We start from the raw sequence: 66,945 nt of genomic DNA, 5'->3' as shown, positions 1-66,945 counted from the left end.
TTTCACCCACATTTATGTCAGATATTCTGTCACCATTTGTAAGTATTAAGTCTAAAATTGCGTCCTTACGAGTGGGCTCCCTCACCAATTGCTGGAGGGATGCTCCTTGCAAAAAATTCAGCATGTCCCTACTTCTGGTGGAACTTGCAACAGGCAGCTCCCAGTTTACATCAGGTAGATTAAAGTCTCCCATGATTATCACCTCTCCTTTTAATGCCATTTTATTGATGTCCTGCAATAGGCTCTTGTCAAGTTCCTCTTCCTGACCAGGTGGTCTGTAGATCACCCCTATACGAAGAATCGCCTTCTCCCCTGTTTCTATGGTCACCCAAAGGACCTCAGTTTTTTCTTCAATACTTTGTATTAAGGTAGTCTTTATGCTTTTTTTCACATATATTGCAACCCCTCCTCCGATTCTTCCCATTCTGTCCTTCCTAAATAAAGTATATCCTGGTATAGCTATGTCCCAGTCATGATTTTCATTGCACCATGTCTCTGTAATAGCCACAATATCCAGTTCATCCCTTGTCATTATTGCAATTAGTTCTGGGATTTTATTTCCTAAGCTCCTAGCATTTGCACACATAGCTCTTAAAGTTTTGTTTGTGCTTCTCCTGCTGCTAGCTATGTTAATCTTTTTGCCTATATCTATTCGGTTTTGATTGGCATTATCTTTTGTTGGAGTGGAAAGGCTTTCTGTTCCATTTTCCTACAGACACAATAACTCTAGTTTGGGGGAGCAGATTTCTTCATTCTTATTTGGTTCACTGCCCCCCTCTGCTAGTTTAAATAGTTTCTGATGAAACTCCAAACTTCTCACTTAATATTCTCATTCACCTTGAAGATGGGTGCAGACCATCACTTTTTATATGCCAGGTAGCTTGACTTTGACCTAAATATCCAAATCTCTCCTCATTGCACCAATTCCTTAGCCAAGCATTGAAGTTTCTGATTCTCAGAGTTCTATCTTCCCCTTGGTGTACTGCAAATACTTCTGAAAAAGTTACAGTGGTTGCCACCTGTTTTATAGCAGTTCCTAACTTTCTAAATTCATCTTTTACAGCCATGACTTCAGCATTAACCAGGTCATTTGTGCCTAGGTGGATGATGACATCCACCTCCCCATCTTTTCTTGCTGCCTTTACAATTCTTAGAATGCGTTCTTTATCTCTTGGAGCTGTGGCTCCAGGTAAGCACCTTACTTGTTTCACTACTTAAGTAGCATTTCCCAGATTAACTCCTCTAATTATGGAATCTCCCAAAAGAAGTGCAGTCCTTTTTGGAGGTGAAATGTTCCTGGTCCTACATTTAGTAGAGGTAGAAGTCCTCATATCCTCCTGTTCTTTATTGCCTATGTTGGTCATACATTCCAGCCCTGCAAGAGCAGCATATGAGTTTTGCAGTGTGACCACTTGGGGAATGTGTCTGATGCCCTCTGTAAGTCTCTGCCTTTCAGAGCCCACAGCAGTCCAGGCAGAATGTCTTCTGGGGGCTCTCTGAGGCAGTCGTGGTTGCAAGGACACACACATCCTACGTAGTTCAGCATGCAGTTTAGCTATCTCCTCCTGCAGCAAAGAAAATTGTATATCGCAAATTCAATTTACCTTCTGTTTCATGTCATTGTATTTTAATATATTATCATGATATTCTTAGTGTACAGAGATAGCTAATCTGTTGCCAAGTTATAGATAAAGGGAATGATAATAGATGTTCTCTTACAATATGAGCCCTGTAGCAACAGACAGCAAATGCTTTTATTGAACACTGAACAACAGAATGGCTGCAGCATGAAATCTGCTTTCACATTTAAATGTAATTAGTGATGCATTTTTATAATACGTTGAGTATGAGTCACTAGGAAAAGAGCCGCTTGAATGAAAAATGGGTAATTAACAGCTCACAGTGAAAACGTCTAGTCAGTAAATACACTTCATGGAACATAGACTTCCACACATTTGCAGAATAGCACATAAATAGCAGGTTGTCCAAAAGGACATTAGCCACCAGCCCAGCACAGTGAGCAGCATGTGATAAGTGTGCTGCAAATCACATGTGAAAAATCTATATTGCTGTAATTTTAGGCTGACCTTTCTAGAGAAGAACCGAGCAAATGACTCTGTCACACAAGATCATAATCATTTCAAATAAAACTCTTGAGAATTAACAGAGTAATAATTAATTATAAATTGCACTGCTTTATAGTATGGAGGAATAAATGTTAAGGACCTAAGTAACAGGCGGAAGTAGACAGGGGCGTAACTAGATATTGGTAGGCCCCATAGCAAAAGTTTGTAAGGGCCCCCTATTTAGCAACTGGTAGTGATAAATGTATGTAAATGTATGTAAATAAATAAATAAAATAAATGTAAAACATGTTACTTAGTAAATATGGGCCCCCTTCAGCTCTGGGCCCCATAGCAGCTGCACTCCTTGGACCTACGGTAGTTACGCCCTTGGAAGTAGATATAAAATGTGTGGTCATTCACACTATTTATGCAGTAGACTGGCGAACATATCTTCAGGTTATTCAGGATAAGCGTTCTAATATAGATCATGCATAGTACAGGCATTGTTGATCAAACTAAGCCATGGCACTGAATGAGGAGTTGGGTGGGGGGAGTGTTGTAGATACGACTTACCCAGCCCTGAACACATAGGGAGAGAATGCTGCTCAGTGGCATCCGCTTCTCTCCCTAGCAAGCTGCTCCAGTCTCCCATTGGCTAGTTTTACAAGAGTCTGGGGGCAGGCTTAGATGAAAAGTGAAGCCTAATGCTGAGTCCTGTGGGAATCTTTAGGTTCGCCATCTTTGCAGGTTAGCTAATCTTTTTTTCAATGTTGTTTAAACAAAAATCCTTGAAGCAGGCATGTTTTTATAGATCGGTTATTGTTGTTTCATAAAAATATTGAAACAAGGACAAATGCATATTTTTGATTCATGAGATCTCTTTTAACCTTTTGCTTGAGAGCAATATTCTTTAAGGTACCCATACACTAGGGCAATATCCATGCAATTTGGTCACTTTTTATTCGATTGCTGCAATAAAAAGCATCCAAATTAAATGTATTTGACAGTAGGTCCGATGTATCGCATTGGAGCCTGCAATTCGCACCGCCAGAAGGAGAGATCTTGCGGATCACAGCCAAGCAGGCGTGGCAGGGATTGGATGCGATATATCATGGGCAACAGGATCTCAGAGTTAGAGAGATCTCATTTACAAAGATCTCTGCTCTGGTGGTCATACAATACAAGATAACAGCATCTACCAAGGGTCATACATTTATTTTTTTTCTAAATTGAGAGCTGACTCTCTTGGAGGCACCAGAATACCACCCACTATGGCATTACAAGGATCAGCATACCCACTAACTGCTTCTCCTATGTTTGCCCCTCAGAACAGTGGTACAGTACACAGAAGGGCAGTTGCGCAATAAATTAATTGGTTCTTCACAGATGCATGTAATGAGTAGAGATGTGCGGCGGCCACTTTTTCGGGTTTTGGTTTTGGATCTGGATCTCCCTTCGTGTTTTGGATCTGGATTGGTTTTGGCAAAACCACCCTTGCGGGTTTTGGTTTTGGATCTGGATTTATTTGGAAAAATGCTAAAAATTGCTAAAATAATAGTTTTCGGGCCTGTTTTTGCCCCTAAAGTGTTATTAAGCTCAATAACATTAGTTTCCACTCATTTCTAGACAATTTTGATCACTTCACAGCTCACAAAATCGTTTTCATATACTGTAGTAGGGCCATAAGGTTATCCCGAGGTAGCTGGATGACTAAGCTAGGCGACAGCAGCGGGCATCACATACATGTGGACCTTACACTTCCAACCTGGCACATGTTGGAAGCAGAGCAGCACTACAGGGGCAGACAGCCCCACCCTTGTAGCTGCGCTCCTCTGTTAGAACCTCCACACAAGTAGCAAGAGCCCAATGTGGATTGATTTTGCAGTTTGGCATGTGCAGCCAAGGAGCAATTAAATCTGTAGTAGTACACACTGGAGACTGGATATATGTCGTCACACTGGACACAGGATATATGTCGTCACACTGGACACAGGATATATGTCGTCACACTGGACACAGGATATATGTCGTCACACTGGACACAGGATATATGTCGTCACACTGGACACAGGATATATGTCGTCACACTGGACAATGGATATATGTCACGCTGGACACAGGATATATGTCGTCACACTGGACACAGGATATATGTCGTCACACTGGACACAGGATATATGTCGTCACACTGGACACAGGATATATGTCGTCACACTGGACAATGGATATATTTCACGCTGGACACAGGATATATGTCGTCACACTGGAGACTGGATATATGTCGTCACACTGGACACAGGATATATGTCGTCACACTGGACACAGGATATATGTCGTCACACTGGACACAGGATATGTCGTCAGTCGTCACACAGGACAGGACACAGGATATATGTCGTGAGTGACTCGTGACACTGGACAATGGATAAGATATAGGCCGTCACACTGGACACAGCCCCTTGTATTAATGCTGCCCCTGTACACAGTGTACTACTCAGCAGCACTGCAGCCCCTGCGTGTGAGCACTGCAGCACTGAGTTAGTTAGTTAAATTACAAAAAAAACACAGGGTTCAGGGCTAAATAAAATAAATCACAACACAGGGCTTAGGGCCAAATAAATCACAACAGGGCACGGGCCACAGGACAGCCCCTGGACAGTGGACACTGCAGCCCCTGCGTGTGAGCACTGCAGCACCTAGTTAATTAAATCACACTACAGGGCTCAGGCCTATAAACAGTCACTGACTCTCAAGTCTACAACACAGGGCAGTGAGGGCAGGTCACGGAGCACAGCACGGAGCACATGGCACGGAGCACAGCACAGGGCAGTGAGGGCAGGTCACGGAGCACAGCACAGCACGGAGCACATGGCACGGAGCACAGCACAGGGCAGTGAGGGCACAGGTCAGGTCACGGAGCACATGGCACAGAGCACAGCACGGAGCACACGGAGCTTCCCAACCACCCTCTTCCCTCTCCAAGATTGGAGTAAAGATGGCGGGGCGCGCGTGCGTCTTTTATAAGATCCCGCTCCCGCGAGAATCCGACAGCGCGATGATGACGTTCGGCCTCGTTATTGGTCCGGAATTCAGGCGGGAACACCCGAGCCGGCTCGGATCTGGCCCGGATCCCCGATATTCGGATCTGTCGGATCTCGGGGATCCGGACCCGCTCATCTCTAGTAATAAGGGGGCTAATCTAGTCAAAAAGAAAAAAACAAGTACCCCTAACATACTGCAAAGGACCTGCAGTGAGATGTGCATCCTACATGATAATAGTAATGCAAAGATCTCAGTTATATATATTTGCAAATATATGGTAATTGGGTATGAGACAGAAACAAAGGGTCTGCATATGGTGCAATACAATTTATCATATTTAAAATGTAACTTTAACTTAAAATCAAAATAGTGGTAATTAAGTGTTAAGCTTAGTTCAGTGATCAATTTGTGGGTTTTGCCAGGGGTGACCTGGGCAGTTGTCTCCCTCCTGCAAGGGACGTATCCATGAAATAATTTAAATCCCTTGTGCAAACCAGAGATGTGTAAGGGGATAAAGCCATAAAGAAGGTCATTCTAACCAGCAGTGGCGGTTTTTACCTATGGGCTGCAGGGCTGCAGCCCCCCCAGGTAAAACCGCTACTGTAGTGAAGCCAGATGCAGTCAGTGAGACTGCACTGGCTTCACTATGACTGACAGTGACTTCTTATTGGAAGTCCGACCTGCCTGTCACCAAGGCAGTCCCATTTGGAGGCGTTCCCTCCCTCCGGGATGCCTTGCTGTGGGCTGCTGTGCAAAATCGGCAATTGAGCATGCTCAGTACCGATATAGCTGGTCCCGGTGCCTGTCATTTATATTCTACAGGCACAGGGACCAAGATTCCTTCTATAGGCTGTTGCAGAAGCAGCCCATAGAAGCTGGCCGTATGTGCAGTACAAATGTTTGTGCTGCGCTTGCGCTAATCCCGGCGCCTGTCATCATAGGACAGGCCCAGGGGACCGGGAGAAGATCGGCAGTGGCAACAGGGGGAGGGGGGTGCCTCCATCGCAGTAGCCCCGCGACAGGTGCGGCCAGAGGCAGCCCCCCTCCCCCAAGAAGGTAGGAGCCGCCACTGCTAACCAGTGTTTCCTTATTATAGGCAGAGTGTATATAATGACCAGGAACATCATAGAGGTAAATGTAATGCTAGTTTTAAAAAGCACATATGTCTGTTAGGGTCTACAAATAAAGTGTCTGAAAATTAGCACTAAAACCCTACACTGACCAGATAGACAGACAGCCAAGGTTTTACATCCGCCAGGTCCAATCCGGTTCTTGCAACCTATTCCAGAGCAAATACATTCTTTCCTACCATTCTTCTATTCCTAAAGACTGTAAACCTCATGCCCAAGAACTATCTCAAACTGTCTAGTTTCCTGCACAGAGTACAAACTGCTGATCCAACACTAGAGTCTATATCCTGAGTTCACAAAACACGGTGGGATCCCAGGATATGGCCCTAAAATTGCAAAGATTTTAATCCCAGGATTGAAAATTCAAATCCTGGGATTAAAATCTTTTCACTTTTTGGGCCATATCCCGGGATCCTACAGTATGAAGCATCAGACTGGGAGATGAGTAGCTGAGCAAAAGAAAGTTGTGACTACTTATCTACTGGGCATCTTCTGTGCATTTCAGAGCCAACATCCACTACAGCCAGGGACAGAGCTGTTCCTGCTGTGGTGATGAGGAAACTTCGCCGGCAGCTGTCAAAATTGATAGTACTAGGCTACTGACCATTCATACATTGCCCCATACATCAGCAAGCAATGGATTAAAGATAGCTGCACCGATAATTCCAGGGGTGCATCACCTTACACAACCTGCCACTACGATACATGTTGTGGAAGAAATATCGGTGAACATAAGATCTCCTGATACCAGGATAGTCCAACAGTCAGGATTCTGATGGTCATTAGACCAACATCGGAATCCTGACTGCTGATACTCCGACAGCGGGGCAAGTGCAAAGAAGAAAGGAGAATAGACCCTGTAAATTGGGATCCCGACCATCAGGCTTTTAACAGTCAGGAATCTGTTGTCGGTCTACTGTCATTTTACCGACTGTTGGAAGGTCATCTAGCACCTGTATTGTAGTATATAATAACCACTGTAATTTGCTCTTTATTATATACCATCGGTTGTTATCCATAGAGGATATTACAAAAATTTTAAAAGTGACACTATATTATATACTGGGCATCTACTTTTATTAAAACTCCATTTCAATTATCTTGTCATCTACTTTGAGATAATGGAAAGTAATAGTTATTTTACTACACTGGGAATGATCAGCAGTGCACGCAATGTCGATTGCAGAAGCAGTGGTGCAGTGTTCTTCTACTGCGTAAGAAGTGCATATGTGCAAAAGCTGTAATGCAGGCATGTTCGGACTATTTTCTGGACATTCCACAGTGCTAATTTGTATGTAGCTGGAGAGGCCAGGCATCCAAGATGAGACGCTAATTGAGCATAGCGTTGCTCCGAGGTTCAATGGCGCAACTGTTGGTGGAGATGTTTTCGCTTTGGCTCATAAGCAGTGGATGTGAGATGCCGGCAGCAGAGGTCTCTGTGCAGAAGATGAGTCATCACCAGGTAACTGCGAGTACCTCTGAATCAGGCCTACTGTACTGTTAGCCAATCATGTCCTATTTGTCACTAGCAAATTATAGCTTTACAGTACATTTTTTTTTAAACTTGACAATTGATACAACTTTTAACCCCTTCCTGACAGAGCCAGTTTTTGCGTTCCTGACAGAGCCCTTTTTTTCAAATCTGACATGTATCACTTAAGTGGGGATAACTTTTTTTTGCTTTTACTTATCCCAGTGATTTTGAGATTGTTTTCTCGTGACACATTGTACTTCAAGTTAGTGGTAAATTTTGGTCGATACAGTCTGTGTTTTTTTGTGAAAAATACCAAAATGTCGTAAAAAAATGGAAAATTTTGCCATTTGCAAAATGTTAAATTTTCTGCTTGTGAGACAAATAATCTTACCACTCAAAATAGTTAATAACTAACATAGACCATATGTATACTTTATGTTGCCATCATTATTTCAACCTCATTTTCATTTTTTTGGACACTAGGAGGCTTAAAATATGAATAGCAAATTCTCAAATTTTCAAGAAAATTTCAAACACTGATTTTTTTAGGGACCAGTTCAGTTCTGATGTGACTTTGAGGGACTTGTATGTGAGACACCCCCATAAATGATGCCATTTCAAAAACTGCACCCCTCACAGTATTCAAAACAGCATTTTGGAAGTTTGTTAACCCTTTAGGTGTTTCACAGGAATTAAAACAAAGTGTAGGTGAAATTTCAAAATTTCATTTTTTTTGCAGATTTGCAATTTTAATACATTTTTCTAAGGAACACAGCAGATTTTACTAGAGAAATGTGACTAAAAATTGATTCCCCCAATTCTTTGGTTTTCATAAATATCCTATATGTGGCCCTAGTGTGCACGGTGACCAAACCACAGGCTTCATAATAGAAGGAGCACCTACTTGATTTTGGAGCCTCCTTTTTATGAGATTATTTTTTAGGCACCATGTAGGTTTCTAGGCACCATAAGATGCTAAAAGTTAGGAACCCCCCCACAAGTGACCCCATTTTGCAAACTACACCCTTCAGGGAATTCATCTAGGGGTATAGTGTACATTTCAAACCCCCAGGGGTTTCACCAATTGTGGTACAACTGGGCAGTGAAAATGAAAAAAAATAATTTTTCATTTTCACAGCTCAGTTGTATCAAAATTGGTGAAACCCCTGGGGGTTTGAAATGTACACGATACCCCTTGATGAATTCCCTGAAGGGTGTAGTTTGCAAAATGGGGTCACTTGTGGGGGGGTTCCACTGTATGGGTGTTTCGGGGGTCATTCAACCAGAATCTGTGCTGCAAAATCCAAATATCACTCCTTCCCTTCTGAGTCCTGCCATGCACCCAACTGGTATTTTTTGGTCACATGTGAGGCATTGCCGTACTCGGGAGAAATTGGGGCACAGATTTTGGGGTGCTTTGTCTCCTTCATTCCTTGTGAAAATGAAAAATTTTGAGCCAGATCTGCATTTTTGTGTAAAAAAATGTATTTTTTTACAGAAAAATGCAGTTCTGGCTCAAAATTTTTCATTTTCACAAGGAATGAAGGAGACAAAGCACCCCAAAATCTGTGCCCCAATTTCTCCCGAGTACGGCAATGCCTCACATGTGACCAAAAAATACCAGTTGGGTGCATGGCAGGACTCAGAAGGGAAGGAGTGATATTTGGTGGTGGAATGAATGGTGGGTGCTATGTCGCATTAGCAAGACCCCCGAAGCACCAATACAGTGGAACCCCCCCACAAGTGACCCCATTTTGGTCACCAGCTTTGGGAGGGGGGCTGGCGCTGCGGCTGGCGGGGGGGTGGGAGGGGTGCTGGCGCTGCGGCAGCCGGGTGGGTGGGAGGGAGGGGGGCTGCTGGGTGGGAGGGGGGGGGGGCTGGCGATCGGTGGTGATCGGTGCTGTACTTAACAGCACCGATCACTGTGTTACCGAGCGGCTTAGCCGCCGGTAACACAGAAAACGCTGCAATTGGCTGTTCACATTTGGACAGCCAATCGCAGCGATCGCCGCGAGGGGGGATGTCTGCTGTCAGGGACAGCAGACATCTCCAAACTGTCACCGCGTCTATAGACGTGGTGACAGTTTAAAACCATGACGTATATATACGTCATATGTCGGGAATATCATATATATATATATATATATATATATATATATATATATACACACACATATATATATACACACACATATATATATATATATATATATATATATATATTTCAGTTCATTATCATTCTTTTTTTTTACTTTTTATGCAGCTCATGCTGCTGCTGCGGCTGGCAGGGGGGGGGGGGGAGGGGGGTGCGTGCGCTCCTGCCGCTGCGTGCACTCCTGCCGCCGCCGGGTGAGCCTGCTGCCGGGCCGGGTGAGTGCCGGGTGGGTGGGAGGGGGGTGCTGCTCATCGGTGGTGATCGGTGCTGTACTTAACAGCACCGATCACCACCGATCTCTGTGTTACCGAGCGGCTTAGCCGCCGGTAACACAGGAAACGCTGTGAATGGCTGTTCAGATTTGAACAGCCAATCACAGCGATCGCCGACCGGGGGGGGCACCCCTGCCCCCCCTGGGCGGCGAGGGGGGATGTCTGCTGTCAGGGACAGCAGACATCTCCTAACTGTCACCGCGTCTATAGACGCAGTGACAGTTACAAGCCATGACGTACATTTACGCCATGTGTCGGGAAGTACTTCCCGACCATGACGTAAATGTACGTCAAATGTCGGGAAGGGGTTAATGTTTCTCTTGTTATTTCACAGAATATGTTATTTTCAAACAACTAATCTAACTAAAAATGAGCAGTCGGCTTGTTTGGGTGGTTTTATTTCTACTCTCGTATGAAGCACACTAGCAGATGTAGCTAATGTCTACCGCCTGGCTCTTTTCCAGCATTTAGCATTAAAAAAAAATTAATGTCAGTGCTCAGAATCCTATCTCTTCTGCATAAAAAGAGCTCATGAGTAGTACAGATGGGATGAAGGGCTTCCAGATAATTCACACACAGCACTGTGCTAGCAAACAGAAGGCTCTTTGAGATTCTGGAGTTCTGCAGACATTGTGTGCCGATGGAAAATCATTAGTAAGAAGACAGAAGAGAGTTATACAGACTATTATGGTGACAATAAATACACACCTGAGGCCAGAGGTGCACCTGGAACAGGAACGTACTACAGCACTCCCCTACTGAAATCTGACCTAGGTCATCATACAGAAGACAAGATGTGAGCCTAAAGTGGAAGGAAAAATCATAAATGTTCTCCAGAGACCCTCTTTTGCTGAATAATACCGGCAGGAATTATTATATATTTTTTTTATCTTTCACAGTAACATAAGAACTTTGTGCAACCAATATTATAATTTGGGGTTTATTTATATGCATGTAAATTCAGCAATAGAACATATTCTATTGCCACAATTTATTAATACAAGTTTGTAGGCAGATGAATGATGCTTCAAAAAATTTGCGGCGGGGGGCACACATTAGGTAGTTATGCCACTGAGGGCATGGACTTCTAAAAGTAATATTCGCAATAGATCTTGTTGGTTGAATACTGCACAATAACTTCATCAGCTAGTATTAGGGTGTTTAGTCCCTTACCTCTCTTTAACATTGTAAAGGTGGCCATACATCAGATAGACCGGTCTTGATTGTGTCCAATTTGCCTTCAAGTTCCCGGCAGTCCTTGGTGTTTTTTGGACACACTGGGGGTTATTCTGGTTCACTCGCAAAGGCACAATTACTCTCTAATGGACAAAACCATATGCACTGCAGGTGGGGCAGATGTAACATTGCAGAGAGAGTTAGATTTGGGTGGGGGGTGTACTTCAAATTGATATATTTATTGCAGTGTAAAAATAAATCAGCCAGTATTTACCATGCACAGAAACAATAAAACACCCAAATCTAACTCTCTCTGCACATGTTACATCAGCCCCACCTGCAGTGCATATGGTTTTGTCCATTAATGAGTGATTGTGCCTTTGCGAGTGAACTAGAATAACCCCCACAGTGTACTCAAAATCTGTCATACAATCCGTCATACAATCCATCTGCTGCATGATTGTATGATTGAAGCTTCACTTAAATAGGGGGCTTGCCTACTAGGATCAAAAGGATAGGAGTACCAAAAATCATTTTTTTTTAATTTACAGGTTGCCACAACTACCAATCTGCTCACATCTGCTGTGTTATGCCATTATTAAATAGCCTGAATGCAGCAATCCTCTAAAAACAGTTTTCAGAGTAGTGACAGATTTGCGCAAAAAGACGTCCACTGCTCTCTTCAGCCGCCCGTCTGCCGCTTGGATACTTCTGTGGCTCCCAGCATCTTCACTGCCACGGGGCGCCCGGAAGCTGCACCTCTCTTCTCTGCTAGTCAGGCAGTGAGTGTCACATGACTCTGGTTGTATGAGCCATCTAAAGACAAATTGCATGTGCTTAAAAGCACATGCAATCTGCTCCAAATCAAAACTGATCTGACGTGCACCACGTCACATCAGAGGACCAATCCTCCAATCTCCCTGGGCCGGCATTGTAGGATTGTGTGCACACAAACTGCATACAATCTATTTTACAATCCATTAAGATTGTTTGATTGGGTGCAATGTCTTTCAGGTGTATGGGAGCCTCTACTGTGCTAACTGTTCTGATGTCATGCAGACCAGAGACTGTCCTATCTCTGTGCTGCCTCAGTAGGAGCCTCATGATGGAGAATTTAGATAAAGACACATACCCAAAATGGAATAGAAATTATGTTCTACCAAAAACTGCCATTAGAATAATGCCCTTGCCCCGTCCAATGCTACACATTCCACTTCACTGCTGTGGATAGGTTTCTCTCCATTGTTTTGTACCTGATTGTAGCATGGCCTCCAGCATCCTTTCTAAATTGTGATACCACTACTTAATGGTGTTGCTCACAACAGCAACTGATTAGTTTACAGATGACTCCTTAATGGCAGATATTCAAAATTTAGGAGTAGTTAGATGCATAGAAGAGATGTTCATGGACATGGAAGCCAGCAGAAATTGTGGTGTCAAGTACAGATAAAACCAGTCAGAGAACCAGGCCTCCAATGTGGTGAAGCCAGAGGTGAAGCATGGAGCACTGGTGTACATAGAAAGCACATGGTATGATGAACCCCATACAGAATTAACATGTGCCTTATAGCAGGGCAAAGGATCACAGTAAGAACAAGTCCACATGGTTTATGGAGGAAATAATTGTGCCTGTCATTTTTAGGTTAAGCTATGTGGCTATGAGTCCCTGATAAATCTGCTGCCAAAATCCCTCAACCATTAGAAGGAACATGGGGAGGGGGTTAAAAAATGGTAAAAGCAGTGGCAGGCTCACAGATGATGAAGAGGGAGGAGGTCACAGAACACATGAGGAGTGGTGGTCACAGTTACATATTGGGAGAGTGGTCAGAGGCACATTCAGGGGTGGGGTTTGAGGCACTCATAGGGAGGAATGAGACAGAGAGCAGATAAACACATCAGAAAATATGGTCACAGCAGGAACACTTTGAGGAAGGGAGGAGAGAAACCTGGGAAGGGAAGGGGTCAGAAGTACAGTTGGGGAGAGAAGGGTGCATCGGCACACATGTAATATGCATGCTTCTAACTGTGGATCAGTATACTGTAGCAGGCATGACAGGCATAGGATGAGCAGAGATAATAGGGATGGTCCAACTCACAATACCTTTGCTCCATCTATGGATTTCACATGAAAAGACAATATTATACTGTAACTACTGATGTGTTTAACATTGGTCATAAAACACTGCATAGACCTAAACATTGGTTACTTAACACCAAGCAAGGCATTGTGACCATTACATCTCCTTTACCTTTTAACATTTTAAATGTGAGCTACTAGTAACAGTGTGCTTTATCTGTACCTCGTCAATAATAACACATTGCTCAGCAAGCCACACCCAGGACTTGATCTCACAACTTCATATACTGCAGTGAGACACTGCATTTTCAGAACTATTTACTCTTAAATAGGGAACATTGTAATTCTAAATGTAGGCAATGTATTTCGTAGTGTGCATCCATACGCTGCATACAGTAGATTTGCTTAGCTGTAATGGTCTTAACTGGCAATTACATAAACTGACAATTACAGCTAGTTACTGTACATAAAGTTAGACTTGCATGGCTCACTAAGTACAGTAGGTGCAAGAAGTTTATGGCAGTTATATGATTATAGCCAATTTTAGTGGCTGGGAAAAAGTCATTAGAAGTCGGACATTAGAATGTCCTACTTTCTCCTGAATCTCGGCCAATGTAATGGTGTGCATCTTTAACGCTTCTAATGCAATTTTTGTTACACTGTTTGGCTAGAAACCACTGTAGGATGGCATTTTGAATTCAGATACAGGCACAATTATATACAGAATATAGGCATGCTGCATGTCATTTTATTTAGCAGAAGCTGCTTGTGCATCTGATTCAAAACTCATGGTCTCATTTTTGGAGTTGGAATTGTGTATGCTTATTGCACACAATACGAATGTATAGTAGGTATGTATTAGTTTAACAAAAGATATACTGTATAAAAAAAAAAAAAAAAAAAACCTATATTCACTGCCTACTTGAAAGTAGCATTGTGCATCTGATTCATTCACTAAAAATTCCCCAAGGTAGTTGCACCTTGTTTGGGATGAAACGCCCAACCAAAGCCTGATTAACCCTTAGGCTGATTAGCGGAAGCCTAGGGCGTCAGGACTGGGGATGGGCACTTTGCAGGTGACAGCAGACGAAAAAAATAAAGTCCTAATTTATTTCAAGCTTCCTAGCTATAACCCATCCCGATGTATAGTGGGGTGGGTGACTCCCAGATGGCTGCTTGTGTGGATGTAACTTACTGATGGAACCATTACTTTATGTACATTGTGCTACAGTGCCAACTGGCCAGCATAAAGCCAAAGTCTCCTTCACACACTACAAGCATTAGATCCTACATGCCAGATGCACATGGGCATTATGACTGTCGAGTCACTGAGCGCCTATACACGCTAAGCAGCATTATAAGGGGAACAACATGTGTATTAGCCTAGGGTAGTGATGGCTAACCTTGACACTCCAGCTGTTGAACTACACATCCCGACATTCCCTGCATCAGTTTTAGCATGGTATATAGTAAAACTGTAGCAGGGCATGCTGGGATGTGCAGTTCAACAACAGCTGGAGTGTCAAAGTTAGCCATCACTGGCCTAGGGCACCATGAACCTTTAATCAGGTATTGCACCCCATTGCACTGGCTCCCCTCACCTCAGCAAAGTGATGTTATAAGACCCTGTGTTGGGCAATATCTTTATATACGGTGTTAGATTAATAGAAATATCTGTCTCGCGGTACACAGAAAATGTCTGCTTCTGGGATGTGGTCCATTATTGTGTCACCTATACAGGAGGTCATCTGATGCATTTGTACAATGGTGGGTTTTATACTGTGTGTGATGAATTTATGTTTTATTATGGGGAATTCCTAGAATGAAGAGTGAGAAATAACTTTACTAATAATGATTTCTGATATGTGCCTGAAACACGATTGTTCTAATAAAGAGATCACCAAGAGGGTGTCCTTGGTGGTCTTGGTAAAGGGGCAACAAACCAACATTTTATTTCCATTTACTATGTGGTTTTACTAAATGAAAACATTTAGTTCTAGGTGATTTTTTTATGTTTTTTTCTGCTAAAAGTCTTAATTTCATAAAAAAAAACAACTAACCCATACCATTTGAATAAACATATATTGTACAAAAAAGTAAAACAAGGTGGTTGTTTGGTTCATATAAAGGCTTCTCTCTTCTATATTGCCTGTGCTGTGTTCTCTTCCTGAAATATATCCACGTTATGCTTAATGATCATAAGAGCTGAGTTTAGGAGGAATGCTCTACTGTATATTACACTATTGGATTCCCCCAAGGATGAAGCCATGCTCTCTTTCACAAGAGAGCAAAGTGTCAGCTCAAGCTCCCCTCTCCCAAGCTCTTTCTTGTGCTCTCTCCATATCACTCTCATTGCCCCTTCCATATCAAAGTAACAAACCCTGCCTACATCTAGCAGCTGGGGGCGTAAGCCTCACCAGCTCCCACTAGCTTTTCTTTGGCATCATCATTTCCTCTATTTAGCTCCTGCTCCAATCATGTGCTCTCATACAAAAGACTGAACTGTAGCCACATCAAACCTCCCAACTTTAAAATCCTGGTGATCGGGAGTGAATCCAACAAAGGGGTGTGGCATGAAGGAGGCATGGCTTTGCATGGATTCTGCGACCACAAGCCACGCCCCCATTTCCCATCACTATGGGGGCATGGGCAGCGCTATGTAAGCTGCCGGTCATGCACCAAATCTATTCCCCACTGCAGGAGGGACTCCCAACTGTCCCCCGCCCCCCTGCGAGACACTGCCAGAACCAGATGTGACATACAGTAGGACAGTCTCAAAAAAACTGGACTGTCCTGCGAACATTGGGAGAGTTGGGAGGTATGGCCACACTGCTCTCCTGTTGCAGTGAATCCCCTGTTATGTTGAGACGTTGTAGATGTATTCTGCATGTGGGTTACATGTTTTTTTTACAAACAATTGTTTTTCTTATTATTATCCACTCAGCAGCAAGTGGAGATGGATGTGAGACATGTTTGGATTTATACCGTGATTGCTCTAAGTTGAGTATGCAGGTCCCAATACATGCTGCTAAAAATCACAAGATCCATATGCAATCAGTATAACATGCAGTACTGAAGCAGCTTAAGGGCGGGATGTACTAAAGGGACAATGTGATGAAACGGGGGTTTTACCGCATTTTCCTATGTACCATTACCCGTCCGCCCCGTCTCCGCTGGGCAGGGTATCGCCACCTCTGGGTGGCGATACCCTATAGAAGCCTATGGGCTTCTATCACCGCCCACTGCCCGCCGTCCGCGTGATCCCCCTCCCATCCTCCATCGATCTCCTCCTCCCCCAGCAGGTGTCACAGCCGGGAGGACATCTGGCTGCAGGGGGTGAGGAGGAGACGCTGGGGACACTGACAGCCGCTGGGATGTGACGGAGACCCCCACACACCACATTACAGGTATCGCGGGGTCTCCGTCACCGCACCCCAATGCTAGCCAAATATGTAAGTACATATGTGGTAGTATTGCGGTGGCTGGGCGGCGATGATGTATATTAATAGATTCCTCCCTAATCCTTACCTGCACATCTTGGAGTATGATGCATTGGTTATTGTAAGGAAATACAAAAAATGATTAAGATATGTGGGCTTATGAATCAACCCTTGTAGAAAGATGAAGAGTGCTGATAATGTACCAGCCAATCATCTCTTACCTGCCATGTTACAGGCTGTTTTTGGAACATAACAGGAGCTGATTGGTTGGTTCAGTATAGGCCATATTGAAAGAACATTGCATACTATAGCAAATTCTATATGCAAGTAAAATATGTTATACTGTAGTTGTTCTATTTCTATGTTGTACATTAAGTCGGGTACATCTTGACGTTACGCTCCGTAAACCGATATCGTTAATGATTCCTGCTGAACTCCTGAGCAATAGATTGGGCTTAATTCAGGTCTGATCGCCATTGTGTGATTTTGAAGAGGTCCGCGATTAGATAGCCGTGGCCCAGACAGAGTGAAATCCCGCCCTGTGCAAGTGAATGGATCGCTGATCTGCAAATTTATACGCAACTCACTTTACCATAGAATGATTTTCCCAGTCTGTGAAAGCGTGCATAGCCCTGACCCATCCCCAACTCTGCCACACAGACTGGCTGATGGAGTCCAGAGCTGACGTCACACACCCTCCCTGAAAAAACCTGGGCACGTCTGTGCGTTTTCTGACACTCCTATAAAATGGCAGGTTACCACCCCCAAAAAGTGACATACTGTCGGTTAAGTTGCGATGTGATTGCGAATAAATAATTGATTATTTTGGTACTTGTGTATTATCTGGGTGCCTGATTTTTTCATCGCACGTTAAAAAATCGTGTCGCATCGCATCGCATACAATCATATCGCATGCAATTTTTAATTGTACCGGCACCCAGATGCCTGATTACTATGTTAAATGCCCCCCCAGACCTTGTACACCCACCCTGATGGGTGATACTATGATAAATGGCCCCCCATTGTTAACGCCACCCCACTTTCAACGCCAACCCGAAGCGTGGCGAGCGCAGCGAACTCGCGGGGTCGGCGGTACGCGTCCTCTGACCTTTTCATACCCCCACTATCCACATCGAGCCGGAAGCGTGGCGACCGCAGCGAGCCCCGCGAGGGGACGCGAAATACATGTGGAGTAATACGTGGCCCCTCGCGGGGCTCGCTGGGCTTGCCACACTTCTGGCTCGGTGGCTCGCTGCACTCGCCACACTATATAAAATCAACTCCACGCCGACGTGGATAGTGGGGGTATGAAAAGGTTGGAGGACGCGTACCGCCACCCCTCGCGGGCTTGCTGCACTCGCCACGCTCTGGGTTGGCGTTGATACTGGGGTGATGTCAACAATGGGGGGGGGGCATTTCACATAGTAATCACCCATCAGGGTGGGTGTACAAATAAAAATCGTGTATGGGGGTGCATTTAACATTGTAATCAGGCATCAGGGTGCCTGTACAATGTAATATCGGGTATAATCGCGTCGCATGCCACTAGTTAAGGCATGCGATGCGACGCAATATTAAAATTGTGCACTCCACCTTAACTAGTGCCATGTGATGCGATATATCGGGCGCCCAGATAATACACAAGTACCATTATTTTTGTTGCAGTTTGGCCTTGCACATGCCCAATACGATCCGTATGCATGAATAGTCGATCGGCTTGGGAATAGTGCATACACACGGAACTATATCATTAATGATAGCGTTCAGTTACGTCATCCGGTCCCTACTCCGTATATGCAAGTGTTGATATAGTCAGATGATGGAGGACAGTGTTAACATCCCACTGGAACACAAATCATTAATGATATTAAGTGTACACTCTGGAGACCATATTGCAAATGATATCATTTAAAATAGTGATTAGTGTGTATGGGGCTTTGGACTATACTGCAATGCTTCCGACTTTGACCATGTAGCATACGTGCTAGTTAATAAGTGTTACTGTAAATAAATAAAGATTTGCTCTCTTTAGCCTTTTTAACCCATTATAAAACATATGGTAAAACTAGGGTTAAACCGCCATAGCCTATTTTGTAATCTCTTGAGCAGATGCTGTAACTGATGTTGAAAATCTGTATATAAATGATGAACTGTAACTATAAATACAATGGGGCAGATGTATTAAGCCTTAACAAGAGATACATGCAAGGGTGATAAAGAGAGATAAATGCCCAGCCATTCACATGCTAACTGCCATGTTACAGGCTGTGTTTGAAAAAGTCAGTAAGGAGCTGATTGGCTGGACGTTTATCTCTCTTTATCACCCTTGCATTTATCTCTGTTTAAGGCTTAATACATCTGCCCCAATGTCTGTTAAATCAAGTCAAAATGGATCTATAAGTATGTGGGAACCGCATGTTGAGCATTGTTAATCATTATCAACAGTAATAATTATTATATTGTAATTATACCGTCCATTTCTGTTCTTGAAGTGATTAAAAAATAAATTTTTTAATTTGATTTTTGTATTGTAATATTGCCTGCTGATCTAAGATACACATTTCAATTTGACTACCATAACCTATTCTTACATTCGAATGCTTTGACAATATTATTCAATCAATGGAAATATAGCACCATCAAGTGTTTATATGTAAGTACTGCACATATGCTTTTAAAAAGACACTGAAGGGGATATTTATTTACAGTATTATTTATTATAACTACATGTGAGCAGGAATTGGCGAGATCTTAGTAAATTTTCCCATTTCCTTAAAGCAGCAGTCATTTAAAAGGCATAACCAACCATTGTCACTTAAAAAAAAATAATGGGCAGAATACAAGGATATCGCTGATGTCTGCATCTCCCAGCTATTACACATTTCCCTGGCTGCATAAAGTATGTAGTAAGGAACAGACATACTGTATAAAATTATATCCAGGGCTATTTTTCAGCAGGCTCCAGCAGGAACTGAGGCCCTTATTCTAGTTCACTCTTTCTGACAAAATATTTCTTAGATGGACAAAACCATGTGCACTGCAGGTGAGGCAGGTGTAAAACCCCACCCAAATCTAATTATCTCTGCACAAGTAACACCTGCCTCACCTGCAGTGCACATGGTTTTGTCCATCTAAGAAATATTTTGTCAGAAAGAGTGAACTAGAATAAGGGCCTCAGTTCCTGCTGGAGCCTGCTGAAAAATAGCCCTGATTTTATCTATAAGATCACTTCACGTCATTTTATAAGCAATGGCATTTAACTTTGACAATATTTACTGTGCAAAGGAACTTTTTAAGGCCCATACACACTGGGTGACTTTGAGTTGAAAGCAGCTCAGTTTACTGATTTGAGCTTCTTTCAGCTCAAAAGGGGCTCAATGTGTATGGGACAGTGATGAACAGTGAGCGCTGATGTGGGCTCCCGCATCATCGCTGGCTCAGCCACTCTTCTTTTTACCAGTGGAAGAGTGGACAGGTTTCCATAGCATCCTTCTATATAGAAGGTTGTCCACCCTGGGGAAAATCGCTAAAACGGGCGAATAAACCTCAGTGTTTATTAGAGATGAGCGGGTCCGGATCCCCGAGATCCGACAGATCCGAATATCGGGGATCCGGGCCAGATCCGAGCCGGCTCGGGAGTTCCCGCCTGAATTCCAGACCAATAACGAGGCCGAACGTCATCATCGCGGGATTCTCGCGGGAGCGGGATCTTATAAAAGACGCACGCGCGCCCCGCCATCTTCACTCCAATCTTGGAGAGGGAAGAGGGTGGTTGGGAAGCTCCGTGTGCTCCGTGCTGTGCTCTGTGCTGTGCTCTGTGCCATGTGCTCCGTGCTGTGCTCCGTGACCTGCCCTGTGCCCTCACTGCCCTGTGCTGTGCTCCGTGCCATGTGCTCTGTGCTGTGCTGTGCTCCGTGACCTGCCCTGTGCCCTCACTGCCCTGTGCTGTGCTCCGTGACCTGCCCTGTGCCCTCACTGCCCTGTGCTGTGCTGTGCTCCGTGACCTGCCCTGTGCCCTCACTGCCCTGTGCTGTGCTGTGCTCCGTGACCTGCCCTGTGCCCTCACTGCCCTGTGCTGTGCTCCGTGACCTGCCCTGTGCCCTCACTGCCCTGTGTTGTAGACTTGAGAGTCAGTGACTGTTTATAGGCCTGAGCCCTGTAGTGTGATTTAACTAACTAGGTGCTGCAGTGCTCACACGCAGGGGCTGCAGTGTCCACTGTCCAGGGGCTGTCCTGTGGCCCGTGCCCTGTTGTGATTTATTTAGCCCTAAGCCCTGTGTTGTGATTTATTTAGCCCTGAACCCTGTGTTTTTTGTGATTTAACTAACTAACTCAGTGCTGCAGTGCTCACACGCAGGGGCTGCAGTGCTGCTGAGTAGTACACTGTGTACAGGGGCTGCAGTATTACAAGGGGCTGTGTCCAGTGTGACTGCCTATATCTTATCCATTGTGCAGTGTCACGAGTCACTCACGACATATATCCTGTGTCCTGTGTGACGACATATCCTGTGTCCAGTGTGACGACATATATCCTGTGTCCAGTGTGACGACATATATCCAGTGTCCAGTGTGATGACAATATATCCTGTGTCCAGTGTCACAAGTCACAACATATATCCTGTGTCCAGTGTGACATGTAATGTGTGCCGGCATATATCCTGTGTCCAGCGTGACATATATCCAGTGTCCAGTGTGACGACATATATCCAGTGTCCAGAGTGACGACATATATCCAGTGTCCAGTGTGACGACATATATCCTGTGTCCAGTGTGACGACATATATCCTGTGTCCAGTGTGACGACAATATATCCTGTGTCCTGTGTCACAAGTCACAACATATATCCTGTGTCCAGTGTGACATGTAATGTGTGCCGGCATATCTCCTGTGTCCAGCGTGACATATATCCATTGTCCAGTGTGACGACATATATCCTGTGTCCACTGTGACGACATATATTCAGTGTCCAGTGTGACGACATATATCCTGTGTCCAGTGTGACGACATATATCCTGTGTCCAGTGTGACGACATATATCCAGTGGCCAGTGTGACGACAATATATCCTGTGTCCAGTGTCACAAGTCACATCATATATCCTGTGTCCAGTGTGACATGTAATGTGTGCCGGCATATATCCTGTGTCCAGCGTGACATATATCCATTGTCCAGTGTGACGACATATATCCAGTGTCCAGTGTGACGACATATATCCAGTGTCCAGTGTGACGACATATATCCAGTGTCCAGTGTGACGACATATATCCAGTGTCCAGTGTGACGACATATATCCTGTGTCCACTGTGACGACATATATCCAGTGTCCAGTGTGACGACATATATCCTGTAACCAGTGCGACGACATATATCCTGTGTCCAGTGTGATGACATATATCCAGTGGCCAGTGTGACATCTAACCATTGTGTGACGGCATATATCCAGTGTCCAGCGTGACATATATCCATTGTCCAGTGTACAGGAGCTGTGTCCAGGGGCGGTGTCCAGAGGCTGTGTCCAGTGTGACGGCTTTGTCCATTGTCCAGGGGCTGTGTCCAGTGTGACGGCTGTGTCCAGTGTACAGGAGCTGTGTCCAGAGGCTGTGTCCATTGTCCAGGGGCTGTGTCCAGGGTGACAGGCTGTGTCCAGTGTCCAGGGGCAGTGTCCAGGGGCTGTGTCCAGGGGCAGTGTCCAGTGTCCAAGGGGCTGTGTCCAGTGTGACAGGCTGTGTCCAGTGTAAAGTAAGAAAAATAAATAAAAGTAATAAATAAAATAAAAACACATTTTTGGAGGATGATGGAGGAGGAAATAGTGGGAGTGCTGAAGCTGCTACCACCAGTCATGACAAGGCCGATACCTCTTTGTATTTGCTGTTTGGAGCAGTTCTCTTTTTTGGGATAGTTTATTAAACTGCCACCCTGTCTGCCCCTGCAGTGCCGCTCTGCCAGGTTGGAAGTGTAAGGTCCACATGTATGTGATGTCGACTGCTGTCGCTTAGCTTAGTCATCCAGCTACCTCGGTATACCCTTTTGGTCCAACTACAGTAAATTAAAACAATTTTGTAAGCTGTGAAGTGATCAAAATTGACTAGAAATGAGTGGAAACTAATGTTATTGAGGTTAATAATACTTAAGGGGCAAAAACAGGCCCAAATTCTGTTATTTTAGCCATTTTTAGCATTTTTTCATAAAAATCCAGATCCAAAACCCAAACCAAAACCCACAAGGGTGGTTTTGCCAAAACCAATCCAGATCCAAAACACGAAGGGAGATCCAGATCCAAAACCAAAACCAAAACCCGAAAAAGTGGTCGCCGCACATCTCTAGTGTTTATGCACTGAGCATTTTTCAGCCCAGCAATTTCCCCCATCATCGTTATTGTTATCCATATACGCTGGGCAAAAAAGCCCAGTGTGTATGGACCTTTACACTGAGTTTAGCAGAAGCCTACATATCTATCACTGCTGCAGTTGCAGTACATACAGTAAGTAAACAGAGAACAAATATGACATGAAAATGACACATACAGTAGAATTTAAGATTATAAAACAATCTACTTTCGAGGATGCTATCTATTTTCTCAGCGAAGTGAGGAAGAAGTGATGGTGTAATTTGTGTCATTTTTGCAGAAGAGGATATGACTGATGACATGAATTGCATTACATTGTCCCTACACTTACGCCCTTATTCAAATCTGATTGCAGTACAAATTTGTTTTAAAAATGGGCAAAACCATGTGCAGAGCAGGTGGGGCAGATGTAACATGTGCAGAGAGAGTGAAATTAGGGTGGGGTGTGTTAAAACTGAAATCTAAATTGCAGTGTAAAAATAACAGGCTTGCCTACCCTCCCAGAATGGCCGGGAGGCTCCCGAGAATTGGGTCCGCCTCTTACCCAGCACCCCCCGGAAAGGTGGGCAAGTCTTCCACTTGTTGGCCAGAGCCCCTGCACCCCCCTTGCCTGCTGATCATATTTCCGGCGTTTACTGCAAATCGCGGGTGCGCTGAAAGGGGGTGGGGCTAAAATTATGCAAATTGTGTAATTTCGCATCATTTTAGCCCCGTCCCCTACTCGCGGACCCACGAAATGCAGTGTTTGCGTGGATTGGGGGTGGGGCTTTGAGTCAGCCGCCTTGTTCCCGCCACCCGACCTGGAGATTTGGCTGGACTCTACTGGCTTCTCATGGAGAGGCAAATGTAACAGTCAGCAAGTATGAAAAATAATGCAGCCAGTATTTAACCCACACAGACACAAAATAACTCAAACAAATCTAGCTCTCTCTATACAACTGCCCCACCTGCAGCGCACATGGTTTTGCCCAAATTGAGAACAAATTTGTACTGCGATCAGATCTGAATAAGGGCCTTACTCCTTATATAGCACTCATCTCTGGCCTCTTTTTTAGGTACATCCTAAAGAGCTGGTATGAATGATACAGTATCGAGATCACTGTAAAACTATAGTATAGACAATTTAAAATTGTGGACAGGTAAAATGGTAGCCCATAGTCGATTATAATTTTCTGCCAATATTCTATTTAAGACAGAACCCACATTCAAATTTTCGGTAATATGCTATTTTTCAGGAAAAAAACAGACAAAATCACACATTCTCCGAAAAGTAGTGACGTGTGAATTGGGTACTTGTTTCCTAGCACGGCGCCTGATTTTACTACGTACGCAAACGTAGTCAAATCGCATTGCATCTCATGTCATTATTGTATGGCATGCGATGCAATGTGATGAGGGGTGTGGTATGGGACTCTGACAGTCGGGATCCCGACAGTCATTATCCCGACGTCGGGATCCCGACTGGCCGGAGTCAGACAGCATGGCGAGCGCAAAAAAGCCCCTTGCGGGCACGGTGGCTCGCTACGCGAGACACCTATTCTATTCTCCCTCTATGGGGGTCGTAGACCCCCACGAGGGAAAATAGCGGGTGTCCGTCGGGCACCCGGCTGTCGGCATTTTGACAGTCGGGTAAATGACTGTCGGGAACCCGTCCGGCACCCGTGATGAGATGCGATTTTTGGTACTTATGTAGTATCTGGGCGCCCGATTTTAAGATCGGGTCGGAAAATCGCAGCGAATCACATTGAAATTGCATGTGAGATCGCATGCAATCCGATGCGATTTTTCATAGGATTCAATGTTAACAAGGTCCTGTTCATTGCTCGCCACGCTATATAAAATCAACTCTATGCCCACTTGGATAGTGGGGAAATGAACAGGACCTTGTTAACATTGAATCCTATGAAAAATCGCATCGAATCACATCGGATTGCATGCGATCTCGCATGCAATTTCGATGCGATTCGATTTTGCTGAAAAATCGCGTCGAATCGCATCTGATTGTATGCCTTAAGGTGAGGCATACAATCACAAAATCGGGCGCCCAGATACTACATAAGTACACGATTTTCCTATGTAATTCATTCACTGCTCTCGGTCAGTGAATACATTACAAAAATTGGGTCCGATATAAAATCAGATGCGATCCCATCTAATATCTGATCCGATTTTACCTGTTATAATGGCATTTAATGTACTATACAATTAAATGACATATAATGTCATTTATTGAGGCACTCCCCCACTATCCACGTCATCCCGAAGCGTGGAGAGTGCAGCGAGCCCCGCGATGGGCGGCGGAATACGTCCGCCCGACCTTTTCATACCCCCACTATCCACGTTGGCTTGGAGTTTATTTTATATAGTGTGGCGAGGGGACGCGTATTATGTTACATGTATTACACGTCCGCTCGCCATGCTTCGGGCTCGGGGGGGTTTATGCTTCCCCACTTCAGCAGGCAAGATGTTAATACATCTTGTCGTTCTCCGCTCCTGCTTCGCCTCATTAATGAGGTGATTCAGGCCAATTGCTGGATAAAGTGATCTAAAGCCAGCCAGCATTTGTTACTGGCTGTGTTCATTCTAGCACCCTGCACCTTTCAAAACTAATGCAGTTCTTCTTTTCCTGCCATTTCTGCTGAGCACACTCTCACACTCTGGTCTTTTTTTCTTTTTTTTTTTTTCTCCCCCATATCCAACTGCATTGCTTTGGTGTCACTTTTGACTCCCACCTCTCCTTTGCCCCCACATCTAATCCCTGACTCAAATCTGTCAGTTCCTTATAGTATTAATAAACGCTGCTTAGCATGCAATACACTAGGATGTATTGCATGCAATATGCGATGCATGATACATACCGCCCAGTGTCACAGTAACAACAACACATATATAATTAGGCTTACAATAGTAATCCTTTAAACTAGTACACTCATGAATTACACAAATATCTAGCTGATTAACACCAGATGAAATGCAGGCTTGAAGTATTCAAGTCACAGGGTTGCATGGTATGCCTATATATAATGGATGTAATATTTAATTAAATGAAAGGTACAATAAGGGTATACTGTACAATAGAGAATATATAAAATTGTGTATGTGTGTGTATTATTTCTCAATAGGAAACTTCTGGTCTAAGGGTGTCATAGAAAAACATAGTACATAGTGGGTTTATTTTCATTCAAAAGTTAATTATCCATTACAGTGCGGACCACTAATATTGTGGCAACAATGCTGCAATTACTATTACATAGGCCCCTGTTTTCTTTATTTGGAAAACAGGCATACCCTCCAACATGACCCATTGCATGAGGTACACAATGCTCTGCTCCTGGACTTCCCTGGTAATGTATGATTGCCAGCACCTGTGGGGAGCTGGTTAATTGACGAGAAGGGTGTTTCAACTCAGGTGACGGCACTTATACATTAAGAGGGAAGTCCAGGAGCAGAGCATTGTGTACCGAATGCAATGGGTCATGTTGGAGGGTATGAACATGTACTGAGCTAATGCATTAAACAGACTCGTTACCTATATGTTGAGCCTGCAGACCCTTATTGGTTAATTAGCTGGCTGCAGAGCTGTGCAGCATATACAATTATTGTGGTATAAATGGCAGGTGAGAGGAAGGGTTGTTAGGGGCTGTTGTTGGATATTCTCAGTGTTGAGGAAGACTGTGGTGAGTACCTGGCTTTACTGAGCTTTTATAGTGTAATACCATAGAGGTTACTTCTCTTATAACAAACACTACTTATTAGTTTTTTTTTTTTTTTTTTTACTTTAATCCTGATGCTCTAAAGCAATGCATCTGCTTATTTAATATGCAATCTTTTACAGATGTATGTATTTGGGAGCTGCTGTATTTCATTTATTAGCACTGATGCCATAGAGAAGTGGTTTTCAACCTTGGTCCTCAGGACCCCCCCCCAACAGTACATGTTTCACAGTTCACCTGGCAGGTGCACAGGTGTATTCATTATTCACTGACTTTTTTAAAAAAAGATTCACAAGTGGAGCTGATTCTGCGTGGAGACCTGGAAATGTGCACTGTGGGGGGCACTTGAGGACTGAGTTTGAGAACCACTGCCCTAGAGAATGAAAACTATTTTCATGTCCCCTCTAGGCCAAGTTTCTTATTGAGAAACTTGGAAATCAATGTGAAATATGTAAACTGTGCTTATGTGTTCCATAAACTGTTAGGCAGAGAAGGACAGAATTATCTTTTGACTGTCCACATGTCTATTACTTTTAAGCTACAAGTATTAAGGTGCCCATACACGTTACAATTATTGTATACAATATCGCATCTCGGTTTTGAGATGAGATCTAGTACAAAAAGTATGTGCAGCACATACATTTTGTACTAGATCTCATCTGATCTTATCGCAAAACTGATATGCAATGAGATGTGATACTGTATACAATAATTGTAACGTGTATGGGCACCTGTAGTTTGGTTGGACTGGTAGTGGATAGGAGCAAATCACAAACCCAGGACATTTTTCAAACCTTCAGATTTTGGGAACAAACTATTCGCTCCCATCCAGTATCAGCTTTTTATTCTATTCAACTAGTTGGATGGAAAGTCTGCTATATGGCCCAAATGGATTCAGTATTGAATCCCGGCGGTCGGGATCCCGGCGTTCAGAATCCCAACAGCCGAAATGCCGACAAGGGGGGGATGTGGATCGCCCCCCCTTGCGGGCCCGGTGCCTCGCTACGCTCGGCACGCTATTTTATTCTCCCTCCAGGGGTGTCGTGGACACCCCAGGAGGGAGAAAGTGTCGGGATTCTGAACGCCGGGATCCCGACCGCCGGGATCTTAACTGCATCCTGGCCCAAATAAGTCCTGGACCTGCAACATGAGTCACCCCTGCATGTGTCCCAAGGCACCCCAGGTTGTATAGTTTGGGAATTACTACTGTAGCTATTGGCACTCTGTAAAAGGCAATTAAATTGCTGCAGGTTGTGTAACAAACCAGTTTCCTCTGCATTTATCTTCCACATTCTCATTAAGATTGTTTAATAGATCTCCTGTTGCAATATGGAACTCCTGACTACTAGGGAAGTAGGGCAGTATGGAGTGCATGTTACCAGAGTCACACATTCTGTATGGAGTTTCTGAGTGTATCTATACTTTCTAAACCTTTGACCTACTGGTGTTTCCATCAGTGTGTTCATAGGCAAGCATTAATGCCCCACTCCCTTCATGTGATTAACTAGTGTTTCGTTTTGGAGAAAGCTCTACCCTTAATGCGTGGTTACATACCTAAAGATGTATATGTCTGGAGGGAACAGAAACCTGGAAATGTATGAGCACATTACAATTAACATTTGTTCCAAAATGCAGAAGAAAAATACAATTGCTGATTTGTTAAATCACTTTAACCATTGTGTCTAACAAACCATTGTCTGTTTTTGCAGCATCTGGGAGCAAGTTTCTGATTCATTTGCTCCCATACATTCCCCGGGCTTTTGTTTCAAACCAGATTGGACTGAAATCTGCAGGTGTGTATCCAGCTCTTACTCTTCTATGACTGCAATGAATGGCATGTAGTGTCTGACACAAGGCTAAACTGCAGGATAGTCTGCTAAAAATAGGAAAAACCACACGTGGCTATGCTGATGATGGAATACCGGTGATATTTTGGAAAGTAGAGAAACTGCCCCCCTAGCAACCAATTACCTTCTAGTTAAAACTTGTGCTTTCTGTTAAGATTGAAACTGGACACTCTGTTAGGAGAGAAATGAGACCTCTGCTATACCAGGGAATTGTGCTAAAGCTGGATGCATTCTATAAGATTAATTCCAATCTGACAGGTTGTAATTAAAAACCGATGTTTGTTTGTTTGTTTGTTTTTTTTACATCCAATAACAATAGATCTGCTCCTAAATATGAGAAACAGACAAAATATGGTCAGTCAGACAAAATGGTTAATGCTCTATGTAAATATTTGTCCATTCCCCAGCTTTTTGGAGCAAATAGTTGATTGGCATTTGTTCCCAGACGTTACCAGATTTTCCATTCAGCCAGACTGGAAAAGATAAACTTGGTTTGTATCTAGCTTTATTCTCAGGGGCAGGTGTAATCTACATCACTGGGCCAGATGTATTAAGTTTGAAAAGTGATAAATTGGCTTGCACTTTATTGCTCTCCAATCAACTCCTATTTGCAATATCACAGGCTGTGATTGAAAAATGTCATTTTGGAGCTGATTGGCTCATGGTGTATCACTCAATTTTATTACTTTTTAAAGGCTTAGTACATCTGGCTTCCTGTGAGTTTAGCACTTTTATTATGGCTTTTTTAATTTAGTATGATAGTCTGTCAAAAATAAACCACTGTTTACCAGTGAACAAGATGACTTTCTATTCTGATACTTCTACCCTTCATTCGGACTGACTAACTAGTGTCATTGTTAAAATAAGTTTATTTAACCCTTTGGGTGTCAACATCTGAGCTATGCACAAAAAAATGACTGTCCTATCTGTTTATATAAACTCAAATAAAAAAATGTTGTGTTAATAAAATAAATATTCTTACATAAGGTAAATATTACAGGTCATTATGATTAAAAATGTTTGCTTGGCAACTTTCACACCAATTCTGACAAATTCTCTTCACTCAAAGGGTTCCCTTCTCGTAGTAAAAGCTACTATTACAACAGTAATACCTGCCGACTGTCTCGTGGCTTTTTAGCAATATGGGGAAACTACCAAGTGTGTTAAAACATTGAATTTTTTTTTTTTTTTTTTACAATTTGCTACAAATGTTAACCCAATCTGTTTAACAGGTTATCAGAATGTCTGGTCGTGGAAAGAAAGCCAAGAAAGTTGCAGCTGTTAAATCCTCCAAATCCTCTAGGGCAGGTCTCCAGTTCCCAGTTGCCCGTATCCACAGGTACCTGAGGAAGGGGAACTATGCTGCGAGGATTGGATCTGGAGCTGGCGTCTACATGGCAGCAACCATGGAATACCTGTGTGCTGAGATCCTTGAGCTGGCAGGAAATGCAGCCAGAGACAACAAGAAATCCCGGATTCTGCCCCGTCACATTCAGCTGGCTGTCAGGAATGATGAGGAACTAGCCAAGCTGTTTGATGGCATCACTATAGCAGAGGGAGGCGTGCTGCCAAATATCCATGCAATCCTACTGCCAAAGAAGAGCTCAAAGAACTCTGCCTCTGAAGAGCCCAAAGCTGCAGAATCTCAGGAGTTCTAGACTTGTTCTGTCGCTACATTATAAGGCACTTATGGATTGGTTTTCTTGGCACTATTTTATGTGACTTCATTTTTCAATTGTCTTTTAAATTATAATTCTGATTAAACTTAATTTTTAATAAAATACTTTTTCTAACTGGTAACTTTAGTGACGTTTATTTGGAAGCGGCTACAATTACTAAATTTAAGATGCAATTTGTCCAATCTGTAACAGTCTTACTCCACTTGCACTAGGGCCATCTTAATGTATGGGCTTAATTATGATTACATAGTGAGTATCACTCTTCCAGAAACATTTAACTTATACCCCTTTCAGACATAACGGTAAAATACCCGATGAAGCAGTTCTACTTAACTTGTGTAGTGTGAAAGGGTCAATGACCCTGCTTTTTACCAGGGTCTTCAACTCAGGATTTGTGACCTGGGAAGACTTTCACGCTACACACAACCTTGCTTTCAGCAAATGACCAGGTTGACCGATTTTAACCCGGCAACTTGTTGCTTCTGGTGTTTGATCATCCATCGGACAGGAGGTGAACTCTACCAGCCACTAATATAAAGAGACCGCACAATAGTGTCCACTATACCTTCTTTATTTGGCAGCTCTCAACTCTAGGGGCCTTTGAGCAAGGCCAGAATGAGCTGCAAGTCTTCTGAGCTTCTTGGGAGGCTGTAAAGATTATCAGAACAGCCAATTGGCATTTTCTTTTCCTGCTGTCAGCATGCTGATTGGTGGATAGCACCAGCCTATATCAATCAGAGTGCTTCACAGCGTTTCATTGTATGTGAAGAGTGCAGGAGAACCAACAACTTTCCGATCTATGGGTGAGTAGGGGCCCTAGTGCATTGCTTTGCTCAGGGCCTACAATGCTGTTAAGGTGGCCCTGACTGGCACAACATCCATTTGACATCTTTTATACTGTAGATGGTATTCCTGTTACTAAAGAAAATGGCGGTCTGGCTTGGATGTATTGTTAGTCCTGCACACTATTATATTTGTGCACAGAAGTACAAATTACAGTATACGGGAGCACCTGGGCAAGACATGGGTTTGCATGTAGCCTGAAAAATGCTTGACAGCCCCATATGCAGATCAGCATAATTTTTTTTTCCAAGGTGCACCCTTATACCACTCCCTTTTTCTGGAACCAAGTCTGAATTAGCCCTTAAAGCCTCGTACACACTAGGTGATTTGAGCCATTATCACTGGCTAAATGTGTGTGTGTGTGTGTGGTTTTTGTTTTTTTTAGTTTTTTTTAAACCTTGTGCAAATTTGTTGCTGTCCTTTTGTTCCCATATTTCTAGGTGTTTGTTACCACTGGATAGGTTGGTAACATGGATCTGTATCCAGCATAACTCTAAACTTGTAAATGTTTCTTATTAGATGCATTGCTGCTTGTCTAATAAAGGGTTATATGAGGTAGCCAATACATGGAAGTATTTGCAGGCACTAAGGCTGGACTGGGACTAGAAATCAGCCTTCTATAGATGTACCAGTGGCTTATTTTATAAAAGGTGCATGGTAAACACTGGCTCTGGAGTCCCACACTGCATTTCTTTTATTTATTTTTTTATTTAAACTACCTCCAGAGTCCCAGAAGGTTGCAGCGCTGCTGGAATTACCAGAAAACATGGTCACTGTGCTATCTTTCTAGAGGTCTGGGCATTCTAGTAATCACACTATTGTGGTGATGCAGCTGGCAGAGGAGGGTCCCAAACACAGGGCCATTCTACAAGAAACTGGTGCCGGGGGGGGGGGGGGGGGTGGGTGTGTGGGGTGGTACCTGTCGGCGCAGTCTATTTCAATCTGGCGGCGGAGGCAGCGGGGGTCCCTGCAGTCTATTAAAAATCACGAGCGCTATCCGCCGGGCTATGCGGAAGCGCTTCTAGTGTGAAAACACTGGCAGCACGCTGATTGGCTGAGATCAGCGTGCTCCGTGCTGCCAGAGTTTTCACACTAGAAGCGCTTCCGCATAGCCCGGCGGATAGCGCTCGTGATTTTTAATAGACTGCAGGGACCCCCACTGCCTCCGCCGCCAGATTGAAATAGACAGCGCCGGTAGGACAGGTACCCGGGCGGCATTTTCCGCCCTCCAGTGGCCGGCGCCCTAGGCAAATGCCTAGGTTTGCCTAGTGGTGGCGCCGGCCCTGCCCAAACAGGTGAGACTGTCTCCTACTGTATATTAAATATCCAAGGGTCTGTCTGGGCCCCTCCTATGGCAGCTGTCTGTCCGTCGCTTACAATGTTAAATGCACCCCCACGCTACCCCCCCCCCACACTATAAACGTGAACCCGTGGCGAGCCCGCGAGGGGCGGCGGTACGCGTCCTACGACCTTTTCATACCCCCCACTATAGAATAGTGTGGCGAGCGCACCGAGCCCGAAGTGTGGCGAGCGGACGCGGATACCTTCACAGGTATCCGCGTCCCCTCGCTGCGCTCGCCACGCTATACTATTCTCAACTCCACGTGGATAGTGGGGGTATGAAAAGGTCGTAGGACGCGTACCGCCGTCCCTTGCGGACTCGCTGCGCTCGCCACGCTTCGGGTTCACGTTTATAGTGGGGGGGTGGCGTGGGGGTGCATTTAACATTGTAAGCACCCATTTGGGTGCTTTACATTGTATAAGCACCCATTAGGGTGCTTACACAATGTTTAATCGTATCGTATGCCATGTACAATGGCATACAATTTCAAAATTGTATGCCATCGTGCACTATCGTACGATATCGCATACCATTGTATGCGTTATGGTATGCGATGGGCGCCGCCAAAATACACAAGTACCAAATGCTGTACTGTATGAGTATAAATAGAAGTGAATCATGTTCCTTACCACATACAGTACAGTACTGTAACTGGACCTACTGTACAGTACTGTAATGATGACAGTTAAGCACAACTTACAAACTTTTGGGTGCCCTGAAAAATATTCTGATACTCTTGGAGTGCCGTGATTCCAAAAAGTTTGTGAACCACTGCTCTACAGTACAGTATTCTCACATTACTGTACTTACAGCGCATGATGGACTGAAGTCTGTCAGGATCTCTCCTGACAAGGTCGCTCCATCGGCGCTCTAAGGAGCGAACCGACCGCTAACGGCCAGTTTCTTGTAGAATGGCCCTGAACACCCTCAGTGCAGTAGCTGGGACACTGGTGTACTCGTTACTGACTGACACATTTATTTATTTACAGTTTCTTATATAGCGCAGCAGATTCCGTTGCACTTTACAATTGTAGACAGTGATAAAACAAACTGGGTACTGTAGCAACAGACAGACTTGGAGGTAGGAGGGCCCTGCTGCAAGCTTACAATCTATAGGGACACATTATAAATGTTTAATAACACTTTTACGTTTAATGGTCTGGTTTTATTAAATATCACTCTACAAAATATTGGAATAGAAGGGAAAAAAAGGATGTCACTGTAGTCGAACCCGGGTCTCCAAGCACGAAGAGCCGCGCAGCTAACCACTAACCTACAGTATGCAGCACATTGATATGTACAGGCTGTGGAGTGCTGCTCATACAATCAGTGGCATCTGCAGCTCTAGCAGCGAAACATGAATCCCTGCATCCCTTACATGGATTAGCGCTGTAATATAATGTCTTGTACTTTCCTCTACCTCCCCCATGGCAGCCATTACTTGTGGGTTCTTCCCCTATTGGGTAGCTTCGGAAAGGAAAAAAAGACGCCCCTTCTCCATATAAGGCTCCTCCTCCTTCCTTCTGTGTCTTTTTTTTCTTTCCCAAGGGGTAGCAGGTGGTTTGTTTTTCAGTGGCTTACCCTGTGAAGTGGATCTGGTTCCCACCGTCGCCTGGAGCGTTCAGGTGGGGACAAAGTAGCCAGGGAGCTGGTGAAACCTCAAGAAGCCGCAGGCCGTCCTCAGGTTTGGGCGGCTAAACAAGCGGTGGCGTCCAAGGAGGCGTGGTGGAGGTCTCCTGCCCGGAATCCAGGTGAGACCGGGCGGACGTCGTCGCCCGCGGCAGGCCGCGGGTGACAAAGGAGGAGAGCAGGCCGCATTGCGGCCGGACAGCGTGGCACTTATGGGAGCAGAGGGAGTGACGCTCCGAGACGCGGCGACGTCAGGACGCAGCGCTGGCGCAGGTGGATGACGCGGGTGCCGGTGACGCGCGGAAGCGCTGATTTAAGGAAGCAAAGTGAAATGGCAAACGCTGTACCACCAACGAAGTAAGGCAGCTACAGCAGGTCCTGAGGGATTGGAAGCAGCTATACTCAGAAGGTGGTGAGTGTGCTGGTTTTTCTCCACTACCAATTATGGAAGTAATTTATATGGTACAAATACCCTGATATAGGCATGTTGTATTGTAGACAGCCTTAAGGGTCAGTACAAGCATGGAAGAGGAGAGGAGGCAGATCAGTCAAAAGTCAGGGTAAGCCACAAGAAGTACTTTATTGTTTTTTGAGCATGGTTATGAGAATAACGGAATCGGCTGATAATTGTATATTGTTATACAGATCAGATAACAGCAAGGATAAAGGAGAGAAATCCAGACACAAGAAATTGCACACGGCAAAATGTCTTATGTGTAATTTATCATTGCCAGACAAGTACATGGGGAGTGTATGCGAGAAATGCAAGACACCGCAGTTGTTACCCCTATCACAGATGTCGGGGTTGGTCGACATGTTGAAGACGGCGCTTGCCGACACTTTTGTGGCCAAAAAAGATCTGGCAAAGAGCACAGGGAAGAGAAGTCGCTCCAGAGTAAGCGAAGCTTCAGCAGAGTCTGGTGAAGAAATAGCAGATACAGCGGCAGATGAGGCTGAGGAGCTAGTGGTAGATAAATCAGAAAATGATTTCAATGCCGACATGGTGGAAAACCTTCTAACGTTGATACACAAATCCTTGAATATTGAGGATGCGCAGGAGGAAGTGAAACTTCAGGAGTTACTGTTCCGCGATAAGAGAAAGAAAGGGAAAACATTTCCTTTATCTCAGACCCTAAAAGACATGGTATCGGATGAGTGGAAACATCCGGATAAAAAAATTACGGTACCGGCAAAGATAGGTAAGATGTATCCATTCCCTAAAGATCAGACGTCCACTTGGGATGAGGTTCCTAAGGTCGACGCAGCGATCGCTAGGATATCGAAAAAGACGACATTGCCTCTCAAAGACGCAAACATATTTAAAGACCCTATGGAGAGGAGAGTAGAGCTGGGGCTGAGAAAACAGCACCTGACCTTGGGGGCAGCTATGAAGCCTGCGGCCTCTATGGCGACCACATCCAGGGTATTGCGTGAGTGGTGCCAGCAGCTGGAAGCAGATATGATGGATGGTTTAAGAAGGTCAGATATGCTTAAAACAGTGCAGAACATTCAGCTGGCCGTCGAATTCTTGTGCGAGGCTTCCTTAGACACTATGAGACTGACAGCAAGGGCAAATGCTACAGCAACAGTAGTTAGGAGAGCACTCTGGCTCAAACCTTGGGCAGCAGACGTGCAATCCAAGATAAAGTTATTGTCGCTTCCTTTCCAAGGTGACTATTTATTTGGAACACAGCTAGACCAAATTATAACAAAGATATCCGGAGGGAAATCGGTTTGGCTTCCACAGGAGAAGGTGATTAAGAAAACTGCAGTGAACAGGTCTTTTAAGTACCAGCCACAGGAATATAGAGAAGCGAGGAGCTACCGACCAGGTAGGGGATTTCGCAGGAGTAATTGGTCATCTAGGGCAAATTTTCGTTCCCAAAGAGGAAGAGAGAATAGATTTACCACAGGACAGAGCTCACAATGACGCCAAGCTACAGGTGGTAGGAGCCAGGTTGCTGAGATATATAAGCACCTGGGAGAGGTCCACGACGGACAAGTGGGTCCTCGAAATAATAAGGACAGGATACAAATTGGAGTTCAGGAAGATTCCAGGAAACTTCTTTACAGAATCTCCCATACCAAAAGACTCGTCAGAAAGGGGAGCCCTGTTGACAAGTCTAAGAGATATGATAGATCAAGGGGTAGTGATAAGAACTCCCCGAGATCAAGTGGGGACAGGTTGGCATTCCCGCTTCTTTGTGGTTCAAAAAGCGTCCGGAGGTTACAGGACGATATTGGACTTACGGAAACTGAATCAATTCCTGAAAGTAAGGTCGTTCAAAATGGAGTCAGTGAAGAGTATACTCCCAGACTTAAGAAGAGGTTCATACATGACCTCTATAGACCTCAGAGACGCGTACCTGCATGTACCTATATTCAAGGGGCATCAAAAGTATTTGAGATTTTGCGTCGAAGGAGTAAGCTACCAGTTCACGGCGCTTCCGTTTGGGTTAGCCACATCCCCCAGGACGTTTACCAAGGTACTGGTGGTGATAATTGCGAACTTGAGAAAAGAGGGGATAGTGGTCTGGTTATATCTAGACGACCTACTGATAATGGCGGAAACAAGGGACTTGGTGGTAAAACACACCAGCAGGACAATGCAGTACCTAACAAAACACGGCTGGTTGATAAACCAGAAGAAAAGCCAGCTGGAACCTACAAACCGGATAAAGTATCTAGGGGTGATACTGGATACGCAAGATATGAAAGTAAGTTTGAGTCAGGAAAGACAGCAAAAGATGGTACAGACCATGAGATCGATGCTAGGCAGGGTTGTCATATCGGCGGAGCTGTGTATGAAGATGCTAGGGCTCATGGCGTCGGCTCTGGAGGCTGTCCAATGGGCAAGGTTTCATACCAGAAAGCTTCAGAGATGCTTCCTATCACAGTGGAATGGGGTCAGCAAGAACCTAACACAAAGGATAGTATTAACGAAGAGGGCGAAGGAGGACATAAAGTGGTGGTCATGCAGCCGCAGACTAGAAAGAGGAAGGTCCTTCGCAAAGATGGGTCAGGTGGTGGTTACCACGGACGCAAGCAGGATAGGATGGGGAGCAGTGTGTCAAGACCAGACAGCTCAAGGAGCATGGATAGACGAAGAGAGGAGGAAATACTCCAATCTCAGGGAAATGAAAGCGGTCCTATGTGCATGCAAGAGTTTTCAGAGCGAGCTCATCAACAAAGAGGTGATAGTCAGGTCAGACAACCAGGTCGTGGTGTCTTATGTGAACAAACAAGGGGGCACCCACAGCCTTCAAATGATGAAAGAAGCGGAAGAACTGTTTGCCTGGGCGGAGAACAACGTGGCGAATATACGGGCGGTGTATCTCGCAGGCAAGGAAAATGTAGTGGCAGATGGTCTGAGCAGGACAATGTGCCTGCCAGGCGAATGGAGCCTAAACGCAGAAGTGTTAAGGACACTAACAAAGATATGGGGCAATCCGAAGATAGACCTGATGGCAACATACCAGAACAAGAAGGTCAACAGGTATTTTTCCAGATTTCGGGACCCACGGGCAGAGCAGTGGGATGCTTTGACGGCGGAATGGCCGAAGGAACTGGGATATGCGTTCCCCCCATTCCCAATAATACCAAGGTTTCTAAGAAAGGTACAAAAGGAAGGGGCAACCGTGATTGCGATCCTGCCGTACTGGCCCAGGAGGGCATGGTTTGCTCAGGTTCTACGTCTGGCGGTGGACGGGCCGTGGAAGCTCCCAAAAAGACCAGACTTACTGGTTCAAGGCAAAGTAAAGAGGCACCAACCGGAGGATTGGAACTTGATGGCGTGGCTATTGAAACCAGGGCGCTGGTAGGCCAAGGGTTTTCGGAGCAGGTGGTGAATACCTTACTAAAAGCCAGGAAAACGTCTACCTCCAAATCTTATTATAAAGTATGGCTCAAGTATACATATTGGTGCAAGGAAAATAAGAGATTACCGGAGCAAATATCTACTATTTTAGAGTTTTTGCAAAAAGGGTTGGAAAAACAATTAGCAGTTAGCACTTTGAAGGTGCAAATATCAGCACTGTCAGCCATGTTGAACATCAATATCGCTAGTAACAAGTATATTCAAAGATTTATACAAGCAGCCAAGAAAATAAGGCCACGTTTTCATCAACCTATAGCTCCATGGGATCTGAACCTAGTTCTCAACGCTCTTACGCAGGAGCCATTCGAGCCCATTCAAGAAATATCATTAAGAATTCTATCATGGAAAGTGGCATTCCTAGTAGCCATAACGTCCGCTAGAAGGGTTTCAGAACTACAGGCCCTCTGGGCAGAAGAGCCGTTTATGAATATGTTCGAAGACAAGGTCGTAATGCGAACAAACCCCATGTTCTTACCCAAAGTAGTATCGGATTTTCACGTAAATCAAGAGATCGTATTACCATCTTTTTGTGCGAAACCAGCAAACATGAAAGAGGACAGGCTGAACAAACTAGACGTAGTCAGAGTATTAAAAATTTATCTAGAGAGGTCGAAGAAAGTTAGGAAGACCAAAAACCTGTTTGTACTAACTGAGGGGAAGAACAAGGGGGAGGCAGCGTCCAAGGTAACAATCGCACGATGGATAAAAAGCTGCATTGTAGAAGCGTATAAAGTTAGCAATCAGGTACCTCCAGAAGATCTGAAGGCGCATTCCACGAGGGCAGTAGCAACCTCATGGGCGGAGAAAGGTGCGGCTTCCATATCAGACCTGTGCAAAGCAGCAGGGTGGTCGTCCGTGCACACATTTACAAGGCACTACAGGGTAGATGTCATGTCTTCGGCAGATGCCAAGTTTGGAAGGAAGGTCTTATCTGCGGTAATATGAAAAAAAAAAAAAGGAAGAGTATTTTTTTTTTAAGTAATTATTATATGATTTTGTATATGTATCCCGGCCCAGTGAAAATTGAACTGCTGGGGCATTTCCCACAAGTAATGGCTGCCATGGGGGAGGTAGAGGAAATATCAGATTTTTACCTGATAATATGTTTTCCTCTACTCCACCATGGCAGCATAGTTCCCAACCCGGGAGATGATATTGTTTTTTGTATGCAATTAACTGTTTGTGTTTGATAGCTAGAAATGAAAGACACAGAAGGAAGGAGGAGGAGCCTTATATGGAGAAGGGGCGTCTTTTTTTCCTTTCCGAAGCTACCCAATAGGGGAAGAACCCACAAGTAATGGCTGCCATGGTGGAGTAGAGGAAAACATATTATCAGGTAAAAATCTGATATTTTGTGTACTGTAGGTCAAGTCTGGAAGGGGAGGAGGCGGTTGCCTTCAGCTGCATACTGTACACATTACTGTTACACATTACGGCTACGTGAACAGCTTCAGTAGCGCACGCAGGGGGGTTTCTGAGTACCCAGAAACCCCCCCCAGGAGTCTAAGGGCCATATCCTGAAAGCTGAGGGTCCCCTCTTTCCATGGGTACAAGAATTTTAAAAATCGGCCCTTGGGAACCGGAGATATCTGACTTCAAAGCAGTGGTCCCCATCCAAGCCTGTTAATTGCTATTCCCAGTCAGATATTTCAGGTTCTGTCTGACTTAGAGTTTTTCTGAGGAAATATTCCAAAAGCAGGGACTCTCCCCCTTTGAGGGACACTAGTAGCTTGTCTCTACTGTGCCCAGAACCAGAGATATCAGCCTTCCAGCAGCTGGTTACTGCTCCAGCTCCACACACCTGGTATGTAGTTTTATATACTTGTTGGCGGATTGCTCTGCCTCCTGAACTCTGATCCCCTAGTCCCCAGGACCATTTGGTAGGTGGGATTCTCTAGTTTTTAATTCTATTAAAAGCTAAGAAATCTATTTCCGGGAACTGGAGATATCTGCAGTCAAGCAAGCTGTCCTCCCACCAGAAAATTATGAATAATAAGCCCACTCCACTATACACCCCTCCTCTGCGTACTAAACATCCTCTACCACCCTGGAAGTTATGTATCAGGGCCCCTTCATTCAGCCCAAAGCCCGCTTCTCCCACCTCATCTCCCACCATCTGTGCAGTAAAGGGGTAATTAGTGGAGATTACTGATCCAGGTCCTACATGCTGAGTGGTTGATATAACACCCCCTACCACCCGCAGGACATCAAAGCTTCCCCCACCCCTACCGCTGGAGGATCGGTAGGGGCTCCAATACATTGCAATGCCCAGGGGTTTACACTGCTGTTGACGCCCCTGTATGTATATATATATATATATATATATGTACAGTATTTATATACATTTGGTCTATCTATAATACTTTAACTGACCCGGCATATACTGGGTCACCTAAGTGTCCATCTCCGTGCTTTGCTCCGCCCCTCTGGAAACCCCCTTCTGAAAATCCTGCGTTTGCCACTGAGCTTATAGTCCTTTTGCTCACTCCTACGGCCACGAGCGTCTCATTTCCTACGAGCGGCTCATTGTGCACGAGCGTCTCATACTGTAAGCGCGCTCTTTACGGCGAATAGCGGGATACCACTGGCACATCACTCCGACTGTAGCTTGATGGAGCATTAGCCACCCAGTGGTGGTGGATTGTATTACATGGCGTGCTCCCACACCCCTTGGCGGACGCCAGCGCCAGGAGAATATCGATGCGCCAGAGCCTCCGCCATGGCGGCCTGGCGGCAAAGATGTGACCCGGTACATCTGTATGCATGTGGGAAGTTTGCAGTACAAGACAAAATACATGTTTATGCAATCACTTCTCTGATATTAGAAGGTACACTTAAAAAAAGCAAAGAAACAACAACAATCTCTCCCAGTATATTCACTTTCTTGTAGATAACATGGTTGTTCATTCTAAATGAATGTCAATTTGTAGAACTCTCCAGTAGATGGCTCCAGAGGCCCAAAAGTGTTTCTGTTTTTCCACAAGCTAACTTGATTTATGTGTGAAGTAAACACATACTGTATTTTAATATTGATAGCACATGCAATTTGGCACTGTAACATAATAATGTAAACATGTACAGTATGCTGCATGGCTTTTGGGCATTCTTTAATGTTGCATGTATTTTACTACAAGTTATTATATTTGCCATGAAGGCTAGCGACTTCATGAACGTACTTTACTGTTTGTTATTACATTGACGAACTTAGTCCCCGCAATCCTGGGATATATATATATATATATATATATATATATATATATATATATATATATATATATATATATATATATATATATATATATATATATATATATATATATATAAATATATGGAAAAAAAGGGGGGGGCACACAGTGCGCTCAATATGAGTGATGGATGGAGCTGCAGCCCTGAAAGGATCCCCTGTTAGATGGGACCCGGGTAAAGAAATGGAGAAAGATGGAGTATTCAGGGTGCGCTACAGAGACCTTATACAATTTGGGCTGTACAATTTAAATGTTTAAAAAACAATTTATTAAAAAGATGCTCACAGGAGCATAGCAGTTTAAACACAAGGTTCAATTACAGATACTGTGAGCTGAAGGTATGACAATCTGTATGTACACAAGGTAGATGGATGTCCATAAACGACAAATGAGCCCAACGCGTTTCGTCGTTCTCACGACTTCCTCAGGGGCATGGCATAATATGATAGTCACACGGAATTGTGGTAGAACTCTAGGATACTCCTAGGAAGCGCAATATTTTTTGGCTGTAGAGGCTTGTTGGACCTACAATTATAGACGTGGTATCCACTAGCCGTAGTGTATACGGGTATAGAAACAAATATTCTTGATGAGAAAAAAATGATATTTGGTCTTTCAGTCAGAGTAGTGAACTGCTAGGCTCCACAATAGTATATTATATATATGCAGAAACATAACAACAGAGGAGCGCTCCATAGTGTAAAACTGATTTTTTAATAAGCATAAAATTGCTCCGGTGCAGTCAAGGTGGACTCGTACCAGAAATAAAACAGGTGTGGGCTGGGTACCACAAGGTGTATAATAACAAAGACCAGGCTTATCTCCTACCACCTCTGGGGCGCTGCGGACACGATCGGTATCCCGTCGGGCTCACACAAAGTGGGACACGGCGTTCCGAGAGTCCTAGCAGGAACAGATGAGGCAGGGGAGACCCGACGTACAAACAGGCTGACGTCACCAAGCCCCGCCCTAACGCGTTTTGTATAGGAACTTCATCAGAGGGCGTGGCTGGTGACCGGCAGCTCTGTGTTTAAGACAGAAAGTGGCGACCAATAGGAGAGTATTTAGCACATGTGGGCGTCAATAATTCACGTACTGATTGCTATACCACATAGGGTTTTTACATACAAAGTTTTCAACAGAAAATTGAGCGATTAGTTAAAAAGCATATACATACAAGTCCGCATATGTTGCTTTGATGTACATATTAGAGATGCAAACATTTTTATAACAACGTCCATAGTATCAGCGGTCTGTATTGTATTCACTAACGAGACCGGCTGGCCATAGATGGACAGGGGCTAATTAACCCCTCACGTGCTGGCACAATATACATGTACATTTTATGGATAATTTCGCTACATCCTAAGACTTAGCAATACATGGAAAGAACAAACTTTACATGTAGAATAAATGTAAGAACAAAAAACATGTAAAAAGAAGGAAATTGGAAAAAATTGTTGCGAGTGCTACAGACCATAAGATCTGGAGATTGTCCAATATCGCAAAAAATTATTTTTTACAATCAACTAAATAGATCATATTAAATTTCAAAGGACATACATGCAAAAGAGGCACAGAGATACAGGTATACATAAGATAGGAACCACATAGTACAACGTGCAGAATAATAATTACTCCTAAATGTGGTCCCTAATAGGATCAATATAAAATATGGATCCACCATTATATATATTATAGCTTAAGGGTTCTACAAAATATATATTACATAAATTTCAAGTTAATACATGCAAACCCAGGCTAAATAGTAAAGAGCAATTTAGAGGAGATTTTTTTTAAAAATTATTATTATTATTATTATTAGAGGGAAATTTGAGAGGCTATGTATTTATAAAGGGTGTAATCTCATAGCCCTCATTCAGGCCAGCCGGGGTGAGGGTATTTAGAGTAAGAATCCAATAGGTTTCCCGTCTAAGGAGAGCTCGCTCCCTGTCCCCCCCCTCTTTTATTAATCGGCACCATCTCCAAACCTCTAACTTTAAGGCCAGCAGGGTTACAGTTGTGGGTATTTTTAAAGTGTCTGGGGACACTGTGGTTGGTAATTCCATGTTTGATGTTTCTCACATGTTCTAAAATACGGGTTTTTAAAAAACGCTTCGTTTTACCCACATATTTGTAACCACACGGGCATATTAACAAATAGACCACAAAAGTCGAATTACAGTTAATGAAATGGCCCACTGAGAACATGTTACCATTTTGTCCCTCAAAGGTAGATCCCTTTTGTATTAGTGGACAAATTTTGCACCTGCCACAGGGGAAGCAGCCCTTCAAAGCAAGAAAAGATGAAGCAGTTGACACCTCATTAGAGGGCACTTGCTCAAGTTGGCTTTTTGCGACCCATGATCTAATGGTCTTGGCCCTTGTATAAACAATTTTGGGGGCTTCGTCCAGCAAAGGCCCCAACAAAGGATCGCATTTTAAAACATGCCAATGTTTTTTGAGCATTCTAGAAATTTTGCGCTCCTCATCATTGTATTTTGTTATGAATAAGCAATCATTTCTATTTTTTGTATCATCTTTTCTTTCCTTGTATTGCAGGACAGTACTTCTTTCTGCCTCTCTTGCCCTGTTAAGTGCCAAATCCACCACTTTGATGGGATAGCCTCGTTCTCTGAACCTTTGTGTGTATATAGAGGCTTGTTCATCAAACATCTCAAGGTTTGTACAGTTCCTGCGTAAACGCATGAACTGTGAATATGGGATGTTGTCCCTCCATGGCTTGGAGTGGCAGCTCTCATACTCTAGATAGCTGTTGCTATCAACACTCTTGAAAAAGGTGCATGTTTCCACTTTATGGTTATGGAGAAAATTTTCAACACTAAGGACCAAGTCCAGAAATTCGATTTTTACAGGCTGAAAATTCGAAGTGAATTTTAAATTAAACACATTGATGTTGAGTTCAGTCATAAACTGATTAAATTCACATTCATCACCCCTCCAAATCAGAATTATATCATCGATAAATCTTCGAAAAAAAATTATTTTATGGGCCCATGCCCCCATAAGCAACAAGGATTCCCACTCTCCCATATACAGATTAGCCAGACTTGGGGCTCAGATCGTCCCCATCGCCGTCCCCCAAGTCTGGATAAACCACTCCCCCAAAAACTCAAAATAGTTGTGAGTTAACACAAACCTCAAACAATCACATACAAATTCATTAGTTTCAGGCAGAATATTAGGATCACACTCTAGAACCCCTTTGATGGCAGCGATCCCTTTTTCATGGGGTATCGCTGTGTATAGGGACTGGACATCAATCGATGCCCAGCATAGACCTTCTTCCCATACAGTCTCACTAATAAGCTGTAAAGTGTGGGTGGAATCTCTAATATAGGTATTTAGTTTGGAAACATAAGGTTTAATTATTTCATCTATATATTCGGATACCCTGGATGTCAAGGACCCAATCCCGGCCACTATAGGCCTACCTGGAGGCTTATCTAAGCCTTTATGAATCTTAGGCAGATGATAAAATGTAGCCAGATTGGGCTTACGATTTAAGAGATACCTATATTCATTGAGGCATAGAACTTTAGAATCCAATCCCTTTTTAAGGAGATTTTCCAAATTTATGATAAAGTTGGGAGTGGGGTCAGCATCAAGTTTTTTATAGGAGGTGGAGTCACCCAGGAGTCGGTAAGCCTCTGCCACATAAGCCTCCCGATCCAAAATAACCACCCCCCCCCCTTTATCCGCACTTTTAATTACAATATTAGTATCTGATGATAAGTTTTTTAAGGCTTAGAACTCTATTTTTGTAAGGTTTTTCTGGGAGTGAGCTGCAGTCCGGATTGGGACTTAGTGTACCTTTGAAAAGGGTCTGCCTTAACCCATTGTTAGCTGGCTGTGAGGACTGCAAATTAGCGCTGGACTGATACACCTGTGCAGTTTCCAAATCACCCTTGTGGACTCTTTGGTGTTTCAAGCTGCTTATTTCTTGTCATTGTTCTTATATATTTCTATATTTGTGGTATTTTACCGATTTTTAAGTATGTTCAAAGGTGGTGACCAAAACAAGAGGAGACAGAAGGAATGTAATAGAATATTTGATGAAAGAATATGCATTCCTGTGATTGCAGATACTAATCTGGACAATCCAGATATTCTACATATGCTTTAGAAACTACTCATTCGTGAGACAAAAACTTGGTGGGATATCAAAAGTCTTGATAATTACCTTACATGTGGGCGTATCCCGAGGGGGTTAAGATTAAATAAATTACCCACTACAGGTGTAGATGATGAGATGTTCATGAAGGAATGGTATCGCATTCTGGATGAATGCTCCTTCTCACTGATTAGACTTTTGGTATCAGAGAAAAAGAAAGTTTTAAAGGAGACAGAAAAAAAAACTTGATGAGTTAAAACCAGAACTAGATAAAATAAAGGATAATGAGTCTTTTAAAAAGAAAAAGGAGGAAATAGACAAAAAAGTTTTAGGCATAGAGACCAAAGTAATAGAAACAAAACATAAGAAGTATCAAAGAGATAAAATGGATTATGAAATGGACAAAGTTAGGTCCTGGCCAGGGGTTAAAGTGGGCCGGAACGCACCGGAACTGAGTTCCGGCAGTTCAAATTGAAGCCGGAACTCAGTTCCGCCTCCTTCGCCCAGCCAGCCTGCTGCTGCTGCCGCCCTGCCGAGAATCCATATGGATCTCTCAATGCGGGGACACGCCGATGTGGGCATAGGCGCCGATTCTGTGAACAGATTATACCTGCTGCGGCTTCCCTAGGCTACTACAGGGCACTTCCGCCCTGTGCAGTCCACGCCCCCCTCACTATTACACGTCCTGCGTGACGCTGATGCTCCTTCGCCGACCTCCTCCCCCCCTCCCTGCTTCCTCTCCTCCGCGCGCAGCACACGTGACGCGTCTGTCACACAGCGCGCCTTGCCCTGCCACCTTCTGCAGTCTCGCAGCTCGCTGAGTCGCCGAGAAAGTCTGAAGGGAGCCCAGTCTGAAGGCGGCACCAGCTTAACCAGTCCCCTGCCCGGCTCTCTGCGGCATTCACTGCCCAGGACAGTGGAGCCTGGTCCTTGTCCCAGTCCATTGGGCGGCAAGTATTGATACATACAACCTTTATTTCCTTTTTTGCTGTAAGTTACAGCCTGTAACCGATTCAGTTGCAGTTACCCCCCCCCCCCCCAAAGCCATTTCATATCTATATAATCTGTATTAATCACTGCACAAGTATATAGTATGTGCAGCCAGGGCTGGAACAGGGCTCTATGCTGCCCCTAAACTTATGATTTATTGACTATGGAGTGGGACTGCTGGCTCTATCAGGCTGAGCACTGCTCTGGAGCATCACTTGGATGCTCAGAGAAGCTGTGCAGTGTTGGCGATATCTGTGATGTGATGGGTTATGGTATATCAGACTCCTCCCATCACTCTGTGCCCCCACAATGCTGCCATGTATGTGCTGTCTGCTGACTACACATGTGATGTGATGGGTTATGGTGTATCAGACTCCTCCCATCACTCTGTGCCCCCACAATGCTGCCATGTCTGTGCTGTCTGCGGACTACACATGTGATGTGATGGGTTATGGCAGCGTTCGCCAACCCGTCGCTCGCGAGCGACGGGTAGCTCGCCGGGTGTTTTAGAGTAGCTCAGTGACCTCCTGCCACGCAGCGAGTCCTTGCTTGGCGGCAGGAGGTCAGGAAGTGAGTTAATGCCGCGTTTCTGTACCTGGCGGCGGCGGCAGTGACCTCCTGCCACGCAGCGGGTCCTTGCTTGGTGACAGGAGGTCAGGAAGTGAGTTAATGCCGCGTTTCTGGACCTGGCGGCGGCAGTGACCTCCTGCCGCGTAGCGCTTCCTCTCTTGACGGCAGTGTGACCTCCTGACGTCCCCAACATGCCGCACTTATCGACGCCACAGCCTCTGCTTAACTCTGTTAGGTAATTTTTTTTTTTTTTAAACTGTGTGTGCGCAACTGTTTACTGCTTGAGGTATAATGGGAATCATGTGTATGACATATGTTTAATGAGTCATTAAACATATGCCACACAAATAATGCCCATTAAACATATGCCCCACACCTTGATACTCATTAATTAATAATCATCAAGGTGTGTGGGGCATATGCCACACACATGATGCCACACACTTGATGCTCATTAATAATGAGCTTCACGCTGTGGGGCATTTGTATAATGGGCATCATGTGTGTGGCATATGCCCCAGATACCTTGATGATTATTAATTAATGAGCATCAAGGTGTGTGGCATATGTGTAATGAGCATCACGGTGTGGGGCATTTGTATAACGGAGTATCACGTTGTTGGGCATATGTATAATGGGCATTGTGTGTGTGGCATATGTATAATGGAGCATCACGGTGTGGGGCATATTTATAATGGGTATCACGGACTGCACTATTGGGGTCATGTGTATCTGGCACTGCACTATTGAGGGCATATGTGTATCACACCCCCATTTTCCATGGCCGCACCCCATGTGGCTACAGCTCTTAGAGAGCTGACCATGCCCCCATAGCGGAAAAAATGGGGGATGTAGCCTCGCAGGAGTTCCACGGTAGTAGCTGCACCCTCTAATTTTGTCAGATGTCTCTTCTCCTCTACCTACAGTGTTGGGAGGTATGTTTGTGACATATTGGACATTGCAGTGTGTGCCATATTATGTCTGGGGCATTGCAGTGTGTTTTTTTTTTTATATTATGCAGATTTTTTAACATTTTTTACTTTAGTAGCTCTTCGGGCGGTTTATTTTGTCGCGATTAGCTCCCGACCCAAAAAAGGTTGGAGACCACTGGGTTATGGTATATCAGACTCCTCCCATCACTCTGTGCCTCCACAATGCTGCCATGTATGTGCTGTCTGCTGACTACACGTGTGATGTGATGGGTTATGGTATAGTAGACTCCTCCCATCACTCTGTGCGTACACAATGCTGCCATGTATGTGCTGTCTGCTGACTACACATGTGATGTGATGGGTTATGGTATATCAGACTCCTCCCATCACTCTGTGCCTCCACAATGCTGCCATGTATGTGCTGTCTGCTGACTACTCATGTGATGGGTTATGGTATATTAGACTCCTCCCATCACTCTGTGCCTCCACAATGCTGCTATGTATGTGCTGTCTGCTGACTACACGTGTGATGTGATGGGTTATGGTATATTAGACTCCTCCCATCACTCTGTTCCTCCACAATGCTGCCATGTATGTGCTGTCTGCTGGCTACACATGTGATGTGAAGACCTTCTGCAGTAACTTACTGTAATTCATACTTGCCTGCTTTTGAAAACTAGTTTCAGGGAGATTATAGTTGGTAGTAAAATTTTATACAGCGCTCCACTGAGGGGGCTTGTCATGCGCCACTCAAAGGGCGTGTTTAGTTCCATATTGTGAGCAATGAGCAAAGCATTTCACTCATAGCTCTCCTATACTAAAAGACCCAGTGTCCTTCATTGGACACCAGCCCCTAGTAGTACAGTACATTGATCAATGTGGTCGGGCCCCGTACAAGTGCCCCCCTTGAACCCCCCCAACACCCTGTCGCCTGCCCTGACTGTAATGTTAAGCTTGTCTCCCTGTACTGTTCCTTTGTACTGCGCTACGATACACTTGTGGAGCCTTATAAATAAAATATTAAATCTGTAATAGATCTGTTTACAGACCAGCACAAGCCACTAAAAGAACTCTCTCTGCACATGTTACATCTGCCCCACCTGCAGTGCACATGGGGGGTTATTTTGGTAATTTTCATGTACAGTGTTACTAAGACTATATATTTTTGTCCTAGGCCAGGACGTGTGTACTGAAAAGGCAGTCTTCAGTGGACAAGGTATCCAAGACCTCGCACCCGACTTGTGTCACTTCACCATACAGTTGGACGGACATCCCACTGACTTTGCTTCAGCTCTTGATAGGCAGGTAAGTCAGGCTTCTACTGGTTTTTTTTTCGTAATTTTCATGTACAGTGTTACTAAGACTATATATTTTTTCCTAGGCCAGGACGTGTGTACTGAAAAGGCAGTCTTCAGTGGACAAGGTATAAGACCTCGCACCCGACTTGTGTCACTTCACCATACAGTTGGACGGACATCCCACTGACTTTGCTTCAGCTCTTGATAGGCAGGTAAGTCAGGCTTCTACTGGGGTTTTTTTGGTAATTTTCATGTACAGTGTTACTAAGACTATATATTTTTGTCCTAGGCCAAGACGTGTGTACTGAAAAGGCAGTCTTCAGTGGACAAGGTATCCAAGACCTCGCACCCGACTTGTGTCACTTCACCATACAGTTGGACGGACATCCCACTGACTTTGCTTCAGCTCTTGATAGGCAGGTAAGTCAGGCTTCTACTGGTTTTTTTTTCGTAATTTTCATGTACAGTGTTACTAAGACTATATATTTTTTCCTAGGCCAGGACGTGTGTACTGAAAAGGCAGTCTTCAGTGGACAAGGTATCCAAGACCTCGCACCCGACTTGTGTCACCTCACCATACAGTTGGACAGATATCCCACTGACTGTGCTTCAGCTCTTGATAGGCAGGTAAGTCAGGGTTCTACTGGGGTTTTTTTGGTAATTTTCATGTACAGTGTTACTAAGACTATATATTTTTGTCCTAGGCCAGGACCTGTGTAGACTAAAGACAGTAATTTGAAGAAATTATTTATCTCAAGCTATTTAATCAGAAACTCCTAATGAAAAGAAACTTACTTAGTTACTTCAAACCCGTGAATAAGGAAGTGAAAGAGCTAGAAAGCGTTCAAATTAGTGACAGTGAAGATGAGATCGATGGTGCTTCAGCAGCTGCGAGTGGAAGTAACATAGTCTCCAGTGTTGAATTTATAGCGATTGCAGATGTTGAACATCATACTAAAAAAGTTAGAGGTGAAGGTGATGGCTGCATACCCGATTGCTGGACAGATGAGCAAGCATCACTATTTAAAAAAAAATATTCCTGGCTAAGAATTGCAAATGGAAAAATGGGATGCGAAATTTGTGCAAAAGTTCAGACACTAGGAGCTGGAGCTGAAACATTCAGGGGATTTAGTAAAAGCCTTTCCACAGAATGGGCAACAAGCTGCGTTGGTCCATATGGTTTCACAAAAGCAAAACAACAGTTATCTCTTAGAAAAAAGATTCATGACCATCGTCTTTCAAAAGCACATGAGGCAGCAGTTAAAATCTTAAATGAACAAGCTGATAATATTTTACCAGAGTTAGTTGCAAAACAATACAATGAGAACATTGAAACAACTGTTAGAGTCTTCAGAACAGCTTATCATGTTGCCAAAAATAACCGTCCATACACAGATCATCCACAGTTAATTGATCTACAGGAAGCCAATGGATGTGATCTTGGAAAAATATTGCAGAGCAATGTTGTATGCACAGATATAGTTAGCCATATTTCATGTGAAATGAGAAAGCGACTCATTCAGAATATAGTAACCCTAAAACCAAAAGTAAGCATTCAGATTGATAAAAGTACAAGTGTGTCTAAAAAAACCACAATGATTATATATGTGCGTGCAATGATGGCAGCAATGTCAGGTGATAGTTCTGAAGCTTGCCAACCTACAACTTTTTTCCTAGATTTGGTTGAGCTTGATAGTACTACAGCCCAGGGCATTTGTGATTCCTTATTAACCACGCTGAGCAAGCATGGCTTATCTAAAAACCTTTTGTCAGAACTTCTTGTTGGTTTAGGGAGTGATGGAGCAGCAGTAATGCTTGGTTGTAAGTCTGGAGTTGCCACAATTCTACGTAAGGAATTTCCCAAACTCATTAGTTGGCACTGCATAAACCACCGCATAGAGTTAGCTGTTGCAGATACAGTGAAGGATCTTACCGAGATATACCACTTTCAGTCTTTTGTAGATAGTCTGTATGCACTATACAGTCGTTCTCCAAAGAATTTAAGAGAATTAAAAAGGTGTTCAGCAGAGCTCCATGATATTCTTATGAGCATAGGTCGTGTGCTTGATACTAGATGGGTTGCCTCAAGCTTTAGAACAGTTTATGCTATATGGAGATCATATGCTGCCTTATTCAAGCATTTTCAAGAACAGGTGCAAAGCAAAACTAAAGAAAGCACAAAGTTTGGCTCTTTGAGTAGGCAATTGCAAAGTGAGGAGTTCCTTATGAATTTGGCCTTAATGTGTGATGCTCTGTCAGAGCTTCGTGACCTTTCACTTGCTTTACAAGACCGAAACATTCACTTGGTAAAAGCTCAAAGGCTATTAGTAAGGCAGGTTCATGTTTTTGAATCACGCATTGAAAATGTATCTGGAATTTTCTCAAATGAGGCTTCTGAAGCTATCGCAAGAGGATATTTCAAAGAAGTAGAACTTATTAAGAATGCTAAAGTCAAAACCATCAGACGAGGGCAGTTTTATGCTAGCCTAAAAGCAAATATTGAAAATCGCTGTTTGTCATCAGAAGACATGAATTTTTACAAACTTGTAAAAGTTCTTTACAATGACTTCTGGCCTGATGTCTTGCCAGTAGAGTTTGGTGAAAAAGAGTTGAAAACCTTATGTGACCGTTTCCAAATTAACTTTGGAAAAACAAAGATGGCTTTTCGAGACTTCAAAGACAATGGAGGCAAAAGTGTACCATCAGATTTATTGCCAATTTTGCAATGTGTACAAACTTTGCCAGTTAGTAATGCAGAATGTGAAAGAGGATTCAGTGTAATGAACATAATCGCTACGAAGATAAGGAGTTCTCTTTCCATTTCTCACCTAGCAGAACTTATGATGATTAGCATATGTGGTCCTCCTCTTCACTTATGGAATCCAGTGCCTTATGTAAAATCTTGGTTAGCTAAAGGCAGACGAAGTGCACTTCAAAACACTTGCATGGCAAGACAGAGGAAAGAGGATCACTCCAGTTTCCAGCACTTGTGGCGTTTGTTATAGGTCAGTTGAGAATTATTTAGCATTTTTGCTTTATGTACTTTGATTTCACTTGCTAAAGTGCATCTTTTGCATGCTATATTGTACACTCACCTCCTGCCTCTTTGGCATGATATTTCAATGATAGGACTCTGTCACCTGGAAATGGCAATAACCAACCACCATCAAAAGAGACAATCAACTGAAAATGGCAATTACCACAATGAAAATACACCACACCTGCTAATGGCGATGACCGACCAACATCAAAAGACACATTCACCAGGAAATGGCAACTACCACAATCATGACTAAAGTCACCTGATATTCAAAGAATCATTATGGGTAAGTATCTGTATTTGTGTTGTCCATGTAAATTCCTCTAAAGCCATACAGGTTAACTAACATACACTGTTCTCTTTATTTTCAGCTTCTTCAACATCTTTACTAAACAGCTTGACCACTCCTCATCTCCTTCCTCTGGCGGCTGAAATCTCCAAAGAACACCATGTTAGGACTCGGTCACCAGGGAATGGCAACCACCATCAAAAGACCTTCACACATTAAGGCCAACTGTATTACGACCTCCTCACTTTGCAAATGACCAAGCACCATCAAAAGACTCTATAATCTGGGACTCAAAGAATCATTATGGGTAAGTATCTGTATTTGTGTTGTCCATGTAAATTCCTCTAAAGCCATACAGGTTAACTAACATACACTGTTCTCTTTATTTTCAGCTTCTTCAACATCTTTACTAAACAGCTTGACCACTCCTCATCTCCTTCCTCTGGCGGCTGAAATCTCCAAAGAACACCATGTTAGGACTCGGTCACCAGGGAATGGCAACCACCATCAAAAGACCTTCACACATTAAGGCCAACTGTATTACGACCTCCTCACTTTGCAAATGACCAAGCACCATCAAAAGACTCTATAATCTGGGACTCAAAGAATCATTATGGGTAAGTATCTGTATTTGTGTTGTCCATGTAAATTCCTCTAAAGCCATACAGGTTAACTAACATACACTGTTCTCTTTATTTTCAGCTTCTTCAACATCTTTACTAAACAGCTTGACCACTCCTCATCTCCTTCCTCTGGCGGCTGAAATCTCCAAAGAACACCATGTTAGGACTCGGTCACCAGGGAATGGCAACCACCATCAAAAGACCTTCACACATTAAGGCCAACTGTATTACGACCTCCTCACTTTGCAAATGACCAAGCACCATCAAAAGACTCTATAATCTGGGACTCAAAGAATCATTATGGGTAAGTATCTGTATTTGTGTTGTCCATGTAAATTCCTCTAAAGCCATACAGGTTAACTAACATACACTGTTCTCTTTATTTTCAGCTTCTTCAACATCTTTACTAAACAGCTTGACCACTCCTCATCTCCTTCCTCTGGCGGCTGAAATCTCCAAAGAACACCATGTTAGGACTCGGTCACCAGGGAATGGCAACCACCATCAAAAGACCTTCACACATTAAGGCCAACTGTATTACGACCTCCTCACTTTGCAAATGACCAAGCACCATCAAAAGACTCTATAATCTGGGACTCAAAGAATCATTATGGGTAAGTATCTGTATTTGTGTTGTCCATGTAAATTCCTCTAAAGCCATACAGGTTAACTAACATACACTGTTCTCTTTATTTTCAGCTTCTTCAACATCTTTACTAAACAGCTTGACCACTCCTCATCTCCTTCCTCTGGCGGCTGAAATCTCCAAAGAACACCATGTTAGGACTCGGTCGCCAGGGAATGGCAACCACCATCAAAAGACCTTCACACATTAAGGCCAACTGTATTACGACCTCCTCACTTTGCAAATGACCAAGCACCATCAAAAGACTCTATAATCTGGGACTCAAAGAATCATTATGGGTAAGTATCTGTATTTGTGTTGTCCATGTAAATTCCTCTAAAGCCATACAGGTTAACTAACATACACTGTTCTCTTTATTTTCAGCTTCTTCAACATCTTTACTAAACAGCTTGACCACTCCTCATCTCCTTCCTCTGGCGGCTGAAATCTCCAAAGAACACCATGTTAGGACTCGGTCACCAGGGAATGGCAACCACCATCAAAAGACCTTCACACATTAAGGCCAACTGTATTACGACCTCCTCACTTTGCAAATGACCAAGCACCATCAAAAGACTCTATAATCTGGGACTCAAAGAATCATTATGGGTAAGTATCTGTATTTGTGTTGTCCATGTAAATTCCTCTAAAGCCATACAGGTTAACTAACATACACTGTTCTCTTTATTTTCAGCTTCTTCAACATCTTTACTAAACAGCTTGACCACTCCTCATCTCCTTCCTCTGGCGGCTGAAATCTCCAAAGAACACCATGTTAGGACTCGGTCGCCAGGGAATGGCAACCACCATCAAAAGACCTTCACACATTAAGGCCAACTGTATTACGACCTCCTCACTTTGCAAATGACCAAGCACCATCAAAAGACTCTATAATCTGGGACTCAAAGAATCATTATGGGTAAGTATCTGTATTTGTGTTGTCCATGTAAATTCCTCTAAAGCCATACAGGTTAACTAACATACACTGTTCTCTTTATTTTCAGCTTCTTCAACATCTTTACTAAACAGCTTGACCACTCCTCATCTCCTTCCTCTGGCGGCTGAAATCTCCAAAGAACACCATGTCACCAGGGATTGGCTACTACCACCACAAATGGACTATGTCACCTGGAAATCAGAGACTCATTGTGGTTAGTCTTAAATCTGGTATGAGTGCATTGAAAATATACAAACTAACACAATATATGACCTTGTAAGATCCTGTTTAGCACATACAATATGATTAATTTGTATTTACCAATGAGAAACCTATTAATAGCACTAATTGGAGTGTTATGTAAAGCAAAGTTTCACGGTATTTCAAGTACAATTTTCTCTATTGTATCTTAAATGGTCAAAAACGTATGTTATTTGTAAAAATAAAAGAACAGCTGATCCTCCTTCTGCGTGGATATAATTTAAAGTCCAATAGCAAATGGGTAAACAATGAATATACTTAAAGGGGCGTGGATATGGGCGTGGCTTCTGCCAGGTGGGAGGTGCTAGGGGTGTGGCCCACAAGGGTGGGTCTAGAGGGGTGAGTTCCACCACCTCCCTTGGACCACTTTAAGCACTGGTCCTGGCATATTAAACGTAAAAAGACCGACCCCCAAATTTATGGTAGCTATAATGATCGAGGCCGCAGAAATGAATATGCGGACCCCCAAACCCCCCAACAAACATACCATCGTAGTAGAAGTAACAACTGGCGGGAAGTAAACTACCATAATAATAAGAGAAGGAAACCAGACTACTATGGTAATCGTCCTAATAACTCCTATAAAAACAACAGATATCAGGAAAGGGATCCAAATGGGTTCATACATAGGAATCGTTATGAGAGATTGGGTTCTGACAATATAGACAGTAATCCCAATTTTTTAGACCAGGGCCCAGCAGCACAGGGTCACAAACCACATCTGCCACCGGCGGGAACCCCACTAGGTCTAAAAAGACGCATAGGGGAAAGAGGAGCAGGACTACACAGAAAGAGAATCAAAAATGAGAACTCTTCATTGAATTCTGTCCCCAAGGGAATCTTTAATCTATCTAAAAAAACTCTAACCCCAGTAGAACAAAGAGTCCTTCAAAAGGGACTATCTTTCGCACCCTCAACAGGCCCTACAAAATTTGATCTCTATGTAGACCTTAATTTATATGTCAGAAAACTCACCCTCAAGCATCACTACATCAGGATAGCTGATGCACCGATTAAAAACTGGAATGAATCCAATAGCCAGTCTGGGGTGGAACCTCTGACTAATTTAAAGCCAAAATCCACATACTATCCGGTGGAGTCGAGAGGCCCACATATTGAACTTTTCTCAGACTTGGTTAAAAAAGAAATTGACCACCTTAAATTTGATAAAAAATCTGGCCACTCCCAGAAAAACCTTACAAAAATAGAGTTCGAAGCCTTAAAAAACTTATCAGATACTAATATTGTAATTAAAAGTGCGGATAAAGGGGGGGTGTGTGGTTATTTTGGATCGGGAGGCCTATGTGGCAGAGGCTTACCGACTCCTGGGTGACTCCACTTCCTATAAAAAACTTGATGCTGACCCCACTCCCAACTTTATCATAAATTTGGAAAATCTCCTTAAAAAGGGATTGGATTCTAAAGTTCTATGCCTCAATGAATATAGGTATCTCTTAAATCGTACGCCCAATCTGGCTACATTTTATCATCTGCCTAAGATTCATAAAGGCTTAGATAAGCCTCCAGGTAGGCCTATAGTGGCCGGGATTGGGTCCTTGACATCCAGGGTATCCGAATATATAGATGAAATAATTAAACCTTATGTTTCCAAACTAAATACCTATATTAGAGATTCCACCCACACTTTACAGCTTATTAGTAAGATTGTATGGGAAGAAGGTCTATGCTGGGCATCGATTGATGTCCAGTCCCTATACACCGCGATACCCCATGAAAAAGGGATCGCTGCCATCAAAGGGGTTCTAGAGCGTGATCCTAATATTCTGCCTGAAACTAATGAATTTGTATGTGATTGTTTGAGGTTTGTGTTAACTCACAACTATTTTGAGTTTTTGGGGGAGTGGTTTATCCAGACTTGGGGGACGGCGATGGGGACGATCTGAGCCCCAAGTCTGGCTAATCTGTATATGGGAGAGTGGGAATCCTTGTTGCTTATGGGGGCATGGGCCCATAAAATAATTTTTTTTCGAAGATTTATCGATGATATAATCCTGATTTGGAGGGGTGATGAATGTGAATTTAATCAGTTTATGACTGAACTCAACATCAATGTGTTTAATTTAAAATTCACTTCGAATTTTCAGCCTGTAAAAATTGAATTTCTGGGCTTGGTCCTTAGTGTTGAAAATTTTCCCCATAACCATAAAGTGGAAACATGCACCTTTTTCAAGAGTGTTGATAGCAACAGCTATCTAGAGTATGAGAGCTGCCACTCCAAGCCATGGAGGGACAACATCCCATATTCACAGTTCATGCGTTTACGCAGGAACTGTACAAACCTTGAGATGTTTGATAAACAAGCCTCTATATACACACAAAGGTTCAGAGAACGAGGCTATCCCACCAAAGTGGTGGATTTGGCACTTAACAGGGCAAGAGAGGCAGAAAGAAGTACTGTCCTGCAATACAAGGAAAGAAAAGATGATACAAAAAATAGAAATGATTGCATATTCATAACAAAATACAATGATGAGGAGCGCAAAATTTCTAGAATGCTCAAAAAACATTGGCATGTTTTAAAATGCGATCCTTTGTTGGGGCCTTTGCTGGACGAAGCCCCCAAAATTGTTTATACAAGGGCCAAGACCATTAGATCATGGGTCGCAAAAAGCCAACTTGATCAAGTGCCCTCTAATGAGGTGTCAACTGCTTCATCTTTTCTTGCTTTGAAGGGCTGCTTCCCCTGTGGCAGGTGCAAAATTTGTCCACTAATACAAAAGGGATCTACCTTTGAGGGACAAAATGGTAACATGTTCTCAGTGGGCCATTTCATTAACTGTAATTCGACTTTTGTGGTCTATTTGTTAATATGCCCGTGTGGTTACAAATATGTGGGTAAAACGAAGCGTTTTTTAAAAACCCGTATTTTAGAACATGTGAGAAACATCAAACATGGAATTACCAACCACAGTGTCCCCAGACACTTTAAAAATACCCACAACTGTAACCCTGCTGGCCTTAAAGTTAGAGGTTTGGAGATGGTGCCGATTAATAAAAGAGGGGGGGACAGGGAGCGAGCTCTCCTTAGACGGGAAACCTATTGGATTCTTACTCTAAATACCCTCACCCCGGCTGGCCTGAATGAGGGCTATGAGATTACACCCTTTATAAATACATAGCCTCTCAAATTTCCCTCTAATAATAATAATAATTTAAAAAAAAAATCTCCTCTAAATTGCTCTTTACTATTTAGCCTGGGTTTGCATGTATTAACTTGAAATTTATGTAATATATATTTTGTAGAACCCTTAAGCTATAATATATATAATGGTGGATCCATATTTTATATTGATCCTATTAGGGACCACATTTAGGAGTAATTATTATTCTGCACGTTGTACTATGTGGTTCCTATCTTATGTATACCTGTATCTCTGTGCCTCTTTTGTATGTATGTCCTTTGAAATTTAATATGATCTATTTAGTTGATTGTAAAAAAAAAAAAAAAAAGTTTTTTTTGCGATATTGGACAATCTCCAGATCTTATGGTCTGTAGCACTCGCAACAAATTTTTCCAATTTCCTTCTTTTTACATGTTTTTTGTTCTTACATTTATTTTACATGTAAAGTTTGTTCTTTCCATGTATTGCTAAGTCTTACGATGTAGCGAAATTATCCATAAAATGTACATGTATATTGTGCCAGCAAGTGAGGGGTTAATTAGCTCCTGTCCATCTATGGCCAGCCGGTCTCGTTAGTGAATACAATACAGACCGCTGATACTATGGACGTTGTTATAAAAATGTTTGCATCTCTAATATGTACATCAAAGCACAGAGGCGGATTGGCCCGGCGGGAAACCGGGCCATTTCCCGGTGGGCCGGCCCATAACTTATTAAAACAGGGCCGACAGTGCTCCCCCCTGGGCTTGCTGGGCCGCGGACCGCACAACAGCGGTTAGCGGCCGCAGCGCATTGCCCAAATCCAACATGGCCGCGGGAGGGCTGCTGTGCATGCTTGGCAGCGCACAGCACCTCCCATGGGCCTTTGCGGAGCTCGTGAGTGACAGCTCACGGCTCTGTTTCGATCTCCACAGCACGGCAGCAGGGGCGGAACTACAGCATCTCCTGGTTCCCCTCCGCCCAGCTGCAGAAGCTCCGCCCCCTCCGCACGGCAGCTTGAGCTCGGTCTACTCTGTTCCCCTTCCGCCCGGCAGCACCTCGCTTCCCCCACCGCCCGGGCCATCTAGGTCTCCCCTCCACACGGCCAGCTGCAGGCAGCTCCATCCCCTCTCTTCTTCCTCTGCCCCAGCTGTGTCTGTGAGAGGCAGCAGTATACATTAGGCTGCTGCACTGGGGGGCATTATGTATGCAGCACTATGGGGGCATATGAATTTGTGGCACTATGGGGTTATATAAGTATGGAGCACTATGGGGGGGGGGTTATGCATGTGGCATGTGTGTGGCACCATGGGGGCATATGTGTATGTTACACTATGGGGGCATATATGTATGTGGCACTTTGGGGGGAATCATGCATGTGGCTCTATGAGGGGCATTATGCTGGTGGCACTATGGGGGGCATTATGCGGGGGGCACTACGGGGGCATTATTCATGTAGCACTACGGGGGATATTATGCGTGTGTCACTATGGAGGCATTCTATGTATAAATGGCACTATTGGGGGCCCAGCAGCAGCAGTGTGCATGATCAGGAGCCCATGAACCCTGGTCCCGGCGGCATGGACATCAGACAGGCAGAAGGAGAGAGTACTGGATGCAGAAGATGCTGAAAGACGTGCCTGTGGTAAGTACAAACAAGCACTCTGCATGCTTAACCCTTACAGCCATCACTGCCACCCTGACCACTGCATACTCACCCCTACCTCTCCGCACTACCTCTCTCCCCCTGAATGCTCACCCCTACCTCTCTGCACTACCTCTCTCCCCCTGCATACTCACCACTACCTCTCCACACTACCCCCCTCCCCCTGCATACACACCCCTACCTCTCCGCACTACCTCTCTCTCCCCCTGCATACTCACCCCTAACCTTTCTGCACTACCTCTCCCCCTGCATGCTCACCCCTACCTCTCTGCACTACCTCTCTCCCCCTGCATGCTCACCCCTACCTCTCCGCACTACCCCCTCCCCTTGCATGCTCACCCCTACCTCTCTGCACTACCTCTCTCCCACTGCATTCTCACCACTACCTCTCCGCACTACCTTACTCCTACCTCTCTGCACTACCTCTCTCCCCCTGCATACTCACCCCTACCTCTCCGCACTACCTCCCTCCCACTGCATTCACACCCCTTCCTCTCTGCACTGCCTCCCTCACCTCTGCATGCTCACCACTACCTCTCTGCACTAACTCCCTCACCCATGCATGCTTACCGTTACCTCTACATCACCCACTGCCTCCTCTTGGCATCACACACTTCCAATCACCGGTTCCCTAACGTGACTCATTACCTGCCATCAAACACTGCCTCTTTCTCTCATGCTCTCTGTCACCCACTTGCTCTCCCCTGCATCTATGTGTGTCAATCACTACCTCTCCATCTCCCACTCTCTCTCTCTGTCACCCACTGTTTCTCCCTGCATCTCCCCATCACCCTTTCCTGTCACCCTATGCCTCACCAATGCATCACTCTCCTCATCATACAAATATTGCATTCAGTTTGGGGCCACACCTCTTGTTATGAAGCCACACTCACTCTTCCCTTCCATTTTGTTCTGGATCCGCCTCTGCAGTGGAGCAAGATGGACTGCCTGGGAAACAGCAAGACGGAGGCCTGTGTGGATGTGTGAAAGAGGTGTCAGTTCACCCAGGAAGGTGTTAAAGCTGCATGAAAAGGATCCCAGGAGCCAGAGGTCCCCGCTGGAGATATCTAGAGCCGGAGTGTGGTGACATGAGGTAAATTGGACCGAAGCATCTCCCCAAAAAGCAGGCTCCTTTCAACCACAGGAATGTCAGGTTAGTAGCTACTACACACCCCCATTGAGCCCCCCCCCCCTAATTTTTCATACACCCTGGTCTGCATCATAACTGTGGTGGGGAAATCTCATGAAGGGTATGGTCAGCCAGGAGAGGGGGGGGGGGGTTATATATGAGGAGTGAGAATCCCCCTTGGCTGACTACGCCCCTCCACGAGATCCCACCCCAGTTAGGGCTGCTTTGAGAAATTTCCCGGGCTGGTTTTTAATCCCAATCCGCCCCTGTCAAAGCAACATATGCGGACTTGTATGTATATGCTTTTTAACTAATCGCTCAATTTTCTGTTGAAAACTTTGTATGTAAAAAGCCTATGTGGTATAGCAATCAGTACGTGAATTATTCACGCCCACATGTGCTAAACACTCTCCTATTGGTCGCCACTTTCTGTCTTAAACACAGAGCTGCCGGTCACCAGCCACGCCCTCTGACGAAGTTCATATATGAAACGCGTTAGGGCGGGGCTTGGTGAGGTCAGCCTGTTTGTACGCCGGGTCTCCCCTGCCTCATCTGTTCCTGCTAGGACTCTCGGAACGCCGTCTCCCACTTTGTGTGAGCCCGACGGGATACCGATCGTGTCCGCAGCGCCCCGGAGGTGGTAGGAGATAAGCCTGGTCTTTGTTATTATACGCCTTGTGGTACCCAGCCCACACCTGTTTTATTTCTGGTACGAGTCGACCTTGACTGCACCGGAGCAATTTTATGCTTATTAAAAAATCAGTTTTACACTATGGAGCGCTCCTCTGTTGTTATGTTTCTGCAGATTGTTGTCTGATTCCTGGGGTCCTGGAATCTTGCGGAGTGAGCTGCAGTCCGGATTGGGACTTAGTGTACCTTTGAAAAGGGTCTGCCTTAACCCATTGTTAGCTGGCTGTGAGGACTGCAAATTAGCGCTGGACTGATACACCTGTGCATTTTCCATCTCCTATATATTTGGCTACATCTGTCACTCAAAGTGGGTGTCTGTGTCTATAACGCTCTGTTCCTGGACTTTCCTCTTAATGTGTGATTGCCTTCATCTGTGCTGAACACCTTTCTGAGAAATTAACCTGTTTAAAACAGGTGATGGCAATCATACATTAAGGGAAAGTCTAGAAACAGAGCATTGTGTCCCTCCTGGAGAGGGTCATGTTGGGAGGTATGTGACAGAGAACCAGCCCAGTGAGCCCACAGACAGTGAAAGACACCCACTGCCTTCCCATGTTGCCCAGCACTGCTACTCCACAGCCACCAGGTGAGCGCCCCCCTCCCGCGATTTGCGGCAAAACCACGCCCCCCCTCCCGCGATTCGCGGCAAAAACACCCGCTCCCCCGTGACCCCCCCCTACCGCGATTCGCAGCAAAAACACCCCCGCGACCCCCCCTCCCGCGATTCGCTGCAAAAAGACCCCCCCCTCCCGCAATTCGCGGCATAACCACCACCCCGCGACCCCCCCCTCCCGCGAATCGCAGAAAAAACACCCCCCCGCGCGACCTCCCTCCCGCGATTCGCGGCAAAAAGAACCCCCCCGCGACCCCCCCTTGCACGATTGGCGGCACCCCCCCTGCGACCCTGCGATTCGCGGCACCCCCCCCCCCCCGCAAATCGCAGCAGCCCCAGAATTAAATGGCACATGCAAAACACTGACATGGCTATGGTCGACAATGAAAAAGGTTGACATGAGTTTTTGAAGATTTATTTTTAACTTTTTTAATTTTTTCATATTCATTGTCATGTGTCGACATGGACACCAATGTAGTGGCACACTTATGTCAACATTTACATGTGTTGACCTTTCTGTGTTGATTTTTTTCTTGTGGCGATTCGTGTCACACCCCTGCAACCCCCCCTCCGGCGATTCGCGGCACCCCGGCACCCCCCCGCGACCCCCCACTCCCGCAATTCGCGGCAACCCCCCACCGGAACCCCCATGAACCCCGCTCTCCCGCGATTCGCGGCACCCACCCCCCGCAACCCCTCCCCTCCCGCAAATCGCGGCACCCCCCGCGATTCGCGGCAGCCCCAGGATTAAATGGCACATGCAAAACACTGGCACGGCTATGGTCGACAATGAAAAAGGTTGACATGAGTTTTTGAAGATTTATTTCATTTTTGGAATGTTTTCATATTCATTGTCATGTGTCAACATGGACACCAATGAAGTGGCACACTTATGTCAACATTTACATGTGTTGACCTTTCTGTGTTGATTTTTTTTTGTGGCGATTCGCGTCACACCCCCCCGCAACCCCCCCTCCCGCGATTCGCGGCACCCCCCGTGACCCCCCAGCTCCCGCAATTCGCGGCAAACCCCCACCGGAACCCCTGTGAACCCCGCCCTCCCGCGATTCGCGGCACCCAACCCCGCGCCCCCCCCCTCCCGCAATTCGCGGCACCCCCCGTGATTCGCGGCAGCTCCAGAATTAAATTGCACATGGAAAACACTGACATGGCTATGGTCGACAATGAAAAAGGTTGACATGAGTTTTTGAAGTTTTTTTTTTTTTCATTTTTTGAATATTTTCATATTCATTCTCATGTGTCGACATGGACACCAATGAAGTGCCACACTTATGTCAACATTTACATGTGTTGACCTTTCTGTGTTGATTTTTTCTTGTGGCGATTTGCGTCACACCCCCCCCCCACAACCCCCACTCCCGCGATTCACGGCACACACACACACACCTCCCCCGCGATTCTCGGCACCCCACCCCGTGACCCCCCCTCCCGTGATTCACGGCACACCCCCGCGACCCCCCCTCCCATGATTCGCCGCAACCCCCGCCCCGTAACCCCCCCTCCCGCGATTCGCGACACCCACCCCCGCGACCCCCCCTCCCGCAATTCGCGGCACCCCCCCCGCGATTCGCGGCAGCTCCAGAATTAAATTGCACATGGAAAACACTGACATGGCTATGGTCGACAATGAAAAAGGTTGACATGAGTTTTTGAAGTTTTTTTTTTCATTTTTTGAATGTTTTCATATTCATTCTCATGTGTCGACATGGACACCAATAAAGTGCCACACTTATGTCAACATTTACATGTGTTGACCTTACTGTGTTGATTTTTTCTTGTGGCGATTCGCGTCACACCCCCCCCCCCCCGCAACCCCCACCCCCCCCCCCCCCCCGCAACCGGCACACACACACCCCCCCGCGATTCTCGGCACCCCACCCCATGACCCCCCCTCCCGTGATTCACGGCACACCCCCCGCGACCCCCCCTACCATGATTCGCCGCAACCCCCGCCCCCGTAACCCCCCTCCCGCGATTTGCTGCAACCCACCCCGCGACCCCCCTCCCGCGATTCTCTGCAATCCCTCCCCTCCCGCGATTCGCAGCATCCACCCCCCCACAACCCCCCCTCCTGCAATTCGCGGCACCCCCCGCGACCCCCCCTCCTGCAATTCGCGGCACCCTCCGCGACCCCCCCCTCCCGCGATTCGCGGACACCTAAGTTGCAATACAGGGCATCTTTCATACAATTCTAACCATATTTCTCATATACAAACGTTCACAAATTAAGGGGGCGCAGCCCCTTACGACGGTGTGAAGAGCGCCCGTAGGGCGCGATGAATCACCTAGTATATATATATATTATATGAACAATGCAAGAAGGTAGCACTCCACTCAACCAAATAGCTTGCCCCGGTGCAGACAAATCAATAGAAGGTACTTGTTTCCTAGCACGGCGCCCATCGCATCGCATACCATAAGGCATACGATGGTATGCGATACGATGCGATGTTAGCCGATGTTATACAATTTTAAATTGTATACCATCGAATTCTATGGCATATACAATGCTATACGATTTTTAATTGTATAAGCATCCTAATGGGTGTTTTTAATGTTAAATGTGCCCACTATAAGATAAATAATTGTATAAGCATTGTAATAGGTGCTTACAATGTTAAAATCACCCCCACGCCACCCGTACTATCAACGCCAACCCGAAGCGTGGCGAGCGGCGGCAGTACGCGTCCTCCGATCTTTTCATACCCCCACTATCCATGTCAGCGTGGAGTCGATTTTAAATAGTGTGGTGAGCGCAGCGAGCCACCGAGCCAGAAGCGTGGCGAGCGCACGCGGTATACCTGTGAAGTAATGCGCGTCCCCTCGCAGGGCTTGCTGCGCTCGCCTCACTGTATAAAATCAACTCCATGCCAACGTGGATAGTGGGGGTATGAAAAGGTCGGAGGACGCGTACCGCCACCCCTTGGGGCCTCGCTGCGCTCGCCGTGCTTCGGGTTAACATCCATACTGGGGGTGGCGTGGGGGTTCATTTCACAATGTAAGCACCCATTAGGGTGCTTATACAATTTAAAATCGCATGAGATGCCATACAACTTAATATCGTGGGCGCCGTGCTAGGAAACAAGTACCTAGTAGAATATGAGACATTGCACTTTGTCCTGATGACGATGCATTAAAGCATCGAAAACATTTGAACAAATAACCTGTGTCAATTTACTTATTTCCGTCTCCATGGGTGCTGACTGTCTCATAACCATGTGTGTTAATTTTTGTTAATGTATTCCACTTTGTTAGGTGTTGCCCAGTAACCCACTCCGCCGAAACCCGGAAGTGGGGATCCACTGGTCGCCGGGTCTGTGACCTCATCGTAAGGCGTCCTGTAACGCACGTCGCCGGATGGTGAAGTTGGGATGGGAAAGGAGGCTGGCGGCCGGCTGTAGGTGAAGGTATAAAGGTATGCACAAGTTACATCTGCCCCACCTGCAGTGCACATGGTTTTGCCCATCTAAGAAGGATTTTGTCAGAAAGAATGAACCAAAATAAGGCCCTCTGTTTTCTACCACATCCTCGCAAATCTACTACAGACGCCGTCTGTCCTCCCAAATCCCTGCTCTCTGTCTGCTTTCACTAACCTACCCTCTCACCTCTGGTCCTCATGGCTGTTAATCTCTCAACTTCATTTTCTCCTACCACTCCTCCCCCCTCCCATCTCATACCTATCCTGACCACTCGCCCCCACACCCCCCCCCCTCCCAATGACCCCCCCCCCTCGCTTCTGCAATCCCAAAAACCTTATCCACATAAAAACACAACCCACCCCCCCCCCTCTTACCTGTGCACTATGGAACGCCAGATCCATCTGCAACAAACTCCCTGCCATCCATGACCTTTTCATCTCTAGCGCATTCCACCTCCTTGCTATCACCGAGACCTGGCTCTCCACCTCTGATTCTGTCTCTCCAGCTGCTCTCTCCTACGGTGGCCTCTCTTTCTCTCACACTCCCAGGCCTGACGGTCGCCAAGGTGGCGGCATGGGTTTTCTCCTCTTAGCCTCATGCACCCACAGTGTCATTCACCCTGAACCCTCTCTCTTTTCTCCTCCTTTGAGTCTCACTCTATCCGTCTATACTACCCCTACCACCTCTGTGTCGCTGCAATCTACCGCCCCCCTGGCCCTATCTCCCAATTTCTTGACAACTTCGCCACCTGGCTTCCACACTTCCTCTCCTCTGACCTGCCATCTGTCATTCTTGGTGACTTTAACATCCCCTTGGATAACCCTGCTGATCCTGGCACCTCCAAACTCCTCTCTCTCTGCTCCTCTCTTGGCCTATCTCAGTGGACTACCTCTCCCACCCACATCCAAGGACACTCCCTCGATCTCGTCTTCTCTTGCTCTTGTTCCCTTACTGACTACACTATCTCGGCTTTTCCTCTTTCTGACCATCACCACATCTCCTTCTCCCTCACTGTTTCCCCCTCTCCCACCCCCCCCTCCCAAGCGCATTGTCTCACGGCATAACGTCAACACACTTGATCTTGCTGCCTTCTCAAAAACGCTGTGTCCTCTTCTCGCCCCAATCGCCATCATGTCCTGCCCGAACCTCGCCGCCTCCCTCTATAATGACACCCTATCTTCAGCATTGGACTCTGCCTGCCCTCCCTCCTCTATCCCCCTTTGATGCTCCAAC

The 66,945-nt window shown here is 44.8% G+C and overlaps 2 protein-coding genes across 2 annotated transcripts; both read left to right on the top strand.

Annotated features, from left to right (window-relative positions):
• Positions 1-26,738: 26,738 nt before the first annotated feature.
• On the top strand, positions 26,739-30,537 carry LOC146058770 (histone H2A-like). Its single transcript, XM_083171000.1, has 3 exons — positions 26,739-26,854; positions 28,600-28,683; positions 29,970-30,537. Exon 3 carries the CDS (start codon positions 29,979-29,981, stop codon positions 30,393-30,395), a length of 417 nt encoding a protein of 138 aa, XP_083027126.1. The 5' UTR covers positions 26,739-26,854; positions 28,600-28,683; positions 29,970-29,978; the 3' UTR covers positions 30,396-30,537.
• A 20,455-nt stretch (positions 30,538-50,992) lies between these two features.
• On the top strand, positions 50,993-52,763 carry LOC146058769 (E3 SUMO-protein ligase KIAA1586-like). Its single transcript, XM_083170999.1, has 3 exons — positions 50,993-52,282; positions 52,407-52,603; positions 52,689-52,763. The coding sequence occupies exon 1, from the start codon at positions 51,089-51,091 to the stop codon at positions 52,280-52,282; it is 1,194 nt and encodes a 397-aa protein (XP_083027125.1). The 5' UTR covers positions 50,993-51,088; the 3' UTR covers positions 52,407-52,603; positions 52,689-52,763.
• The last annotated feature ends 14,182 nt before the right edge of the window (positions 52,764-66,945 follow it).

The sequence above is a fragment of the Crinia signifera genome, chromosome 2, assembly GCF_055691185.1.
Source record: "Crinia signifera chromosome 2, ASM5569118v1, whole genome shotgun sequence".
Taxonomy (NCBI): Eukaryota; Metazoa; Chordata; class Amphibia; order Anura; family Myobatrachidae; genus Crinia; species Crinia signifera.
The sequence above is the reverse complement of the archived record's forward strand: the minus strand, read 5'-3'. Positions and strand labels throughout refer to the sequence as shown.

Coding starts and splice junctions, on each gene's coding strand:
- LOC146058770 (XM_083171000.1), top strand. CDS start 29,979: ATGTCTGGTCGTGGAAAGAAAGCCAAGAAAGTTGCAGCTGTTAAATCC.
- LOC146058769 (XM_083170999.1), top strand. CDS start 51,089: ATGCTTGGTTGTAAGTCTGGAGTTGCCACAATTCTACGTAAGGAATTT.